We start from the raw sequence: 62,588 nt of genomic DNA on the forward strand, positions 1-62,588 counted from the left end.
TGTCACATTAGTGCTACCTACATAAATTCTACCCAATGGCCAAGATGGTAAGTGGCATCCCATAACATATGAAACGTATGCGACCCACGATACCCTATCTCCATCAAAGTTGACAATAACACACAGCCAAAGTGAAACTCCTCTGCTTTAACATGAGAGTAACTTGCCTTTTAAGGGGAAGGTACTAGTGCATCAGGTGACCGCTCAAACGAACCCATGTTCCTCCTTGAAACCAAGACCCTCTCGTTCTGTACATAATTTTGTATAAAAAAAGAGTAAATATCTTGACACTTACAAAAATGACCCCTAATTTTGTTATTGGAAAAAACATCTTTAATACGTTTAAAAATGTACCAAGAATACTCGTCCGTAAAAATAAATGTCCCTCAAATAAATTATTTTGTTTATTGTTTATTGTAAGCATTACAACAATTTCAAGATATTTGAATGCAATGCATCTTGTTGTAACATCAAAGTTACTTCTTCAGCAGTCAAGAGATAATGGATGGTGTAGTTTAATTCGTAATGTTAAACAACTTTGTGAAAAACATGATATTGAGATTCCTAGTATACAAAGTACATCCTTAAAAGAGGCTAATCTCCTCAACCAAATTTAACAATTAAGCATCATTATCGAGTATATATTTTCTTTATAACAATTGATTCTTAAATATAGGAATCAAAAAGTAAATTCAATAACCAATCAATAAAGCTCTTGACTTTAAGTTTTACTTTGGATGCTATGGACAATTTCAAATTATTCAATATTGCGGATCTTCATACCTTGGCTGAAGACAGTCCAATCAAGACACGACTAAATAGTGCCTTGCTTAGATTGGGCCACTATCCAGTAGCTCGGCCCAACAATGGTGAGTCTAGATTATTGGGCTTTATTCATATAAGTCAGGCCGACTAAGATACGAGTCCCCACAACTCGTATTCGACCTGACTTGGGGAGCAAGTTAGATGTTTTCCCCTCTACTTCGGTTATCACTTTAAACATGGGTCTAACTTTCTACTCCATAAGGGAAAAATCACCATGATCATCTAAAGTCATTTTCAAGGAATGACTCCGTCGTATTTATAACTCTACAAAAACTCCAATACTCAAGTTTCTTTTTCCAATCTAATTTTAATCTAAGCATGTTAAAACTCTTACTAACTGAAATCCATTACATATATCCCCCACCATCTACGCAAGGGCGTCGAAGAACCCACCAGACATTTAGATCTCACGTCCAACTTCAAAACACTCAACCGTTTTAGGTAAACACCTCATAATAGAGGAGATATACAAGTTTACAAAAGAAATTTTATCCTCGTAATTTCCTTAAACATGAATTACTTCTTTTGAAGTCTCAACCGCAATATTATGGGATTGATGTGCCAAATTTTCTCAAAGATCTTGGAAGTTGGGACACATTTTGAGTTATTTTAGAAAGGAAAAATCTAGGGGGTCAGCAATTTTATTAAATTCTGGCCAGCATGTAACCAACAAAAGAAAAATGAATAATTCCACATCATTTGATGAAATCTCACACCATTAAAAATATCATCGATGGCTACTTGATTGCTATAAATTACAAAAGTTGCTGACTCCTAGCACTCCTCATTTTAAAAATTGAAAGAAATGGCAAAATCAATAACTTATCAATTAGTTGACCGATTGATATACATTGTCTTGACTCTTTCAATATCATCAGCAACAATGTAAAGAACATTTTTGACAATGAAAAAATAAGACTTCGAAGTGAGATGGATAATAGATTCTTTGTAGATAATTTAGTTATTTATATTGAAAAAGTGGCTGCTACTTTCAGTACATAATTTATAAATTATAATAGACAACTTTGATTTTTCAAAAAAGCGCCAATCACAATTTTCGGCATAACGAGTTGTATGTTATATAGCCTTTAACATAATTTAAGTTGTCATTACTTTATTATTTTTACTAGTTTGCTTGCATGGGTTATGATATGTCTTAATGCAAATTATTTATCTTGCAGAGAAAGTGAAACTGGATGCTACGTTACAACTACAATTCTAATATTTGAGGGTAAGTTCATGTAAATTTTTTGCAAAACTAAATTCATTTGTTGATTAATTAGATGTTTGAATAACTCAATATTTACTTTAACTTTGTATTATGTGAATTTTGTTTTAGTAAATATATTATTGTTTATATTATATTAATAGTGATTATTGGTCCCCTTAGAGAAGGAGCCTAGCTCCGGCCTGTACTCATCCAAACTCTTCAAGAACTGCATGACTCGATCCTCGGCATGATATGTACGGACAAAACATCTACATGGCTTTAATAGATATAATTTCTGAGTTTCTCCCGTTAGGTTTTGGAGATCAGTGTAGTATTGAGTTACAGATCTAGTTTCATGTTTGAGAGAGTAAAATTCGTCCTAATTTAAAATATGTGATGCAAATCTAGTCACTTTGTGGGAAGCATTCATGTAAATCAATCCACATATGAGAAACATTATCAAGGTAACGAATACTTTGAGTTGAAAATAATGTCCAAATTTAGGCCAATTCTTAAGTGTAATTAGAGAAGACAAATCTACATGTGTAGATTTGTTCTGGAAGCTTGTGATTTTGACAAGTGTCCGATGAAGAAGGGACAAGATCTGAGTCTCCAGGAGCCGTAATAGTACTTGTTAGGGGTGGCAAATAGATCAAAACTCTGCGCATAACTTGCTAAAAAAGACAAGGTCAGACTGAAAATTTAAACCGTCATAATTAAAAAGCTCACCTAATCCGTGGGTTTTGGTGGGTTTCGACGGGGCGGGCCTGTCGTCTTTTTTTTGTTGTAATTGAAGATAATAATTGAAAATGTTATAAGTTATAATTTGGATTATGTTCTATGTTTAATTGAGTAAAAACTTTTAATTATATGTTTTGGACAAAATTTGTTTTATTTTTTATAATATTAGTTTTATTATTTTGTTTCAAAAGACTTAGTTAATGATTATGTTTATTACATATTTAGAATTATAAAGACTTTAATATTTATAAATTTAGAAATTATAATTTTTTTTTATGTCTTTATAAATTATAAATTTATTGAAATGGTTGTGAAATTATATATATTATTTAATATTTAATGGTTTATTAATAAAAAAAAAAAAAAGAAAATTGTCGGACTTAGTCCGCCAATAAACAGGATGGAAGAGGAATTCCTCGAAACTGCGACCTCTTATGTGAATATAGAGACTATCATTTGAGTTATAACATTAACAAGAATGTGTTAAGGTTAATTAATTAAGTAATGTGCAGTTGCATAGTATCATGGCTCCCAAGGTGATTTATGGCCCGGATTCATATATTGGGCTTGTGAACCCACGAAAAATTTAAAGCCATGCTATCGAAAATTTTCAAGCTTTTTGTAAGAACTTTCAGGTTTTTTACAATTGGAGTAATATATAATTTGAATAATATAAGTCATCTTTTTTGTTAATAATTTTTTGAATATCTGAATAAATTTGTAAAAAAATATAGAATAATTCCCTAGATCCTTAAAAAGTTATTAGTCAAACATTTTAATCATTAACAAATTTCAGTAGTTGAATCAACTCCTAAAATAATATTATATCTGATAAATTAGTTTTTACAACAAACAATTTAACTATGTAGAGAAGTTGAAATAAAATTTATAAAAAAAATCTAAAAATTATTATATGTTTATTAAATAACGATAGAGACAGTTTTATTTTATTTTTTTACAAAAATTGAAATTGAGAATTAAGTTGTATAACAAAATAAAAGATCATATAGGCTAATTTAATGATTAAAATTTGTTCAAAATTAAGTTGTTCGATTAAATATTTTTAAAGAATTGAATTGTGATATCACTAAAAAATATAAAATAGAAAAATTGTGTAAATAGTATTAAAAAAAATAGTGATTGTATTATTTTTCTATTAAGTTATATTATTAACATTAATATTGTTAATAATCTTATGACTTTTATTATTAATAATAATATTATAATGAATTGAATTACTATTAATTACTAATAACATTAGTATTAATATTATAGTAATAATTAATGCTATTAAATATCAATAGTATGTAATATTAACATTGTAATTATTTATTATTAGTGAATAATGTAATTATTTACTACTACTACTATTATTTGTACCTGTAGTAGTAGTTGTGGGTCTTAAGGTCGATTTTTTTGGATATTGGAACAAAGTGTGAGTTATGCTTAGATATTAGGATATGTGTGTATTTTTTATTGGTGTGGTTGAATGTTTTTTTTTTTTAAATGTTTATAATGAAATCGGATCTTTAAGTTTGAGCGTATCTGCTGTGGTACAAATCGAATGGATTTGGATTTTCTAAATTTTAAATTTTATTTTAGAGAGTAAAGTGTAATTTTTTACTATTTATTTTATAAATGGAACTAAAAATAAATATGAGAGAAAAACTAGATTAATTACCCAAATCAGTCTCCAAGGATTTTAGAATCGGACATTTTAGTCCCCAAGAAAAATTAATACACAGATCAATTCCAAGGTTTTACTCCGGCAGACAAATCAGTCCCCAATTCATTTTCCGGCAGAGTAATTATCCAGATCAGTCTCCAAAGACTTTAAAAACGGACATTTTAGTCCCCAAGAAAAACTAATGTACAAATCAATCCCCAACATTTCTCTCTGTTAAACATAATAGTCCTCCATCCAAAAATAAAATAAAATAAAATAATAATTATTATTATTAATTACACAATAATATTGTACTATATCTTTTATATTTTTTGGACAAAATAATGATAAATTTATTCATTAAATTCTTATATATATAGTCACTCAATAATAATAATAATAATAATAATAATAATAATAATAATTATTATTATTATTATTATTATTATTATTATTATTATTATTATTATTAGAGATTATTTTATAAGAAATTCAAGGTTAAAACTATTTGATGTTTTTGTATTTAATATAATCAAAAGATGTCCTATGTAAAAAAAATATATATTTGTATTAAAAAATATGTATTAAAAGAAAGTATTTTAATTTGTATTTATATTAAATACATATTTTTTTAAGACAAACATATTTTTTAAAATAATACATTTTTTGATTATATTAAATACAAAAATATCAAATAATTTTAACTTTGAATTTCTTGTAAAATAATCTCTAATAATTTTTTTATTATTATTATTATTATTATTATTATTATTGAGTGACTATATATATATAAGAATCTAATGAATAAATTTATCATTATTTCTATCTAGAAAATACAAAAAATCATGGTATAATATTATTATGAGATTAATAATAATAATAATAATAATAATCAATAAAATTATTAGAGATTATTTTATAAAAAATTCAAGATTAAAACTATTTGATATTTTTGTATTTAATATAATCAAAAGATGTACTATTTTAAAAAATATGTTTGTATTAAAAAATATGTATTTAATATAAATTTAAATTAAAATATTTTCTTTTAATACATATTTTTAATACAAACGTATATTTTTTTTTACCTAGGACATCTTTTGATTATATTAAATACAAAAATATCAAATAGTTTTAATTTTAATTTTTTTGTAAAATAATCTCTAATTATTATTATTATTATTATTATTATTATTATTATTATTATTGAGTGACTATATATATATAAGAATTTAATGAATAAATGTATCATTATTTTTGTCCAAAAAATACAAAAAAATATAGTACAATATTATTGTGCAATTAATAATAATAATAATAATTATTATTATTATTTTATTTTATTTTTGGACGAAGAACTATTATGTCTAACAGAGAGAAACGTTGGAAATTGATTTGTACATTAGTTTTTTTGGGGACTAAAATGTCCATTTTTAAAATCTTTGGGGACTGATCTGGGTAATTACTCTGCCAAAAAATGAACTGGGGACTAATTTGTCTGTCGGAGTAAAACCTTGGGGATTAATCTATGTATTAATTTTTTTTGGGACTAAAATGTCCGATTCTAAAATCTTCGGGGACTGATTTGGGTAATTACTCGAAAAATTATTTAATGATAGAAAATTACACTTTACCATTTAAAATAAAAATTCAAAACTTAGAGGATTCAAATTTAAAACGAACCGTCTGTTTTTTTTTTTTTTTATTGCAAGTTTTTAAAATTTTGGAGTGCCAAAAATCGAATTGTCTGATTACACTTGGAGAAAATTTATTTTTTCGAACGTGGAAGTCCAAATGAGATCATCCGAGCAGTGGGAGTTCAAATATTTTTAAAAGATATAACAAAACCCTGGTTCCGTTTTTTGGGCTAACAAAATTTAAAAAATGATATAACAAAACTTTGGGTCCGATTTAAATGCATATATATGACCCACCAGCGTTCAGTCGTTGCAACTCAGTCTTCTTCGTCTCTAGTCCTCACAATTTCTTTTTATCTGTTCTTCTCTTTTTCGTTACTCGTATTTCAAATGAATGAAAACAAATTACAGTGAGAGAAGAAATTAAAATGGATGATAAATAATATGATAAATAAATTAAAATATAACTAATATTATTGTTACCGTAATTAATTCATTAATTATTCATATACTAAATCTCATAAATACTGCTACAAATAATATTATTTTCAAACATGAAATTATAATTAGCTTCTAGATAAGTATTAAGGGTGTGTTTGAAAACTCGTTGAAAGAGAAGAAGCACGTTTAGACTTCTTGAAAGCTTCAACTTTTGGTTTGGCAAATTTTTTTTCATGAACGCAGAAGTGATTTTGCTACCAAAACCAACGTTTACAAGAAGCAACTATTTTTAGCTTCTGCGTTTTCCTAACGAGCTTTTAGCCATGGATATTAACCATTTATTTATTTTTACCAACTTTATCTTTCATATATGTTATTATATTATTTATAAAATTCTTATTATTTCTATTTATATGAGCTCTATTTTTTTATTATTTATTATTTTTATTTTTTTCAACTATTTATTTGATATTATATACTTTTATAATTGTGATTTTTGTGTATTATGTTTGTTATTATCTTTTTATAATATGATTTATTGATTCTATTAGGTAAAGTAAATTAAAAAAAAGTTAACTATAAATAATAATAATAATAGTAAAAAATTATAGCATACTAAAAAAGAGTACTAAAAATACTAAAAATATACTATATAAAAAGATCATAAAAAATTTTCAGATTTGTTTCGATTACTATAAAGTAAATATTTAATTTTTTATTATTTTTAGTACTCTCTTTTATAATGGTAATTCTCATATACTATGTTTTAGTGTAATTTTTTATAACATATATTATAATTCTATTAAAAAAATAAATTAAATAAAAAAATTAATCATAAATAATAATAAAATCATAAATGTTGGATTCCAAATTAATATTAAGAATAAGATTATTGAGAGTATTGGAATAAGAGTACGATATAAAAAAATACTAAAGTAACATTCTTAGTTAATACTTAAAAAAAATGTAACATAATATATATATATATATATATATATATATATATATATATATATATATATATTGTTTTATTTTTATTTAAAAATATATTTTATCTATTTTTATATGTTATTTTTATTTTAGTAAGTAAATATTAAATTTATTATAAAATTAATTAATAAGATCTATTTAAATATCTAAATTAAAATGATAGGATAATATAAAAAAAATTATTTAAGTTGAGGTCTATTTTAGTAATTTTTTATCTAAAAGTGATTTTGAATGGTATAAGCCAAACAACATTTATTTTACTATAATCAATTTTGATACAAAAACTACCAAACATAAATCACTTTAACACAAACTTACTTTTTATCAAAATTAAGTTTGTAAAATCAATTTTATGCAAACTCCCGTTTACAAACTGTAATCCAAACACACACTAAGTATTAAAAATATCTAACATATAAATCAAGTTTTCGCTAAACAACATGCAATTAAAAGATTTCGTTTATTGCACGGAACTATACAATTAACTAACTATTTATGTTTATTCAAACTAACACTAATATATTATCTCTGTTTACTAAGACAGACTAAGTAACTAACTAATTCACTAATATATATTTGGGCTTGCTACACATACAAGCTTACAAGTTTACAAGTTGGCCCAGCCCAAATACAAGTCACGCACATCAAGAGAGATTACATGGAGCGTTACCTTCACGCGCTCAACACTCAAACGGTTACGTATGGCAAACTCTTCCACTTCTTCCACTTCTCAAAACGCTTCGAAAACAAGGAAACCCTTCCATTTTCGAGCGAAAATCAAAGTTCAAAATATACAAGTCATTGTTCGAAACCTCCGTCAAAACACCATCAAACTCTCCATCAAGAATCTGAAGAGAAAACAAAGCAACAATACTCAACGTAAGTTCATTAAGATTCCTGTATATTTTTCATATTACAAACTACGTTTTGCTTTCCTTCTACGTCGTTGTTCTAGGGTTTACTGTTACTCTTGCTTCTTTGTTACACTGTTCTTCTACGTTGTGGTTCTAAGTTATCCTGTTATTCTTGTTGTTCTAGATCTTCTGGTAAATGATTTTTGGGGGTTTATTCCGTAGATTGGGGGGTGTATACTGCTTGAACTTGTAATGTGGCTTGATATTGAAGCATGTTTGAGTGATATCTGACTGATATATATGGATACTATATCTGAATCATATCTATGGGAGTATCTCACTGTTATCAATGGGGGTATCTGATTCTTACATGTGGGTGTATCTTACTGTTATCAATGGGTGTATCTGACTCATATATGCGTGTATCTTACTGATATCTCAATTAATTTGATATTGAAGCATGTTTGAGTGATACCTGACTGATATATATGGATACTATATCTGTGTCATATCTATGGGAGTATCTCACTGTTATCAATGGGGGTATCTGATTCTTACATGTGGGTGTATCTTACTGTTATCAATGGGTGTATCTGACTCATATATGCGTGTATCTTACTGATATCTCAATTAATTTGATATTGAAGCATGTTTGAGTGATACCTGACTGATATATATGGATTTATCTGAATCATATCTATGGGTGTATCTCACTGTTATCAATGAGTGTATCTGAATCATATCTATGGGTGTATCTTACTGTTATAAATGGGTGTATCTGACTCATATATATGGGTGTATCGTACTGATGTCTTTGCGTGTATTTTTCATTTCAGAGAAAATGGCAGCAAGAAAACAAACAAAAGACCTTAAGTGTGCCACACATCTCCTAAGTGATAAGTTCAGAAACATGAGTGAGGAGAAGAAGGCGATTGTGAGGGATCTCGGATTCGGTGGGTTGATGCACATCCCACCACTGAGGGTGGATCACCAACTATTAAGAGAGCTGGCAAACAACTTCAAACTTGGGGACAACAGACTGAAAACAGGATATGGTTCTTTCCAAATAACACCAAAAACAATAGGTCATGCGCTTGGCATCAATGCAACAGGTAACTAGCTTAAAAATATAGGTGTATATTAAGTTGTTGCTTCGGTGTATTTAAGATGATGATTGGGTGTATTTGAACCGACTTGAATACTTTGTTGTTTTTCTTTTTGTAAGAGATCTGTTTCCTGAGAAAGTTGAGTATAAGAAACTTTCTGATGATGACAAAATAATTTTTAGAAGATTCCAGGGTAAGACCCTCAAAAGTCTTACCGATGAAATGATGGAAATCGGCGTTGGCAACGAAGAGGAACGCCTGATGTTCAAGAGGATATTCATCCTCTATATACAGATGGCGTTCCTTTTGTCAACGACGATAAACAAAATATCGCCTGTGCACTTGGCCCCAATTTTTAAGATGGACGGCATATCGGAGAGAAACTGGGGGGGGGGGGGCATGTTTTGACCTTCATGATCAAGGGCATCACAGACTACAAGGAGAAAAAGAAGAAGGCAATTGATGGCTGCCTCTTCGCCCTGATGATAATTTACTTTCATCTTTCAAAAAACAAAGGCAAGAAGAGGGCTGAAAGACCACCAAAGCCCTGGATTGCCAACTGGACTAAGGAGCAGTTGGTGGAAAGAATGACTGCAGAAAGAGAGGAAATTTTGGTAAGTAAACATAATATGTTGGTTGTATTTTATTTACCTGAATGCTGCTAGCTAAAATATCTAATGTTTCAGGGGATTGTGAAGATGGCGGAGACAAGAGCAAGAGAAAAAATGAAAAAAAAAAAGAAAAAAAAGAAAAAAAACAAGAAATCAAAAAAACAAAAAAGGAAGGCGAGTTCAACATCATCTTCAGAGAAAGAAGCTACTGACAGTGACACTTCTACCTCTGAGTCTGAGACTCAAGAAGACTCAGAGGATTCAGGAACAAAACACCGCAGCAAAAAGGGGAAAAAGTAAGTACCATACTTGGGTGTAATTTTTTTTTCGAGTTGGGTATATTTTGTTGATCACGTTGGGTGTATGTAGTTTATTAAGCTGGGTGTGTCTTGTGCATTCATTTGGGTGTATTTTTTAGTATGTTCTAAATAATATTTGTTTGCCTTCCAGAATGGATTCTAGAAAAAGAAAGAAGAGTCAAGAGAAGTCAGATTCTGATTCAGAATCTGAATCTGAATCAAGTGATGAGTAATGTCCTGAAATTATTACTCCTTTCTTTTGGCTTCATTATAAAGATTTTATTAACTTAACTGAAGTGTCTCTTATTAACTTATAGGAGCGAAGAAACATCACCGGTGGAGAAGGAAAAGAAAAAGAAAAAGACAAAAACATCACCAAAAAAGTAAGCACTTCTTTGGATAATATTCTGTGATAAAATTAATTTTTTATTTCTGATTGGTACTCTTTTTTTTTCCACCCAGAACACAATCAAAAAAGAAAAAAGTTATTGTGGAGGATTCACCTCCTGAAGAAGATCAATACTTTGATGGGTACAGTACCTCGTAAGCTATATTACCGTCTATCATCGTAATTATTTTTGTTAACATCTTCTTTTATGAATGTAGTGAGAGATATGAAATATCAAGTGACGAACTGGATGAATGGCTAAGGCAAAACGTTGATAAATCTGCTGCAGAGGGGTATGTCTTGGTGGGGTGTCTACTTCAGATTTTGGTGTGTTTTGTATGCCTATAATTGTTTCTTGTTTCGCAGGGAGAACCAAGCTGACCTGCGATCGACAGAAGGTCGCTATGTGTCCTCTGAAACGTAAGAAGCTTTATTTAATAAAATTTTGTTATCATGATTTGGGTGTATTTTGTGGAACCATTTCGGTGTATTGTGTTGATCAAGTTGGGTGTATGTTGTTTATTAAGTTGGGATATTAAGTTTGTTGTGTTGGGTGTATATTGTCCATTCGGTTGGTTGTATCTTGTGCATTCATTTGAGTGTATTTTATACCTGTATCCTATTTTGTCTGAATAACATCAAATCTGTTTTAGAATACCGGCTGTGAACTTGGGAAGTGATGATCCTTCCTCTCAAGGACGCACAGAACAGAGTAGTGTAAACCAGCCGTCACAGAGCATGTAATTTCTCTTTCAAATAACCGTTACTTTTGTTCTTCTATTACCCTTCTACTTCTAATTATGTATATATTTTTTTTAGAAAAAAAAAGCCCTTTATTATTTTATTCAAGAAAAAAAAGGCAGGGAAAAAAAGCAAAAACTGCAAGTATGTAAGTTCTCAAAAAACAAAGTCTGTCTTCTTTTTGAATTATTCGGGTGTATTTTTTGACCTTCTTTGGGTGTATTTTAGGTTGAGTCCGACTGATTCGAATGTGATGGTTGTGAGGGAACAGGCACCGTCGGATGCGCTTGCAATGTGAGTTTTTCAAGAATATTTAAACCTTATAACCTTATTATTTTTAAAAGCGTTGTTAACCCTTCTTTTTTCTTCTTGTTTAGAGTCCCGATTCAGGTTTTTGTGCCAGCATCCCAAACAACCACTGAGACAGATTTTGAACCAACCCCTATGCTACAGATTGAAGGGACTACAGAAACGTAAGAAATAGTATTGGGTGTATATTTGTTTAGAGTTTGAGTGTATATTTGCTAACAGTTTGGGTGTATATTGTTCCTGATTAATTTCTTTTGACGCCATGATTAATTTTGTGTAACTGTGCAGCACTCTTGAAACCCCCAAACAACTTCAAGAAACCACACCCACGCTTCCCCCTGCTCCAACTAAAATGTAAGTTCATCAGACTAAAATCAATCTTTGCTTATCATCCGTATATTCTTATTCTTATTCTTATACATGATGACGCAGTCATCCAGCCGCAGAAGACGCTGCTGCCCTGTTGATGATGGCACGAACAGCAACCTATGTTCCTAAAACAGATCCAGGGGTGCCATCATTCAGCCTTGGATTGACTGATTCAAGCCAGGAGGGGGCATCAACGCAGGAGACAGAAAGGGCAAAATCTCTAGAAGCTGCAAATTTGATAGAACAATTGGACGATTTGGTCTAAAAAATAGCAAGCAGTGCGGCGAAGGGAAAAAACAAAAGTCCACAAATTCAGAGGGAGACTGGGGGAGAAAGTTCTGGGAAGTTTGAAACTCCTGGGGCAACAAATCAGATTACGGATGATATGAAACAAAAGTGCTACATCTGGGAGATGAGATTGAAGGAAGACGCAGATGGCAATACTAACGAGTATGAGGAGATGTGCACTCTCATTGCCCAAGATGAATACATTTTGATGAGAATGCACCTTGCATCCCTCCAGGCAAAAAGTGATATAGAATCTCAGGTAATATTAGAATAACATTAATGTTTTTACACTAAAGTCAACTGCAATGTTTATTAATGTAAAATTGATTTCGGCATATATTTCTAGATTGTATCTGCCATCTGCCTCATCCTCAACCAGAAAAATGAAAAGAGGTTTCAAGAACAAATATACTGTCCCCCCCCCCCCCGATATTGTGGTAAGTGTTACTTCTTCGATGTTTGGGTGTATTTTCTGTATTGAATTGGGTGTATTTTTTACGTTCGATTGGGTGTAAGTTGTGTATTTTCACTATTTCACTTCTTGTTTCACAATTCTTGCAGAGCATGGCACTTTCGGATCACCCAGATGGGGAATTCATATCACTGAAAACGAATAAGGAATTCAGGGTGGAAGACTACCCGAGTTTTATTCCCTTCATAGATAGAAAAAAATTAACTTCGCATCCATATGTAAGTTTTCGTTTGCTAAATTTGTTAGTACGCTTATTTACTTATATGCCAAATAAAATAACGCACTGTTGAAATGTGGCAATCCTTCAGATTTTTGCACCTGTTTGCTACTCGGGGCATTGGTGGTTATGGCTGATAAATTCAACGAAGCGGAAATGTCATATACTTGACCCGCTACACAAAAAAGCTCCAAGCGATGAGAGAAAGAAGATTAATAAATTCATTGTAAGTTGCCTCTGTCTTCTTTACTTTAATAGATAGGTCTATTTCGTTAGTTGTGTTGGGTGTATGTTGTCCATTCAGTTGGGTGTATTAATGATTTGTTTTGGTATTTAAGGGTGGTGCACGAATTGTGAATCACACTTTTCACAACTCGTACCACTAACCAGCAAGTGCACTGGGTCGTCCAAGTAATACCTTACGTGAGTAAGGGTCGAATCCCACGGAGATTGTTGGTTTGAAGCAATCTATGGTTATCTTGTAAATCTTAGTCAGGAAGTCAATTATGTTTATCAGTTGAATTGTGAATAACCAAGAGAGCATAAAGTAAAGGTTACTTGTTGTGCAGTGATGGAGAATATGTTGGAGTTTTGGAGATGCTTTGTCTTCTGAATCTCTGCTTTCCTCTGTCTTCTGATTCACGCACGCACGTCCTCCTATGGCAAGCTGTGTGTTGGTGGATCACCGTTGTCAATGGCTACCTTCCATCCTTCCAGTGAAAACTACGCTCACGTGCTCTGTCACAGCACGGCTAATCACCGGTTGGTTCTCGATCCGGTTGGAATAGGATTTACTATCCTTTTGCGTCTGTCACTAACGCCCAGCCTTCAGGAGTTTGAAGCTCGTCACAGTCATTCAATCCTTGAATCCTACTCGGAATACCACAGACAAGGTTTAGACTTTCCGGATTCTCATGAATGCTGCCATCAGTTCTAGCTTATACCACGGAGATTCTGATTAAGGAATCTAAGAGATACTCATTTAATCGTATATAGAACGGAGGTGGTTGTCAGGTACACGTTCATGATTTGAGGAAGGTGATGAGTGTCACAGCTCATCACCTCCATCACAGTTAAGCGCGAATGAACATCTTAGATAGGAACAAGCGTGTTTGAATGGAAAACAGAAATACTTGCATTAATTCATCGAGATACAGCAGAGCTCCTCACCCCCAACAATGGGGTTTAGAGACTCATGCCGTCAGAGAATACAAAGTTTAGATCTGAAAATCATGAGATGCAAAATAAGTCTCTAAAAGTTGTTTAAATACTAAACTAGTAGCCTAGGTTTACAAAAATTGGATAAACTATGATGGATGATGCAGAGATCCACTTCTGGGGCCCACTTGGTGTGTGCTGGGGCCCACTTAGTGTGTGCTGGGGCTGAGACTTAAGCAATTCACGTGCAGAGGCCATTTGTGGAGTTGAACGCCAGTTTTTATGCCAGTTTGGGCGTTCAACTCCAGCTTTTGATCCTTTTCTGGCGCTGGACGCCAGAATTGGGCAGAGGACTGGCGTTGAATGCCAGTTTACGTCGTCTATCCTTGTGCAAAGTATGGACTATTATATATTGCTGGAAAGCCCTGGATGTCTACTTTCCAACGCAATTGGAAGCACGCCATTTCGAGTTCTGTAGCTCCAGAAAATCCACTTTGAGTGCAGGGAGGTCAGAATCCAACAGCATCAGCAGTCCTTTTTCAGCCTGAATCAGATTTTTGCTCAGCTCCTTCAATTTCAGCCAGAAAAATACCTGAAATTACAGAAAAACACACAACTCATAGTAAAGTCCAGAAATATGAAGTTTTCCTAAAAACTAATGAAAATATAATAAAAACTAACTAAAATATACTTAAAACTATATGAAATTAACCCCAAAAAGCGTATAAAATATCCGCTCATCAAAGGGATATGTATTTTCAAGATTGAGAGCATATGCCGGCGGGGAACCTCTTCAGAAAGTCGAGAAGGAGAAGGAAATTAAAGCATCATATGTTAAAATATCAGGCCAAAAAATAAGGTATAAATTTGTGACTCTGAACATTAAACTTTCGTAAATGAGATTTGTAATTTATTTTCTTCGTTTTCAGCTATGACTGCGCTATCTACGTTATGAAGTGGCTTGAGTTAATTGAGCCGAAAAACATTAAAAAGGGGAAGTATGAATGGGATAATTGGCCACAGATAACTGTCTTTAGAACTATATAACTCTGTATTACTTTACTGAATTAATATTGCTGTTTAAACAGAATATACTTTTTAATTGTAGGAGGAGGTGGACCACTATAGAGTGGAGTATGCTTCCCGGATACTGTTCAGTGAGATGAATAAACAGAGAGATCGGGCAATTAGAGAGAGTAGTGCTATAAGGCTGTCGAAGCCATCCTCTGTATTATTGAGTCCGTTTTGTCAAATAAATTCTGCTGATATAGAAACTGCGTAATCCAACTGCTGGGTAGTTTGTAAATTGAACAAATGATGTAAATATTTGCCATTTATCAACAACTTCTATTCCATGTATATTTTTTTTCATAGTTAAACTATCTGTACTGTTAAACTGTCTGTGCTGTATTCAAAAGCTGTATTACAGGTGGTAAAATATGAAGGAAAAAATCAAGGCATATATAAACACAAATTATAAACTGTTACACCCAACGCAAGTCTAATAATACACCCAAGATTGCATAAAATATACACCCAAACTGTATGTGCTGTATTCAAAATGTATGAATTACATGTACTAAAATATGAAGAAAAACATCAAATCAAATATACACCCATAACCTGCAAATTTTTACAGCTTTTGTTCTATATGTATCTATATATGTATCTATATGTAAATTGTCAATGAACAACGATACACCCAAAAGAACAGTGCTATTACACCCATATTCTATAAAACTATACACCCAAAGAGTTATCGCCCGCTGCTGGTACCTTGAACTGATAATTCATAACGTGTCCTTGATATTGGCTGGAATTTGAATGCACCGCTGATGCAGCATCAAACAGGTTTATCTGAATATAACACTCACACATTAGCTAAACTATTAACGAGAAAAATAAACTCAATCGCCACAAATTTAAAGAACATTACTTTTACCTCGCTTAAAACTTTCGTCTTCTTCTTCTCTGTGGCATTTGCGATTTGTTTCTCCAGCTTTGAACCTAGCCTATTTTTTGGACGTCCTCTTGTTTGAATCCTTGGCGGGCTTTGAAGCTCGTTAACGGATTCCAAGTTGGCGTCTTCGTGGGATAAAGAAGATGTCCCCTTCCTTTTGGCTTTTAATGATTCCATCTCGGCCATGACGTTATCGTACACACGGTGCAGAATTGCAGTCAGCTCATCCGATTCGGAGGCAAATTCGCAAATATTTTGCGAACGAAAAACCAATTGGTCGAACCTCTTGCTTCTTGGCTCCATTAGTGGCTCGTCGTGGCTGCTCTTGATGTGTGTGTGTCGCCTCTTTACCTTCTTGCTCCATCGTTCCAGTATATATCTAGGTGACACTTGGCTTACTTGTTCGAAGCTTAACACGCTTAGTGCGTGACGGCACAGTATCCCTCTCGACTCGAATAATAAGCATTGGCATTTTACCTCGGCTGCAACTGAGTCGTAAGTAACCACGAACTTGTTGAATATTGAGCTGGAAACTTGTTCTCCGACTTCTATACTGAATAGCCTAAAGCGGAATTCTTTAATCTGGTGATGCAATTTGCCTTTCCTCTGAATTGCACTTGGACTTCCCTAAACTTTGCATGAGTGTACGCCTCTTGAAACTGAGCTTCAATGGAGGATTTGGTTGCACACGGTATGACCGTATGAAAATCTGCAGCATCTGATTCTCTCTCTGCTTGCTCCCTGCTTCCGAGGCAATTATCGTATTGTTTGACGAACTGAATAAGCGAGCTGTTCCGGGTGATATACTTGTTAAAAAATGAATGCATGCTCTCGCTCCTTTGTGTGCTTCTCATCCCTGCCCAGAAGTGGTGATCCAGATAGATAGGAACCCATATGTGACGGTCTTCGTACAGATCTGCATAATACACCCAAACACAAACTATAAATACACCCGAGAGAACATGCAATATACACCTCTGCTGCAGATTTTAAAAAGACATTACCTGAAAGCCACTTGTTGTCCGCAAGACCAAAATTCAGCAGAAAATCATTCCAATTCCTATCGAATGAGTCTTTGCTCTGAGAGTTCCAAACAACTTGGCTCATTTCTTGTTCAATATCGGCATGTCCCTTGTACCCGTTTAATTTGCTTGGAATCTTCTTCATGATGTGCCAAATACACCAACGGTGAATTGTCGTTGGCATACAGGCCTCTAAAGCCCTTTTCATTGATGCGCACTGATCGGTGAGAAACCATTTCGGAGCGTTTCCTCCCATGCAACGAAGCCAGCATTGAAATAACCATTTGAATGAATCAATTTCTTCGTTCTTCATCAAAGAGCATCCGAGAAGTGTTGACTGACCGTGGTGATTCACCCCGACAAAAGAACCACAGACCAAATTATACCTGAAACAAATTACCATAGTCCAGAATGCAAAATCATTAGGTACACCCCAACAAATGCTTCGTATACACCCAATGGAACAGCCAATATACACCTCTGCTGCGGATTCGTAAAATTACATTAATTTAGCATCATAAACAGGGGCAGTTTGTTACCTGTTTATATTGTAGGTGGTGTCGAATGAAATGACGTCTCCGAAATACTCAAAGGCAGCTCTGCTTCTTGCATCGGCCCAAAAAGCTAGCTTAATCGATTGATCCTCTTCGAGTTGGAGCTCAAAAAAGAAATTCTGATTCTTCTCTTTCATTCTTAACAAATATTTCCCGAATTCCTTTGCATCTTCTTGTTCGGAAACATTCCGCACTTCCCTGGTAATATAATTCCTCACATCCTTTTTGATAAAATTTAACTCACGGTGACCCCCGGCAGCCGCAACAAATGATTGGTATGTTTTGCTTGGTCTGATACCGGCCTCCTCGTTATTCTCAATTGTACGACGAATGGACATGCTTAGTTCCCTGTGCTGTTTGAGCATCTCTGCTTTGCTTGGACAGCAGGGGTGTGAATGATCGAGCACAACCTTTGAAATGATCCAAGCACCGACATCCTTCAATGTGTGTATATAAATTCTTGCAGGACAGTTTAAACCGACTGTCGGATTGGTCTTCTCGGTCGGAAATATTTTAGATTTCCATTTTCCCTCTCTGCTACATGTAATCAGTTGATTCTTAATCTCGTTTCCCTTCCTATTTGTGCACCGAACTCTTGTAGAGAAACCTGCAGCCTTGGCGTAGTTCCTGTAAAATTTTCTGGCATCTTCAAGGGTGGTAAAGGTCATTCCAACCTTCGGAACAAGCTCGTCATCAACAACCGAGAGAGGCTGCACAATACACCGTGTCAGAAACTGTGAATACACCCATAGATATGATTCAAATACACCCAATCATGCCTAATATGATACACCCGAACCGCAATAACTCAACTACACAATGACCTTTAAAGCCATAAACTATAAATACACAGGCTGCAGAATACACCATATCAAAAACTAAAAACACACCCAATCATGTCTGATATAATACACCTGAACAACAACAACTCAATTAAAATAACAAAACCAGTAGTGTAGATACACCCACACTTCTAGCAAAAATACACCCAAAAAAGACCTGATCTACACCCGAGCGTCTGCTATAAATTCCAGGTAATTAATCACAACTAATACATTTAATCGACAAATTCATGTTAACGTGTTAGTTTCACAGTCAATGTTCAGCAATTTTTCAACTACACAATGCTATACAAATTACTGAAAGAAAATTCATTATGTAAATCAAACCTCAGGAACTTCGTTAGATTCAAATTCATAATCCACTTCGCCTGGATTCAGCTGACAATCTGAGGTTGAATGATCCATTATCTTCAAAACGAGTTCAAACTTTGATTTCAGAAAACAACAAATCAAAATAGAAAACGAAGCTCGAGTTGCAGAGAGAGAAAAAAGTAACGTAAACGAAGAACATACCAGTGAGAAAAGGAGAGGAAAAGAATGATGGAGAAGAACAAGGGAAGACGCGCGAGAAGAAGAACAACCAAATATCAAAATAACGAAAACGAAAAACAACAACAACAACAACAACAAAGCCTTGTCCCACTAAGTGGGGTCGGCTACATGAATCAAACGACGCCATTGTGCTCTGTCATGTATCATGTCTACAGAAAGACCGTTTACATGTAGATCTCGTTTGACCACCTCATGGATGGTCTTCTTAGGTCTTCCTCTGCCTTTCGCCCTTTGTCCATCTTCCATCTCATCCACCCTCCTGACTGGATGTTCTATCGGTCTTCTTCCCACATGTCCAAACCACCTGAGACGCGATTCAACCATCTTTTCCACAATGGGTGCTACTCCAACTTTCTCCCTTATATCTTCATTCCTTATTTTATCCAAACGCGTATAACGAAAACGAAAAAGAAAACAAATATTTTAAATTTGGTAGTTAGATATACGCGGGATCTTATATAGCGCGTGTAATCAACGTATGTGGAGCAGCGCGTATTTTAGTTTTATTGTTTAATGAACTTGTAAAACATACAAGCCCTAATGGCTTGTATGCAGAGCTTTTCCGATATATATTATATTATCTACACAAGATCTCTAACTAATAAATAATAATTAAGAACTTTTATACTCACAGATAAAATAAAATAAAAAATAATTACTTACATAATTAAGTTGACTGAGATAATCAATAATGTAAAAATTAGGACGATCAACATATTTGATTTTGAATTTTAGGCATTATAAAAAGGGTAATTTTCTGGTGGCCAAACTTGTTGTGGCTAAGGTGGCTAAATTTCAAAAACAAATCAAATTTAGACATGTGACCCATGTGGAGTTACAAAAATCATATTTTGACAAGGGTAAAGATTATAATTGCACAAATGAAGCATGGTGAAATTTTTCAATCAATAAACAAGGGAGTCAACAATTTATTTGAACCTATTGACAAATCATCGGAGACAAATTTGTAGATTTTCAACATCCAAACTGAGAAATATTGGACATCATCAATATAGCAATGGATCCAAAAAATGAAAATTTTTCGAATTTAATGTCGTAAAGAGTCGTGTTATGAAGACATAGACCATGGTGGTTACATGATTGGAGAGGCTTCAGGAGAGAACGTTAACCCTCTTCCATTGCTGATGCTGCTACCGACATAGATATCAGTGCCATATGGATCGTGATGCTGCATCTGCTATTGGAGGAATAATTGTTCTTGGTAGCTTTGGATGGTGTTATGGATTCTTCCTTTTTTATCTTCCCAATCGAAACTTCAAGCCTTAGTGATATATATGTATATGAAATTTGAGATTCTCACAGAGAGGAAGTGATGAGGTTGAAATTTCAGAGGTTTGAATATGTTTTTTTCCTCTTGATAATGTCTTTTGTCTTATACAGAGAAGAGGGGAAAAAAAGTATCTGGAACCAACTTGTCAGGTGTCATTTATTAAGTGGATGGTCAACTCTTAGCCATTTGCCAAACCAAATTTGGCCATCAGAGAATCGCCCTTATAAAAACTTGTAGTTCTTTTTTGTTTTTCTTCAAAAATCCAGAGAAATTTGTTTGAGATTAGATAGATTTAAAGTGTAATGTGTTAATGTGCTGCTCGAGTGAAGGGAGATAGAGACTTGAGAGAGAGAGAGAGTAAACCATTGTTGCAAGCTCCAGTCCCTGACGCATCATGTGTCCTTAGTACATAAATCGAACGATCCAATTTACGTATCTCATACAGACCATCCAATTTCTTGCAAAGTCAACTCGGACCGTTCGATTTCAAACAAACTGTCTTTCCCAGCATATAATGTTGCAAACACTTTTCCTCCAATATTAAAATTAAAAAGTGGAGTCTTAACTCTCTCATTGGTTATTTTATGAACGGTACACTCAACGGGTCTTAACTCACATTCACATCAAGGTTCTGAAAATCGAACCGATCATCGAACTGCTCTAGCTACTGGTTCACTAGTTTACAGGTTCAACCGGTTCAACCGTGGTTGAATTGAAAAAATTTTTTTATAATAAAATAATAAATAAAATATAAATAAACACACCAAAACTATATGATCTTATCAATTTATAAACTCAAAAAAATTTTTAAAACACTCTTAAAATATATGTTTCCAAGCACTTTTGTCATCATCATCTTCAACTTTACACTCATCACTCAATTAAAAAATCCACAACCCTAATCTTTCTATGATTTCTTTTGGAAAAATAAAATCTCATTCAAGAAGGAAATCATAGCTGTAAGTAATTGAGAATATTTGTGAGACTTAGCACCAAGACATAGAACAAGTATACATATAGAGAAGTACCAACAATCCAATTCTCAATTTCATGAATCACCCTAAACTCTGAAATCAATAAATCTAACAACAAAAATTCAAAAATAGCATACTCATAAATTAAAAACAGCAGCAGGGTTTAGAACAAACATTTAATCACTAACAATACAGAACCTTGTGTATTATTAGTTGATATGATGCAGGGTGCTTTTCTGGATTTTTATTCTCCCCCTCTGAAAATGACAGTTTTCCATACGAAATTGCCCCTAACAATACAGAACCTTGTGTAGAATTCTGCACAAATATTATAAACAGGATTATATATTATCAGTGGCAATATCCAAAAGTTTAACAAAGGAGAATATACCTTGGGAAGCTTATCTTTCGGTAGTGGACCCAGATAAAATCCTTCTTTTATACTATCAATAAACAAAAAATCAACATGACAACAAAAGAAAACATACAAATGTAGGTAGTTACGAAGGAATAGAAACTCATTCATACCCTGGAAATAAGAATGACGATTTAAAGGACCCATTTCCAATCATTGGGCCATCAGGTTGAAAGAAAAGGATAGTTGAATGATTTCTTGGAAACAGAGACGAGAAAAAAAAATCTATCAACAATTAATCATGCTTCACCCTTCAAGCAATCAGCTTCAAGCCTTCAACAATTAATCATGCTTCAACAACCAATCATTTGAAGCAGAATTAGTTTCAGCATTATTATTCCTAGGTAGTTCTTGGTTGATACTTTCATCCATACCTAAACATTACCAGCAATCCAACCCAATAATCTCAACTCTAAAGTTCACAACAAACAACATCCAAAATTATTCAAAATTATTAATTATTCAACAAACAACAAAATCCAGTTCAGAAAACAAACCAAAATCAGTTCAGTTTTAGTAATCAGTAAACAACAATTATTAACCAAAGTTCACAGTTCAGTTTAGCAGGATCAGTTGAATCAGTTCACAGAGTTTCACACTACACAGTTCAAAGAAAAATAAAATAGGGAGACATAGTTTCAAAGTTTATAGTTTCGTGTTCATCATGTGACTGTCACAGAGCTTCACAAAATCAAAGATTCAAAGAAATACTCAATCAAACTCATCAGGAATCAAACAACCATAACTAAAAAAATATTAGCTGGAACTCTGGAAGCTCGAAGGCACCTTCAAGGCTTCAACAGAACATGCAATAGGGAGAGTGGGAGACAGCAAAGGGACGACGGTGAGAGTGAGGCGTTCTCAGTTCTCGACGGTGAGAGTGAGGCGTTCTCAGTTCTTGACGGCTGCTGCGGTGGCTCGACGGCGGTGGCTCGACCCGTGTGAGAGTGAGGCATTGAGGCGTTCTCACCTCTGAAGCAGCTTCATTGAAGCTCGATGAATGAGAACTGAGAAGGGAATTATGGATTTGGTAATTGATTTAGCCATTTAGGGTTTCAGAACCTTGGAAACGGCAGCGTTTTGTTGACAGCCAAAAAACCGGCCGGGTCACGGTTCGATTCGACCGACCGGTTACCAGCCGATTCATCGGTTCAATTCCGGTTTTCAAATTTTACAGTTATACTGATTGACCGAATCGTTTTTGGATCCGGTTCATGATTTGACCGGTTTGACCAGCCAGTTCGAACCGATTTTCAGAACATTGATTCACATATACACTAACATGTTTGGGTGTGACAAAAAGGCCATATATCTTACTTAATTAACCTTCTTGTTAATTAAATGCAACATAATCTTAATGTCACTACTAAAGTGATAAGACAAATTCAGTTAACCTTTTCAGCGTGTTTTCTATTGCAGCAAAAGCTATCACCACAAACTTGTTCCTTACCAGGGATACTTGTTCTTTCAATCCTCTTCCAGCCTAAGACCATCTCTAATAGGGAACTCATCCCAATTCTTATTTATGTCCCACCTGTCATATAAAGTAACTCCACATCAGCTTTTGCGTCATAAACAGTAAATAGGAACTCAAAGCATCTCTCTCTTCTCCATTAGGAGGAACTAACTTTAGTCCCTGTTGTGGTTCCACTTAATTAATTAATTAAAATACTTAAAATTAATGTAATTATTTTTTTTAATAATATTATTTTAATTTATAAATTTAAAAATAATTCACTATTAAAATATATTAATATTAAAAATTTCATATATAACAATAATACAAAATATATAATTAAGGATTACACTAATTTGTAAAATTACTTAATACAAAGAAAACCATAATTAAGCTCTATAGTTGACGACAAGCATTGTGAAAGTGCCATATGTGTTCAATCAAGTCCTTTTTCAATTGTCTATGCTGCTGTCTATTTCAAAGTTGGGCATTTCTTTGGAGAAATTGATGGTATGGTGCAAAATCTTCCTCTCCCAACTGAGGTTGTGATAAGTCATTTTCGACATCGTCATACTCTAAGTCTTGAGCAAAATTTTCTGCATAAGTGTTTCTTTCATCCTCAACAATCATATTATGTAATATAATACAAACTCTCATTATGTTGGCAAGCTTCTTCTTTTTCCAAAAGTGAGCTGGACCACGTATAATTACAAAGCGTGCTTGCAACACTCCAAATGATCGCTCCACATCTTTTCTTTGCCCTTTTTGGTATTGTGCAAATAACTTGTGTTTCTCCCCTTGTGGCTTTGAGATTGATTTGACAAATGTGACCCATTCAGGATAAATCCCATCTGCTAAATAGTATCCCATAGTATAATTATTACCATTAATAGTATAATGAGTAAAGTGACGTTTTTGTCCCCAACGTTTGGGGTAAATCCTATTTGTGCCCTAACGTTTAAATCGTCCTATTTGTATCCCTAACGTTTGTAAAAGTGATTCAATGTTATCCTGCTATCAATTACACATCATGAGCGCTTTAGTTTGAGTTTTAAAGATCTCTTCTTGAAGTTAGAATACAAATGTCTGGGATAGAATCGATGATCTACTCCGAAAAATAGCTTATCAAATGTTGAAACTAATTCCTACAACATTTACATAATTCACTTTTCTAGGGACATAATTGAATCTAAATACAAATAGTGGGTATAATATTAAAGTCGAACACATCCAAGTGAGACCTAATTGAGAATAATACATCCAAGTGAGAATAATTGAAAAATATAATCTGATTTGTTAGTATAATTGATAGTAGGATAATATTGAATCACTTTAATAAACGTTAAGGATACAAATAGGACGATTTAAACGTTAGGGACACAAATAGGACTTACCCAAAATGTTGGGGATAAAAACGATACTTTACTCTAGTATAATTTACCTCCGAAACACGGTCATTTAGAATATCATCAAAAACGGAAGAACGATCTAACACATTGATATTTTTATTTGAACCAGAAACTCCAAAGAATGCATCCATATCCAAAGGTCTGAAGATGCTACAACCTCAAGTATTATGGTTGCAACACCACGATAACCACTCATGTACAGTACCTTTCCACGCCTTTGGACAATTTTTCCATTGCCAATGCATGCAGTCAATGCTACCCAACATGCTAGGAAAGCCATGACTCTCCGCCATTAGTAGCAGGCGTCGTACATCATTTGGATTTGGTTTTCGCAAGTATTCACCCTCGAACACCAAAATGACACCTTCAACAAATTTTTTCAAGCATTCAATTGTAGTGTTCTCGCTTATGCGCACATAATCATCAACAGCATTAGCTGCTACGTCATATGCTAACATCCGTATCGCAGCGGTGCATTTTTGGAGTGGTGACAAGCCTCTTCTTCCAGTTGCATCAACCCTCTGTTGAAAATACGGATAGACGTTTGAGAGAGCATCTACTATCCGAAGGAACACATGTCTTCTCATTCGAAGTCTCGGTCGAAAAATGTCAGCATTATACACCGGTTCATCTGCAAAGTAATCTTGGAAAAGGCGATCATGTCCTGCTTCTCGATCTCTGTTGATCCATCTACGAGGAGTTGGGATAGAGCTTCTATTGATATCTTCTTCTTCTGAATCTTCGAATAAACACTTATCGATCTAATTATCTATGAGTGTTATCTTGCCGTCTTCTTTTGCCATACAAAGTCTCATTAAACATATCATCAAAATTTATAGCCATATCTTGAAATGTAATTTTTAGTACTCTTTCAAGGTGAGAAACAAGAGTTGAAATGGAGTTTGTAGAGTCATTAATAGTTGATATTTATAAGTGTGTTTGCAACAAGTACCTACTTCTCAACGGCTAGTTTTACAACGGCTACTTAACGGTCACTTTCATGAATAATAACGGCACAATAATTTGAAAAGTTACATCAGAAATGAATAAAATAGACTACATCATATACCAGTAATACGCAATAAAAATAAGAACATACTACGTAACTCTACGAATACAAAGAACTATTAAGTAAACCACTTCGTGATTATTTTTTCACATGCAATCTCATGAAAAGCTCATCGTTTTCACTCATTGTAGACGTGTCAGCATTAAGTATTTGCATATCCATTTTCCTTTCCCTTTCCTTAGCCATCCTTTCCATTTTCCTTTCTTTTGTATTTATCTCCACTTCTTTAATATACCTCTGAGTTTGTAATTCTTATTCTTTAATTGCCGCTTGAGTTTGTAATTCTTGTTCTTTCATTGCCGCTTGAATTTGTAACTCCTTCTCCTTCATTGCCATAATCTTTGCTTTAGGTGCCCCCTCCTCTTCTCTTTCTTTTTCCCTATCCATTAGTTCTTTTTCTCTAACATTCTTAATATCTTCCATGAGAAATAGCTTTTTAACAACCGATGATTTCTTTTCACTAAAATCTTCAGACATTTGTGCTTTTTCCTTACCTTTTTGCTTGCTCTTCTTTTGGCCTTGTGGGCGAACGGGAGAATCCACACCGGCTTCGTCTGCCAACGGTGTATCTGGGTTTGATGAGGATGAGAATGCTCTAGTTGCAATAACCTTGGTTCTCTTTGAGCCTCCACTCTGTGTAGGTAGTTGGCTTTTCCATTTTTTCTCCAAACGAAGCATGTTCCAATGCCTCTCAAAAGTGAATATTTGACCATAATTTGTGGAATACAGTTTATAGGCCAACTCCTTTATATCATTAGCATTCGAACCACTCCTTATGTTTCGACTAGCTTGATCGTAGCAACCAGCAAATTGTACAACAGCCTTGTTGATCTTATACCATCGTTTCTTACATGCAACTATTCCCCTTGTCATGTCGGAGCAAAATTCTACACAGTAGCTGTGAATTCGACTCCAAAATATTTTCCCCTTTAGATTGGCACCAACAATAGGGTCAGTTGAAACATTTAACTATGCACTGATCAGCATCTCATTCTCTTTTCAATGCCAGTGTTGAATACTATCTTGCCTCCGATCTTCAATATCATCATCATTGAGGTCGATAGAATATAATCCACGAGGGTTGGCAAAATCTGAATATTGCGAATTCGGACTAGGTTGTATCGGAGTCTGAGAAGATGGGTTAGAAGAGCCACCAACACCAGATGAGTTATATCTTGATGCACTGAATTGAGTTGGAAACAGCAAAGATGTTGGAGTAACATTTCCGATAGAGGGGTTAAAATGGTTGAAAATAAAAAATGTGGTGTTTGTGAATTTTGATTTTGTGGTTGGAATATAGGAAATTGATTATTATGAGGAGTTTGAAAATTGAAATTAGAAAGATTTTGTGAATTTGGATTTTGAAATGTATTTAGTAGTGTGAAGTTTTAATTTGGAACCTGAGAGTTTGAGATTTGAGATTGTTGGATATTTGGAGTTTGAGAAAAGTTTTGTAAATAATTGAAAAAAGAGTTGAGTTGGTTTGGATCCATTTTTTCGAACAAAAAATAATATAGCAGAACTTTGATTTCGTAAACTTGGAAGAAAATGAAGAAGAGTAGAAGAAATTGTGAGAATAGAAGTGTATGTAAGTGGTATATATAGAGTAATAAGATATTAATTTATTAATAATAACGGTAACATAGTAACGGCTAATTTCGAACGGCTAATTTTGCAACGGCTAGTTTTGCAACGTTTAATTTTAATAATGTGGTTAGCATTTTAAATTTTAAAAATAAAAATAACCAACCCAACCAAAAATTCTTTTGTAAGGTGTAAAAATTAAATTTATTTTTTAATGTAAGTAAATTTAATTAATTATAATTAAATATAATAACATGAATTATTAATTAAATAGAAATTTAATTATTTAATCTAATTAATTATTATAATTATTAATAAATTAATTATGATTTAATTATTTAATTAATTATTATTTAAATAATTAATATAAATTAATAATTAAATAGAAATATAATTATTTAATATAATTATTTAATTATTTCAAATTTTATATAATTATTTATTTTTATAATAACTTGCCAAGTGGCAAGTTATTTTGGTTAATATGAGTCCCTCCGAATGGGGACACTCTCTTCTTAAACTATTTGCAGGGACTCCATCTCTCTATGCTCCAACGGTAAGTTCCCCACATGTCAGAAAAAGTTGAATGGGAACCCAGCCGTTGGAGGTGCTCTAAGACCATCTCTAGTAGGAAACTCATCCCAATCTCTATTTATGGCCCACCTGTCATAAAAAATAACTCTACATCAGCTTTTGTGTCATGAATAGTAAATGGAAACTCAAAGCATCTCTCTCTTCTCCATTAGAAGGAACTAACTTTAGTTCCTATTGTGGTCTCACTTAATTAATTAATTAAAATACTTAAAATTAATGTAATTATTTTTTTCAATAATATTATTTAAATTTATAAATTTAAAAATAATTCACTATTAAAAGAAATTAATATTAAAAAAATTCATACGTAATAATAATACACAATATATAATTCGGGTTTACACTAATTTGTAAATTTACTTAATACAAAGAAAACCATAATTAAGCTCTATAGTTGACGACAAGCATTGTGAAAGTGTCATATGTGTTCAATCAAGTCCTCTTTCAATTGTCTATGCTGCTGCCTATTTCAAAGTTGGGCATTTCTTTAGAGAAATTGATGGTATGGTGCAAAATCTTCCTCTCCCAACTGAGGTTGTGATAAGCCATTTTCGACATCGTCATACTCTAAACCTTGAGCAAAATTTCCTGCATGAGTGTCTCTTTCATCCTCAACAATCATATTATGTAATATAATACAAGCTCTCATTATGTTGGCAAGCTTCTTCTTTTCCCAAAAGCGAGCTAGACCACGTATAATTACAAAGCGTGCTTGCAACACTCCAAATGCTCGCTCCACATCTTTTCTTTGCCCTTTTTGGAATTGTGCAAATAACTTGTGTTTCTCCCCTTGTGGCTTTGAGATTGATTTAACAAATGTGGCCCATTCAAGATAAATACCATCTGCTAAATAGTATCCCATAGTATAATTATTACCATTAATAGTATAATTATTTACCTCCGGAGCACGGTCATTTAGAATATCAACGAAAACTGGAGAACGATCTAACACATTGATATCGTTATTTAAACCAGAAACTCCAAAGAATGCATGCCATATCCAAAGGTCTGAAGATGCTACAACCTCAAGTACTATGGTCGCAAATCCACGATAACCACTCATGTACATACCTTTCCACGCCTTTGGACAATTTTTTCATTGCCAATGCATGCAGTCAATGCTACCCAACATGCCAGGAAAGCCACGACCCTCCACCATTTGTAGCAGTCGTCGTATATCATTTTGATTTGGTTTTCGCAAGTATTCATCCTCGAACACAGAAATGACACCTTCAACAAATTTTTTCAAGCATTCAATTGTGGTGCTCTCGCCTATGCGCACATAATCATCAACAGCATCAGCTGCTACGCCATATGCTAACATCCGTATAGCAGCGGTGCATTTTTGGAGTGGTGACAAGTTTCTTCTTCCAGTTGCATCAACCCTCTGTTGGAAATACGGATAGACGTTTGAGAGAGCGTCCACTATCCGAAGGAACACATGTCTTCTCATTCGAAATCTCCGTCGAAAAATATTAGCATTATACACCGGTTCATCTACAAAGTAATCTTGGAAAAGGCGATCATGTCCTGCTTCTCGATCTCTGTTGATCCATCTACAAGGAGTTGGGATAAAGCTTCTATCGATATCTTCTTCTTCTGAATCTTCGAATAAACACTCATCGATCCCATTATCTATGAGTGTGTTATCTTGCCGTCTTCTTTTGCCATACAAAGCCTCATTAAACATATCATTAAAATTTCTGGCCATATCTTGAAATGTAATTTTTAGTACTCTTTCGAGGCGAGAAACAAGAGTTGAAATGGAGTTGCAGAGTCATTAATAGTTGGTATTTATAACTGTGTCTGCAACAAGTACCTACTTCTCAACAGCTAATTTTACAATGGTTACTTAAGGGATAGTTTTGCAACGGCTACATAACGGTCACTTTCATGAACAATAACGGCACAATAATTTGAAAAGTTACATCAGAAATGAAAAAAATAGACTACATCGCATACCAGTAATACGCAATAAAAATAAGAACATACTACGTAAATCTACGAATACAAGGAACTATTAAGTAAACCACTTCGCGATTATTTTCTCACATGCAATCTCATGAAGAGCTCGTCGTTTTCACTCATTGTAGACGTGTCAGCATTAAGTATTTGCATATCCATTTTCCTTTCCCTTTCCTTAGCCATCCTTTCCATTTCCCTTTCTTTTGCATTTATCTCCATTTCTTTACTATACCTCTGAGTTTGTAATTCTTGTTCTTTCATTGCCCCTTGAATTTATAACTCCTTCTCCTTCATTGCTATAATCTTTACTTTATGTGCCCCCTGCTCTTCTCATTCTTTTTTCCTATCCATTATTTTTTTCTTTAACATTCTTAGAATCTTCTATGAGAGATAGTTTTTTAACAACCGATGATTTCTTTTCGCTAAGATCTTCAGACATTTGTACTTTTCTCTTACCTTTTCGCTTGCTCTTCTTTTATCCTTGTGGGCAAACGGTAGAATGCACACCGGGTTCGTCTACCAATGGTGTATCTGGGTTTGATGAGGATGAGTATGCCCAGTTGTAATAATCTTGGTTCTCTTTGAGCCTCCACTCTATGTAGGTAGTTGGCTTCTCTATTTTTTCTCCAAACGAAGCATGTTCCAATGCCTCTCAACAGTGAATTTTTTACCATAATTTGTGGAATAAAGTTTATAGACCAACTCCTTTATATCATTAGCATTCGAACCACTCCTTATATTTCGACTAGCTTGATCGTAGTAACCAGCAAATTGTGCAACAGCCTTGTTGATCTTATACCATCGTTTCTTACATGCAACTATTCCCCTTGTCATGTCGGAGCAAAATTCTACACAGTAGCTGTGAATTCGACTCCAAAATATTTTCCCCTTTTGATTGGCACCAACAATAGGGTCAGTTGAAACATTTAACCATGCACTGATCAGTATCTCATTCTCTTTTCAATGCCAGTGTTGAATACTATCTTGCCTCTGATCTTCAATATCATCATCATTGAGGTCGATAGCATCTAATCTACAAGGGTTGGCAAAATCTGAATATTGCGAATTCGGACTAGGTTGTATCGGAGTCTGAGAGGATGTGTTAGAAGAGCCACCAACACCAGATGAGTTATGTCTTGATGCAATGAATTGAGTTGGAAACAGCAAAGATGTTGGAGTAACATTTTCGATAGAGGGGTTAAATATGGATAAAAATAGAAAATGTGGTGTTTGTGAATTTTGATTTTATGGTTGGAATATAGAAAATTGATTATTATAAGGAGTTTGAAAATTGAAATTAGAAAGATTTTGTGAATTTGGATTTTGAAATGTATTTAGTAGTGTGAAGTTTTAATTTGGAACCTGAGAGTTTGAGATTTGAGATTGTTGGATATTTGGAGTTTGAGAAAAGTTTTGTAAATAATTGAAAAAAGAGTTGAGTTGGTTTGGATCCATTTTTTTGAACAAAAAATAATATCAATAGAACTTTGATTTCGTAAACTTGGAAGAAGATGAAGAAGAGTAGAAGAAAGTGTGAGAATAGAAGTGTATGTAAGTCATATATATAGAGTAATAAGATATTAATTTATTAATAATAACGGTAACATAGTAACGACTAATTTTGCATCGGCTAGTTTGCAACGACTAATTTTAATAATGTGGTTAGCATTTTAAATTTTAAAAATAAAAATAACCAACCCAACCAAAAATTCTTTTGTTAAGTGTAAAAATTTAAATTTATTTTTTAATGTAAATAACTTTAATTAGTTATAATTTAATATAATAATATAAATAATATTCAATATTAATTATGACATAAATAATTAATATAAATTATTAATTAAATAAAAATTTAATTATTTAATATAATTAATTAATATTTAAATACTTTATATAAAATATTAATTAAATAGAGATATAATTATTTAATATAATTATTTAATTATTTCAGATTTTATATAATTATTTATTTTTATAATAACTTGCCAAGTGGCAAGTTTTTGGCAAGTTATTATTGGTTAATATGAGTCCCTTTGAATGGGGACTCTCTCTTCTTAAACTATGTACAGGGACTCCATCTCTCTATAGTCCAACGGTAGGTTCTCCCACATGTTAGAAAAAGTTGAATGGGAACCTAGCCATTGGAGGTGATCTAAGACCATCACTAGTAAAAAACTCATCACAATCGCTATTTATGGTCCATCTGTCATAAAAAATAACTCCACATCAACTTTTGCGTCATAAACAGTAAATAGGAACTCAAAGCATCTCTCACTTTTCCATTAGAAAAAACTAACTTTAGTCTTTGTTGTGGTCCCACTTAATTAATTAATTAAAATACTTAAAATTAATGTAATTATTTTTTCAATAATATTATTTAAATTTATAAATTTAAAAATAATTCACTATTAATAGATATTAATATTAAAAAATTCATATGTAACAATAATACACAATATATAATTTGGGATAACACTAATTTATAAATTTACTTAATACAAAGAAAATCATAATTAAGGTTTATAGTTGACGACAAGCAATGTGAAAGTGCCATATGTATTCAATCAAGTCCTCTTTCAATTGTCTATGCTGGCATGCTGCTACCTATTTCGAAGTTGGGCATTTCTTTGGTGAAATTGATGGTATAGTACAAAATCTTTCTCTGCCAACTGAGGTTGTGATAAGCCATTTTCGACATCGTCATACTCTAAGCCTTGAGCAAAATTTTTCGCATAAGTGTCTCTTACATCCTCAACAATCATATTATGTAATATAATACAAGCTCTCATTATGTTGGCAAGCTTCTTCTTTTCCCAAAAGCGATCTGGACCACGTATAATTGCAAAGCGTACTTGCAACACTCCGAATGCTCGCTCCACATCTTTTCTTTGCCCTTTTGGTATTGTGCAAATAACTTGCGTTTCTCCCATTGTGGCTTTGAGATTGATTTGACAAATGTGGCCCATTCAGGATAAATACCATCTGCTAAATAGTATAATTATTACCATCAATAGTATAATTTACCTCCAGAGCACGGTCATTTAGAATATCATCGAACACTGGAGAACGATCTAAGACATTGATATCGTTATTTGTACCAGAAACTCCAAAGAACGCATGTCATATCCAAAGGTCTGAAGATGCTACAACCTCAAGTACTATGGTTGCAACCCCACGATAACCACTCATGTACATATCTTTCCACGTCTTTGGACAATTTCTCCGTTGCCAATGCATGCAGTCAATGCTAACCATCATGCTAGGAAAGCCACAACACTCCGCCATTCGTACCAGGCATCATACATCATTTGGATTTGGTTTTCGCAAGTATTCATCTTCGAACACTGAAATGACACCATCAACAAATTTTTCCAAGAATTCAATTGTAGTGCTCTCGCCTATGCGCACATAATCATCAACAGCATCAGCTGCTACGCCATATGCTAACATCCGTATCGCAACAGTGCATTTTTGGAGTGGTGACAAGCCTCTTCTTCCAGTTGCATCAACCATCTGTTGAAAATATGGATAGACGTTTGAGAGAGCATCTACTATCCGAAGGAACACATGTCTTCTCATTTGAAATATCCGTCGGAAAATGTCAGCATTATACACCGGTTCATCTGCAAAGTAATCTTGGAAAAGGCAATCATGTCCTGCTTCTCGATCTCTGTTGATCCATCTACGAGGAGTTGGGATAGAGCTTCTATCGATATCTTGTTCTTCTGAATCTTTGAATAAACACTCATCGATCCAATTATCTATGAGTCTGTTATCTTGCCTTCTTCTTTTGCCATACAAAGCCTCATTAAACATATCATCAAAATTTCTAGCTATATCTTGAAATGTAATTTTTAATACTCTTTCGAGGTGAGAAACAAGAGTTGAAATGGAGTTGCAGAGTCATTAATAGTTGATATTTATAAGTATGTCTGCAACAAGTACCTACTTCTCAACAGCTAGTTTTACAACGGCTACTTAACGAATAGTTTTGTAATGACTACTTAACAACTAGTTTTGCAACGGCTACTTAACGGTCATTTTCATGAACAATAACAGCACAATAATTTGAAAAGTTACATCAGAAATGAATAAAACAGACTACATCGCATACCAGTAATACGCAATAAAAATAAGAACATACTATGTAACTCTACGAATACAAGGAACTATTAAGTAAACCACTTCGCGATTATTTTCTCGCATGCAATCTCATGAAGAGCTCGTCGTTTTCACTCATTGTAGACGTTTCAGCATTAAGTATTTGCATATCCATTTCCCTTTCCTTAGCCATCCTTTCCGTTTCCCTTTCTTTTGCATTTATCTCCATTTCTTTAATATACATCTGAGTTTGTAATTCTTGTTCTTTCATTGCCGCTTGAGTTTGTAATTCTTGTTATTTCATTGCCGCTTGTTTCATTGCCGCTTGAGTTTGTAATTCTTGTTCTTTCATTGCCGCTTGAATTTGTAACTCTTTCTCCTTCATTGCCATAATCTTTGCTTTTTGTGCCCTATCCTCATCTCTTTCTTTTTCCCTATCCATTAGTTCCTTTTCTCTAACATTCTTAATATCTTCCATGAGAGATAGTTTTTTAACAACCGATGATTTCTTTTCGTTAATATCTTCAGACATTTGTGCTTTTTCCTTACCTTTTCGCTTGCTCTTCTTTTATCCTTGTGGGCGAACGGGAGATTCCACACCGGGTTCGTCTGCCAACGGTGTATCTGGGTTTGATGAGGATGAGTATACTCCAGTTGCACTAACCTTGGTTCTTTTTGAGCCTCCACTCTGTGAGGTAGTTGGCTTCTCCATTTTTGCTTTAAACGAAGCACGTTCCAATACCTCCCAAAAGTGAATTTTGACCATAATTTGTGGAATAAAATTTATAGGCCAACTCCCTTATATCATCAGCATTCGCACCACTCTTTATGTTTTAACAAGCTTGATCATAGCAACCAGCAAATTGTGCAATAGCCTTGTTGATTTTATACCATCATTTCTTACATGCAACTACCCCCCTTGTCCTGTCAGAGCAAAATTCTACACAGTAGTTGTGAATTCGACTTTAAAATATTTCTCCCTTTTGATCGGTACCAACAATAGGGTCAGTTGAAACATTTAACCATGCACTGATCAGCATCTCATCCTCTTTTCAATACCAGTATTGAATACTATATTGCCTCCGATCTTCAATATCATCATCATTGAGATCGATAGCATCTAATCCATGAGGGTTAGCAAAATCTGAATATTGCGAATTGGGACTAGGTTGTATCGGAGTCTGAGAGGATGGGTTAGAAGAGCCACCAACACCAGATGAGTTATGTCTTGATGCACTGAATTGAGTTGGAAACAGCAAGAATATTGGAGTAACATTTCCGATAGAGGGGTTAAAGATGGATGAAAATAAAAAATGTGGTGTTTGTGAATTTTGATTTTGTGGTTGGAATATAGGAAATTGATTATTATAAGGAGTTTGAAAATTGAAATTAGGAAGATTTTGTGGATTTGGATTTTGAAATGTATTTGGTAGTATGAAGTTTTAATTTGTAACTTGAGAGTTTGAGGTTTGAGATTGTTGGGTATTTGGAGTTTGAGAAAAGTTTTGTAAATAATTGAAAAAAGAATTGAGTTGGTTTGGATCCATTTTTTCGAACAAAAAATAATATCAGTAGAACTTTGATTTCGTAAACTTGGAAGAAGATGAAGAAGAGTAGAAGAAAGTGTGAGAATAGAAGTGTATTTAAGTGGTATATATAGAGTAATAAGATATTAATTTATTAATAACATCGGTAACATAGTAACGGCTAGTTTCCAACGGCTAACTTTGCAACGGCTAGTTTTGCAACGGCTAATTTTAATAATGTGATTAGCATTTTAAATTTTAAAAATAAAAATAACCAACCCAACCAAAAATTTTTTTGTAAGGTATAAAAATTAAATTTACTTTTTAGTGTAAGTAAATTTAATTAATTATAATTTAATATAATAATATAAATAATATTTAATATTAATTATGACATAAATAATTAATATAAATTATTAATTAAATAGAAATTTAATTATTTAATCTAGTTAATTATTATAATTATTAATAAATTAATTATGATTTAATTATTTAATTAATTATTATTTAAATAATTAATATAAATTATTAATTAAATAGAGATATAATTATTTAATATAATTATTTATTATAATTATTACTAATTTAATTATTTAATATAATTATTTAATTATTTCAGATTTTATATAATTATTTATTTTTATAATAACTTGTCGAGTGGCAAGTTATTATTAGTTAATATGAGTTCCTCTGAATGGGGACTCTCTCTTCTTAAACTATGTGCAGGGACTCCATCTCTCTATGCTCCAACGGTAGGTTCTCCACATGTTAGAAAAAGTTAAACCCAGTAGAGAACTCATCCCAATCCCTATTTATGACCCAGCTGTCATAAAAAATAACTCCACATTAGCTTTTGCGTCATAAACAGTAAATAGGAATTCAAAGTATCTCTCTCTTCTCCATTAGAAGGATCTAACTTTAGTCCCTGTTGTGGTCCCACTTAATTAATTAATTAAAATACTTAAAATTAATGTAATTATTTTTTGTCAATAATATTATTTAGATTTATAAATTTAAAAATAATTCACTATTAAAAGATATTAATATTAAAAAATTCATATGTAACAATAATACACAATATATAATTTGGGATTACACTAATTTGTAAAATTACTTAATACAAAGAAAAGAAAAATTAAGCTCTATAGTTGACGACAAGCATTGTGAAATTGCCATATGTGTTCAATCAAGTCCTCTTTCAATTGTTTATGATGCTGCCTATTTTGACGTTGGGCGTTTCTTTGGAGAAATTGATGGTATGGTGCAAAATCTTTCTCTCCCAAGTGAGGTTGTGTTAAGCCATTTTCGACATCGTCATACTCTAAGTCTTGAGCAAAATTTCCTGCAAAAGTGTCTCTTTCATCCTCAACAATCATATTATGTAATATAATACAAGCTCTCATTATGTTGGCAAGTTTCTTCTTTTCCCAAAAGCGAGATGAACCACGTATAATTGCAAAGCGTGCTTGCAACACTCCAAATGCTTGCTCCACATCTTTTCTTTGCCCTTCTTGGTATTGTGCAAATAACTTGTGTTTCTCCCCTTGTGGCTTTTGTAATACTCTAACTTTCAGCACGTCATGATCGTACAAAAAGTGAGGCGTTACTGACCTGTTTTCCGTATTTACTATTTAATACTGAGCCTTTAGTTCGATTTCGCATTTCAATTTTTAAGAAAAAGCCGAAAACTTGTATTTTTTTTTATTAATCAAACCCAATCATTAAAGAGCACCAAGTAATAACAATCACATAATTATTAATAATAATAAATATTGTACAAAAGAAATCAAAAGGAATTTAGATATAACTCCTATCCCTCTGTATAAAATGAAATCTTAACTAACAAAGGCGAGGGAATTCTAGGAAAGCGACTCAACACATAAACTTAACCCAAATAAGACTAATAATCGCCCGCAGTTTCAAACTCAGTCTTCGAACCTGTGTCACTGAAAGGGTGGAAGATTTTGGGGTGAGAACAAACCACGCGTTCTTAGTAGGGAATGGGAATGTCGTAAGAGTAATGAAATAAAATGTAAATAATTAACTTTACTCAATAAAATTATATTTTTATCAAACCTTTTGAAAATAATTTTTACTATTATTTTATATAATTAATTACCTTCTTTAAATTTCCGAACTTAAGACAAATCTCAATCACAACCTCAGTTCTCAGTCACCTCAATACACAAACTAATAGTACAGAAAACAGATCAACACACAAACAAATAGTAATAAGACAAACAGCACAATCACAGAGAGACAAGATAAGCAAACACAATCAAATACAAATGTGCAAACAATGATGATGCATGTCTAGTCTTATCGCATGTAATGAGCTCATTTGTCGGTTTCGACCCGCACCCGACGAAATCCGACTCGCAAGTCAGATAAGGCATTCCAGCGGCATAACTTTTGCAAGTTTCTACTTCTTGCAGGCGCTGATTCTCCAGGTGAAGTATGTCGAACATGACCTCTGCAAGTACTTGCAGGCACTAATTCTCCAGCTGAAGTATGTGCCACTTTCTCCTGGAAGCCATTCCATACACACGGGCATCCTCGCACAATCATTCACACATAAATCCCACGGCTTAACATTCTCACATCGACACCTTAACTAGTTACTTTTTGTCACCCTTTTGTGACCTTTTATTCATTTCATAATCACATGTGCCGTGTTCTCTTTCCTCTTTCCTTCTTTCTTTTAACAAACCGAACTCAAATAATAACTTGAAACAAAATATATTCTCAAAAAAACTGAATGTAAAACCTTATACTTTCTTAATAAATCAAGCTGAAAATAAGACTTTCTGTAATAAATTGAAATTAAATATTTTTCAGTAATTAAAACGTTTTCTTTAAAGCTAAGCCACTTTCTATTTTAATAAAATTCAGACCTTTTAAATCTTTCAAATCTTATGTTATTGAGTGAAACCAATAATTATTAATAAATCAAATCAATAATTTCTCAAAATCAGCTTATAAATCATATTTTAAAAATAAAATTACTTTTCGTATATTTTTACTTAAAATTGGACTTCACCACCCTTTTCGGGTCCCAATCGAACTATTCTCAACCTTTTTTTTTTTCAAAGCGTTTCCAATAACTCAAACTAATTCCAATATCATAAATTATTTTCAAATTTTAATTCAATACCAACAAATCAAACCAAAATCAATCTCACCAATTAATCACTCACAATAACGAAACTAGTCATAATCACGGCCATAACCCAAACTCAATTCAACAATTACTCATACAACAAATTTTTAATAATCAACTGAGCATATTCAAATTAATAAATAACGCCAGATTAATCACCAACAATCTCAATTTTATCATTTTTCATCAGTTAATCAAACGAGACATTTATGAATTATTTACAGTTACTCACTAAACTTCAATGGCATTCGTAAATTAAAAGTTAATTTTGAAATAAATCTCCTACCGTACGAAATCAAAGTCAATAAAAATTTTCGAGAAATTTTTGACCGAACTGCTGAAGAAGAAAACGTCAGAAATCGTCTATGCCTCCTAAAATTCTAATTGGCCGAATTCAAGGGGTAAGAAAGCTACATCACCGTCAACTTTCACCGATCAAAAGTGACGCTAACGTGTAGAGAAGGAAGATACAAACACTTTTACCGAATTAGATTTTTTATTAGAATTACGGATCGCAAAAAATCGAAGCCAGAAGTTCAGAGGTTCCATGATTTCTCAATCTCTTTCTCTCACGGCCTTTCTTTCATTTTCTTATGGTTTCGGTCATGAATGAGAAGAAATGAAGAAGATTAAGGATAATAGTGATTTGTGGTGGTTAAAGTTGCGTTAGGTGTCAAGGTTGGATATATACATATTGCATTAAAGTCACGTTTCATGATTAAGGGAATGGTTATATGTATTAAAGGGTTACAAGCCACGTTCCCCCTATAATGATGATAATGAATTATTATAAGTGAATATATATATATATATATATGGGATTTTTTTGTGGCCAAGAATATAGTAGTTAAAAATGATCAAGTTTTGACTGATTTGTATAAAAAGAGTAAGTGGCGACAATAATAATTATAAATGATTTTATTAGATGTGTGAGTGTTATATGTACTGCAGGGTACATTTGTAATTATATTTTTAAAAAAGTACTCCATGTATATGGGCTTTATATGTAATTGGACAAAAACAAACATCAAACAATTGCTATTTTTTTTTAAAGTTAATCTAATATAAGGTGTTATCTAATTCTTCTTGACAAAATGTTTTTTCAAATTATTAAAGTTATTTTTTTTTTCAAAAAAATTTATTATTTAATTAGACAAAATGTATTTCGAAAATAAAAATTTCATTAAAGTGATGAGAATAGTTTTAATGATTACGTACATAATTACTATTTACTATTAATTAAAAAATATTAGCTAAATATTTGTATTATATATTTTAAATTACAAAATAGATAAATATAAAATATGCGTAAACAATTTTTTATTAAATATACCACATGTTGTTATGAAATTGTTCTATAATTATTCACGTTATTTTATTAAACTATGCTACTATTTTTATTAGAGAAATGTTAAGGAATCATTAAAATTTATTTTTTTATCTATATTTAATCATAGACTCAATTCTTTTAGTCTAGTAATCCAACAACATACTTTATCTCACATTTTTAAACATTGATGGCTAAATAATGACCAAAAGTAGAATTAAAATTTTAGACAAAATAAAAGAAATTAAACCTTTTTATTTTTTCGACAAAATAAAATAGTTGAAATAGATGAAGCAATAAAATTTATTAGTTTAATGAATAATTTATTTTTTTTAATTTTTTTTGGACTTGGTTCAAAGTCCACAAAAATAAATCTGACTCAAAGAATGGCTAAGTTTTGACGGGTGATCTATGAATAATATGAGAGTATAAATTTATAAAGTGTCTAAATTTTATAAGAAAATATTATTATTTTGAATAAAAATAACTATTAAACAGTATTGTTGATATTACTATAATTATTATTATTTTTGTTCTTGGTATTTTTGATATTATTGTTGTTATTATTAAAAGAGAAATTTTTGGAGAATATTAATCTTTAGTTCTTTTGGCCATCTTTTGGTCAATATAAATATTAAATTATCTTTAATAGATAAATTTTATTAATTTATGTATTTAAACTCTGAAAAATTTGAATGCAAATGGTAATGATTTATGTGTGTAAAATTTTGATAAACATAGGTGCAAATTATATGCTTATTGTGTATAAAATTTCTGTAAATATGAGTATAAATTATTATCGGTTAAGTGCTGGAGGGATATTTAAAAGTTAAATAATATTTTTGCTATTGTTACGTCTTAATATTTTTCGAATTATACTATATAAATCTGGTTAGATTTATAAAATTTCTTTATTATAATTATTTGTTACCATAAAATCTAAAATATATAAAATTTATGCTGACGTGCCACTTTAGACGGTTATATATAGGTTACTTTTTTCGAAAATAAATTTATGGTTTAAAATTATATGTTTGTAGAAACACTTTTTTTTGTTCAAAATTAAATACAAAATTTGAATTTCAGTTTTTATTAATTGTTAAGCTTTTTTCATCTTTTATTGTAACATGCAGGGGCAATAATGACTTCATCCACCCCTCAAATTTTAAAGAACTATACTTACATATGAAATATATGTCTAAGAAAATAAAAAATATTATATAATTTAATAATTTTATATGTGTTATTTTTTATTATGTGATAGGTTTATAGCTTAATTATTGTCTTTTTTATGTAATTCTCATATAAAAAATGTAATTACCAAAAAGAATTTATAACATATTTTTTTATATATCTAGATAAAATCAATTCAATAATATTATATTATTCCTAGATTGTTTTTATATAATAAAAAAAATCTAAAAAAAATTAAAAAAATTTATCTAAAATTTGACTCCTCCATATTAAAAATTTTAGATCTGTTCCTGACAACATAAATACAAAAATATTTTATACACAACTAGAATTAAAATATATTTTTCATAATTTTACATGGATATTCTAAGAAAATACGAGTAATTTTTTTTGTTTTTTACTTTTACGTTTTATGCTTGTCAGTGTCCATTTATTCTTTAATGAGTAATTTTTCGCATACAAGTGATTTTCCATACAAGTCATACAAGTCATTTATAAACACGCCGTTTCACGTTTTTTTTTTTTGCCTCTTTTTCTTCTTCTTCTTTCTCCGTGCTTCCTCTTCCTCTTCCTCTTCTTCTTCTTCTTCTTCTTTCTCTGTGTCTCTTTTTCTTCTCTTCTTCCCTCTTTTTTTATTGAAATTTCTTCTCCTCTTTTCGTTTTCTCTTTCTCCTTCATCAAAATCACCAGAAAAAACGAAGAAACATTATTCAAGGTACGTTTCTTGCCTTCTCTTTCTTCTTCTTCTTCTTCTTGCTACACGTTCTTCTTCCTCTTCCTGTTCTTCTTCTTCATTTACGTGCTTTTCTCTTTGTTTTCTTTCTTCGTTATTCTCGGTTTCCATTGTTTTTTGACATCAAGCTCTGAAATCGTTTTTGAAGAAGAAGAAGCAGCAGCAGAAGATGAGGAGGAAAAAGAGAAAGAGTTCTGAATTATGCATAAGGTGTACTTCAACGAATTTTGGATGTATTTCTTAAATTCTTTGGGTGTATTTTTGTAATCCTTTGGGTGTATTTCTATAATTCTTTGGGTGTATTAATTTCAAGAAGAAATATACTGTCTCTCCCTATATTGGGTGTATTTCTTAAATCCTTTGGGTGTATTTCTATAATCGTTTGGTTTATTTCTGTAACTGTTTTGGTGTATTTCTGTAATCTTTTGGATGTATTTCTATAATCGTTTGGGTGTATTTTTGTAATCATTCGGGTGTATTTCTGAAGTTCCATCATCTTCAAAACAATTTCAAAGCTTGATTTCAGAAATCATGAAAATCGAAAAAAACAGAAGGATATCGAAGGCAAAGAGAGAACGCTTTTCCATACAAATCATACAAGTCATTTATATTCACACACGCGCGTGTTAGGCCCAACTTCTGTAACGAGCGTGTTAGGCCCAACTTGTAAGACTTGTAAACAAAAATGACTTGTATGTGTAGCACTCATCTTCTTTAATTTTAAAACTTATAGTTTTGGAATTAACAAATAATATGCATAATTATGGATAGACTAATTAAAAAATTAAGAATTTTTAGTTAAATAAAAAATAATAAATTAAAATCTTAAAAAGGCATAAAAATTAACAAATTTACTTCATAAATTGTAGTAGTTTTGCAAGTTTTATATTATATTTGTTTCTTTAAAATCTTGTACAAGGACCACGCTTATATAAATATTGAGAGAACAAAAAAAAAATTAAAATGCATTTAATTTTAAGATAATTTCGTAAGAATAATTTTTAACTAGTTTATTTAATTAAGTCAATTCTTGAAAGTATGATATTATGAATTTATGATTTATGAAAATCAGATTTAATATGGATTAACAAAGTAAAAAAGTAAATCTTATTAAAAAAATTATTATGAATATTTTTAATAAGAACAATGCTACATGATCAACAAGTATTATTATTTTTAGTCAGCACTTAACCGATAATAATTTGTACTCATATTTACAGAGATTTTATACACAATAAACAAATAGTTTGCACCTATATTTACCAAAATTTTTCACACATGAATCATTGTTACTTGCATCCAAATTTTTCAGAATTTAAACACATAAATTAATAAAATTTATCTATTAAAGATAATTTAATATTTATATTGACCAAAAGATGGCCAAAAGAACTAAAGATTAATATTCTCCAAAAATTTCTCTTTTAATAATAACAACAATAATATCAAAATACCAAGAACAAAAATAATAATAACTATAGTAATATCAATAATATTGTTTAATAGTTATTTTATTCAAAATAATAATATTTTCTTATAAAATTTAGACATTTTATAAATTTATACTCTTATATAATTCATAGACCAGTCAAAATTTAGCCATTCTTTAAGTCAGATTTGTTTTTGTGGACCTTGAACCAAGTCCAAAAAAATAAAAAAAATAAAAAAACAAATTATTAATTAAACTAATAAAATTTTATTACTTCATCTACCTCAACTATTTTATTTTGTCGAAAAAATTAAAAGGTTTGATTTTCTTTATTTTGTTTAAAATTTTAATTCTACTTTTGGTTTTTTCAATTTTTAAAATAAAATAATAAAAAGAGGAATACTAGAGGATTATCAAAATTTATTATTTTTGGTATTAATATTTAAAAATATGAGATAAAATATGTTGTTGGATTACTAGAATAAAAAAATTAGACTAAATAAATTGAGTCTATGGTTAAATGATAGCTAAAAAAAATAAATTTTAATATTCCCTTAACATTTCTTTAATAAGAATAGTAGCATAATTTGATAAAATAACGTAAATAATTATAAAATAATTTTATAACAACATGTGGTATATTTAATAAATAATTGTCTACGCATATTTTATATTTATCTATTTCGTAATTTAAAATATATAATATAAATACTTAGCTAATATTTTTCAATTAATAGTAAATAGTAATTATGTACGTAACCATTAAAACTACTCTCATCACTTTAATGGAATTTTTATTTTTGAAATACATTTTGTCTAATTAAATAATAAATTTTTTTGAAAAAAACTTTAATAATTATTTGAGAAAACATTTTGTCAAAAGAATTAGATAACACCTTATATTAGATTAATTTAAAAAAAATAGCAATTGTTTGATGTTTGTTTTTGTCCAATTACATATAAAGCCATATACATGGAGCACTTTTTTAAAAATGTAATTACAAATATACCCTGCAGTACATATAGCACTCACACACCTAATAGAATCATTCACAATTATTACTGTCGTCACTTATCCTTTTTATACAAGTCAATCAAAATTTGGTCATTCTTGGTCACTATATTCTTGGCCACCAAAGAACTCCCCATTTATGTATATATGTAACAAATCTTTCTTTGTTTCTTCCATAGTTTTGGCCACTTCTTTTTTTTTTTCTTAACATTATTAATAATAATAATAATAATAATAATAATAATAATAATAATAATAATAATAATAATAATAATAATAATAAGTTTAATTTTATTTATTAAAGTAATTTTTTAATAAATAATTTAAAATAATAAAATAAATTATAATTAATTTAAACTTTAATAATCATAAATTAATTATTATTTTTAATAAATTAGTTTCTAAAAATAAGAAACTCTAATTTATAAAATAAATTATAACTTATTTATATTTATATTTTAAAAAATGTGGGTCGTTACAACTTTGAGATTAATTTGACAAATGTGGCTCATTCAAAATAAATATCATATGCTAAATAGTATCCCATAGTATAATTATTACCATTAATAATATAATTTACCTCCGGAGCACGGTCATTTAGAATATCATTGAACACTGGAGAACAATCTAACACATTGATATCGTTATTTGAACCAGAAATTTTAAAGAACGCATGCCATATCCAAAGGTCTAAAAATGCTACAACCTCAAGTACTATGATTGCAACCCCACGATAACCACTCATGTGCATACCTTTTCATGCCTTTGGACAATTTTTTCGTTGCCGATGCATGCAGTCAATGCTACCCAACATGCCAGGAAAGCCACGACCCTCCGCCATTTGTAGCAGGCGTCGTACATCATTTGGATTTGGTTTTCGCAAGTATTCATTCTCGAACACCGAAATGAAACCTTCAACAAATTTTTCCAAGCATTCAATTGTAGTGCTCTCGCCTATGCGCATGTAATCATCAACAGCATTAGCTGCTACGCCATATACTAACATCCGTATCGCAGTGGTGCATTTTTAGAGTAGTGACAAGTCTCTTCTTCCAGTTGCATCAACCCTTTGTTGGAAATACGGATAGACGTTTAAGAGAGCGTCTACTATCCGAAGTAACACATGTCTTCTCATTCGAAATCTCCGTCGGAAAATATCAGCATTATACACCGGTTTATCTACAAAGTAATCTTGGAAAAGGTGATCATGTCCTGCTTCTCGATCTCTGTTGATCCATCTACGAGGAGTTGGGATAGAGCTTCTATCGATATATTCTTCTGAATCTTCGAATAAACACTCATCGATCCAATTATCTATGAGTGTGTTATCTTACCGTCTTCTTTTGCCATACAAAGCTTCATTAAACATATCATCAAAATTTCTAGCCATATCTTGAAATGTAATTTTTAGTACTCTTTCGTGGTGAGAAACAAGAGTTGAAATGGAGTTGCAGAGTCATTAATAGTTTATATTTATAAGTGTGTCTACAATAAGTACCTACTTCTCAACGTCTAGTTTTACAACGGCTACTTAACAGATAGTTTTGCAACGGCTACTTGACGGTCACTTTCATGAAGAATGACAGCACAATAATTTGAAAAGTTACATCAGAAATGAATAAAACAAACTACATCACATACCAGTAATACGCAATAAAAATAAGAACATACTACGTAACTCTACGAATACAAGGAACTATTAAGTAAACCATTTCGCGATTATTTTCTCACATGCAATCTCATGAAGAGCTCGTCATTTTCACTCATTGTAGACGTGTCAGCATTAAGTATTTGCATATCCATTTCCCTTTCCCTTTCCTTAGCCATCCTTTCCATTTTCCTTTTCTTTTGCATTTATCTCCATTTCTTTAATATACCCCTGAGTTTGTAATTCTTGTTCTTTCATTGCCGCTTGAGTTTGTAATTCTTGTTCTTTCATTTATCTCCCTTTCCTTTTCATTCCCAACAAAACATGTGTTGAGTCCGGACCCATTCTTGAATCCCTGCCACGCACGCGCTCACCCGCACCCAGTGGCTTAAAATGTCTATTTATATTATGCAAAGGCATAATAAATATTTTCACTCAGCCCATGCCACAATGCCAAGACTTGACGCATGCAAAAATGTACAATTTCTCCTTTCTTGCATAAATTAATTTACTAATGGATAAAATAATGGTGATATTTAGATATATTGGTGCATTGTTTGTTATCCACATATGTGAATCAGCCATGTTCAGTCACCTGTAAAACGCAAGTAACATTTTGGGTGGGACGAAAAATGAAAAACTGCAAGCAGCTGCAAACACAAGCTGTGATTGGCAGAGAAGGACAACCACGTCTCGAAGCGTGTCCCTGTCCCTTGCATACAGACATGACCAGATGTTGAGCACCTTGGAGTTCCCCCAAACGCAGGTTGCGATTGGTAGGCAGCACAGGCAAATCGTAGGTTGCGATTGGCAGCCTCCCTCGTTGCATGCACGACACGTGTTGACTGAGAGTGATGAAGCCGGTCTTTAAAAGCAAAACGCAGGTTGGGAAGAAGCAAGAGTTTCACTTATACGGTGAGGCTGCATTGCGGAGGGTTATGCGTTGAGGGGTGGAAGGGAAGGTAAGTGTGGGAGGAAGAAGAATACAGTGAAGGGTTAGGGTTTCAGTAAGGGAGGAAGAAAAAATGGTTCGTGATTTTACCTTATCTAAAGAACACATTATTGAATATCTAGATCATCCTCTAGATAAGTGTTTTTATTTTTTTTAATTTTATGATGAATAAATATATTTATTTTTATTTTATTTATTTGTGTTTTAACTAATAATTTTATTGTTGACTTCATCATCATTATTATTATTATTATTGTTGTTGTTGTTGTTGTTGTTGTTGTTAGTCATTAATGTTTTTGTTATATTTGAATAATTATTTAGTATGATTAAGTCTCCAGAAAAATTATTATTATTAATATATTGTAAAATTTTTATAATATTGTTTATGATAATAATAATAATAATTAATTATTATTAATATATTAATAAAAATATGAAAAGTATTATACAAATTATTTTTTATGATATTGTTTATAATAACAATAATAATTTATTATTATTAATAAATTATCATTATTTTGTGCTTATTATTATTTTTCAATATATTAATACCTATTATTATTAGTAGTAGCAGTAGTAACGTTGTTATTATTATTATTATTATTGTTTTCGGTATATATGAGTGGTTAATGTTATGATTAGTATATTATTAAATTTTTGTAATAATGTTTATAATAACAATAATAATTTTTTATAATACTGTTAGTTAGAAACTATGAACATTATTATTATTATTATTATTATTATTATTATTATTATTATTGTTATTATTATTATATTCTTATTTTTTTTAATATATTATTAACTGTTATCAGTAAAAAAATATTATTATTATTATTATTATTATTATTATTATTGCAGGTGATCAGAAATTTGTTATCCAGAAAATTTTGATCCACCGGAGATCTTTAAAGATATAGTTACAGTGGCACTAGTTTTTACTGGGTTTCAACATGTTTCGTGAGTGGGTAAAATGAGAGGCCATTCTGCATTCCTGAGTGCCTTGATGGAACGATAGAGGCTGAAAACCCACACGTTTCACCTTCTAGTCGGCAAAGTGACTGTGACGCTGAAAGACGTGACACATACTTGACCTCCCAAGTAATTGGGAGCCCGTCATGGGTAGAACGGACAACAGTCACCAGTTTTTGGTGGAGAACTGCTTCGTTTATTTTAGTTGAGAGTCCGGTCCGTACGATCACGTCTTGGGTAAGGTAAATCTTGCATGGGTCCGACGGTGCCGAGACACCGAACCTTCTGACACGCAGGAGTCCATTGAACGGTACGTCTGGGCTCACATTTTTTAGGTGCTCGGAACGATTGTATTTTCAGATAAGTCTACCACTTCATTGAACTCAAAATTTTTGCCTCTACTTCGAGATTTCCACCGGATTCCACTATACAATTGGGGGGCAGCCAGTCTGGCACATCTATATAGATCGATGTGTCGTGCATCACGATACAACTATAAAGAGATGGATGGGCCAGTCATTCTACTTTTTGTTTGGGCGTGGGAGCGTATGCCATTCCTGGCGCCTATTCCCCGCGACGAGCTCGTCGATGTTAGTATTCCACTTGTGCGACGGTATTGTTTATCGTTGTTATTATTGTTGTTGTTGTTGTTGTTGTTGGCGCCGACTAAATAGATATATACGAAGGTCTACCTGCACGCTGAGGACATCGGCTAGGCTATGTCCCTCCCGTCCACATATAGTACACCGGCGAAGACCACGCATATCCCGCGAATCCATCTCATTCAAGTAGCAGGTTGACTTCGGTCTTCCTTTTGTCGCACGCCTCAATGTCCAATTGGCGATCACCTTCACTCCTTCATATCTAGCCCACGTAGATGGGTCACCCATCGGAACAAATTCGCCTCTGTACACCTTGCAAATTTCAGACATCTTGTACACTTCATGCACATATAATTGCCAATCAAGACGTTGGTTAACGCAACATGCAAGAACGTGGCGACATGGGAGTCGCTCGACCTGGAAATGGCCACAATCACAGTATCGTTGCACAAGGTTAACAGTGTAAATAGAACCATCTTGTATTTCGCAAACGTCAAACATCTCATTGCGCCTGTCAAACCGATTGACGACAATGTTTCCTGCACGTCGAAAACTTTCTTCAACTCTTTTGGTAGCAAATTTTGAATACGTAAATCCGTTGTGGACACGCTCATAAGCCTCGGTGCTCTTCCGAGTAAACAATTCATTTAGCCGATAAAAAATAGACCTAATAAAGGCAGTCACTGGAAGGTTGCGTGCACCCTTCAGGACAGAATTTATGCACTCTACCAAGTTTGTCGTCATATGTCCCCAACGATAACCCAATCGAATGCCAACACCCATCTTCGAACACCGATCTCATCGCACCATTGAGTGTATGCCTCACCCCACTCTTTAAGCCTTTGGTAGTTTTTGTTGTACTCATGTTCCGTCCTAGAATAACAGGCTATGTAATCATAAGCAGATCCCACAAAATTACTATGAATAGGACAATAACAGCGAATTCAAATACTTGTGTTAACCACGAGTTTATGAAAATACAGAGCCTTGAACCTCCTTAAGAAGTTAGACTCAATGTGCCTAATGCAGAACATGTGCCACGCTCTTGGTGGTGACCATGCACCGTTACTGCAAGCTATTGCTGCATCGATGGAGTTATGGCGGTCAGAAATAATGCACATGCCATCAATGGTAAACATATCTCCGCAAATTGGTTAGGAAAAACTCCCACGCATCTGCCATCTCACCCTCGACTGCAATAGGCATAATGTTTTGGTTCCCATCTTGTGCAACCGCAACTAGAAGTGCACCTCTATATTTTTCGTATAGGTGTGTGCCATCAACCTGTACCAATGGCTTGCAGTGTCTGAATGCTACAATACACGGATAGAAGCTCCAAAAAATGCGATGGAGAACTCTTACACCTTGAACCTTCTCACTCTCACGGTAAACGGAGAGCATTTTTATTTAAACACGAGACCTTGACATCTTCGCAGTCATTGCTTTCAACCATACTGGCAGAGTCTGGTAAGAAACTTCCCAATCACCGAAAACTTTTGCGACAAATTTCTACTTTGCCAACCAAGCCTTGCAGTAACTTACAATGTAGTTGAACCTGGATTGAACTTCTGCAATAATAGACTTCACCATTATCGACAGGTTTGCTTCAACCAACGGCCTAATAGCATCTGCAATTGTGTCTGAGTCCAACATGGCATGATCTTGTGAAATCGTCCCCATGGTGCACGTGTGTTTGCCACTGTTTTTCCTAATCTCCCAACAAGCTTTCTTTTGAATCAAGCTAGCTCGGATAAGCCAATCGCACCCTACACCATAACCCTTGCATTTTGCATAGAATGTCTGCGGCTTAGACTCATACACAGTGTAATCAACTCCTCTAGAGATAGTGTAGCTTTTGATTGCAGATATCACCGACTCTCTAGAACCAAATTCTATTCCAACACTAAACTCACCATCTTCCGCTGCAATGTTGCCTTCACTACGACATGCGAACCACCATCAGTCGGACAAGGAAAATAAAATAAATGGTAGTGATAACTTTAATTAATAATCATAACATACCCATATTCGCATACTCAAAAAAATCCGGGGCATGCATGGCTTCGAGATCCGGAGTCCGCATTAAAAGACGGAACACCAAAGGGGTGCTGGCTTACAATCGCATCTGCTTCATTTTGCACTGCTTAATTGCCTGCCAGGTCTCCGTCATCATTTTTGCCATCGACTTCATAGTTGGCTTCAAACTCCTCTTCACTGTTGTTGTTATCTTCTTCCCAATCTATATCCCCGAGTTCATCAACATTGACCTCCTCGCCAACCGCATCCAGCCCCGTATGTTGTTCGAACTCAACGTACAGCTCTGTCATCGGCACGTGAAATCGGATTTGTTGATAAATACAGAACATCTGCTGCATACTTATGTCGTCGGTGATGGACATTATTTGAAACTGTATCAGCTCACCAAATACTTGTACAGGAATCCTGTATAAAATGTTGCTCACCCTTTTCGAAATGTGACTTTGTATTTTATCACAAAGACCATTTTACAACTCTACAAAACTCATGGTCCATGGAATAACAAATAAAAACGGGCATTTACAAACAAAACTTACTCATTCGTTTGTGTTTGGTATAATCTCACCGTTATAATATACTCACAAATTTGCAATACATTCCATAACCTCTTCACATAATCCGACTTTTTTGACACAACTAATTGCCCAAAAAAACTCAACTATGACATATATGCAAGAAAGAGGAATAGGAGTAGAAGTGAAGAAGGATGAAATTGCATTTCGTATTTATAGACATGGCTCTCGATTAAAATATTGTTTCTTATAGAAAACGCAACCTGCGTTTTGAGGCCTTCAAGAAAAAGTTTCTGACACTAAACAAAATGCAAGCTGCGTTTGTGGGTTTCAAAAGAAAATTAAATATTGCCCATTTGAAAAATGCAAGCTGCGTTTGGGCTAGTACCAAAAGGAAAAAAAATGGGAAAATGTGACACCGCTAAACGCAGCCTGCGTTTGGTTATTTTCATAAACAAAAGAAAATAAAAAACAAAATAAAATGTTAAATGCAAGTTGCGATTGGTTGCGATTTGTATCTGACACTATAACAGCAAAAATTTTTAACACACATTTCTGGTACTGAAATGGTGTTAAGAGCCAGTAACTATTTATATGAGTTGTCTAAATGATCCGTAATGGGATTATCCATAATAGGAAAAACCATAATCTCCTTTCTACATTTTTTTTTTGTTTCTCATGGCATCCCCCAGCCCGACAGCTCAAGAATTAATCCGTCGCGGATCTGAGCTCCATTTAAGGGTCTACCGCTGACCAATGAGTTGCTGCATACACAATGCGAGATTCGAACCTCTGGCACTTGCTTAAGCAGGCGAGTGAGTTAAACACTCGACCAACCCAAGTTGGTTTTCTTTCTACATTTTACATCCACCACTTTCTCCACTTCTCATCTTTATGTTTCTAGATGATCTCTTGGCTTCTTTTACATAGAAGAAATCAAGAAAAATCTCTCAATATCTAAATCTTTTTAATGTAAAGTTTTTGGTTAGTTCTAATCTTCTATGAACTACTTTCACCTTCTACCTTCTAGAATTAGACAGAGCCTAATTCTTAAGAAGTGTCATATACTCATATATGCCATAGTTTAATAGAAGTTGGTTCTCAGGGTGAAAGGAGGTCAAAAAATAGTTTGCAAGGTATATGAAGTTTTTCTAAGTTGATTCCAAGTTTGCAAGGTTGTATTTGGATGAAATAATTATAGAGGGTAATGTAGGTTTTTAATATATTTAAATTAATTATTGATAATAAATTAATAATGCTTGGATACTAATTTCAAAGAAATTTGCAAATTCCAAATATTGCTATAGAATATATTTTATTGAATAACAATTGAAAATCCTAGAAGACGAACCAGAAATTTCAATCATTTTTCATATTTATATACCCAAAAGAATATAGTTTCAATTTCTCGTTTATAGAAAATTTTTAGGATTACTTATTCTCTCTTTTTTTAAAAAGTCATATTTATGTTATATTATAAGGATATACCAAAGGTATCCAAATGGGTCTGGTTACAGATCGCGGGTGGAATCTCTTCCAGCCACACTAGACTTGGTCTGGTAAAAGCCAGATTTGCAAGTGTGTGGGCTGCTAAATTGCACTTCTCTTTACATGTGTAATATGGCAACTTCTAAAGCTAATAAAAAAGGCCTTGATATTTGACACTAGGAGCCCAAAACTATTATTATTCGACCAATCTGTTTGGTCGAATGATTAGTTCACTCGTCCACTTAAACAAGTATTGAAGATTTAAATCCCACCTTGTGCATACAACAACTCATTAGTTAACGACAAACATTTTAAAAGATCTTACTTAAGTTGTTTATCTAAATTTGCCTAAGTGAAAGAACTACAAACATGACCCAAATCAATCAAAACTCTCATTTTTTTTTTTGTTTCCTATGGTATCCCCTAACCCAACAGATAAGGGATTAATCCGTCGCAATTAGAGGTGTTCATGGTTTGGTTAATCCAAAAACCAAACCAGTTTTTTGGTTAACCAAAAATACAGTATTGGTTAATTAATCAAATTAGTTTTACATGATGAAACCGGTTATTAACCGGTTAGTAAAATTCAAAACCGGTTTTTAACCGGTTATTAAAGCGAAAACCGGTTTTTAAAAAACCGGTTTTTACATTAAAACCGGTTTTTGTACCAAAAAACCAAAAACCGATTTTTATACTAAAAAATTGGTTTTTATACCATAAAATTGGTTTTTACATGTAAAAATAGATTTTTACACAAAAATTAATATTTTTACATACAAAAACCCAAATTTTTAAACCTTTTTTAATTGAATTTTTTTAATCTAAATTTTTTTTCTTTCTAAATGATACGAGTAACATTTGTAAATAATGAAATCCCTTCCATTGCTTTCGTTCCTTTTTCTTTCTTATCTCTTTTCAATATTTTCTATAAATAATTTTTTCTAATATAAATAATTTTCTTTCTAAATGATACGAATAATTTTTTTTGTCTCCTTCTTTCCATCTCTCTCCTTTTTTCTCCCCCTTCTCTTCTCTCTTTCTTCTCTCTCTCTCTTTCTCCCCTTTTCCTCTTTCTCCCCCTCCCCTTTCTTTCTCTTCTTCTCTCTCCCCTCTCTCCCATTTCTTTCTCTCTCCCCCTCCCCTCTTCTCTTCCTTCTCTCTCTTTCTCTCTCTCTCTCTCTCTCTCTCTCTCTCTCTCTCTCTCTCTCTCCCATTTTTCTCTCTCCTCCTCTCTTTCTTTTCTCTCTCTCCCTCTCCTCTCTATCTATCTCTCTCTCCCCTTCCCCTCTTTCTCCCCCTCCCTTTTCTTTCTCTCTATCCTTCTCTCCCCATGCTCTCTCTCTCTCTCTCTCCCTCCCTCTTTCTCTCTCCCCTCCTCTCCCTCCTCTCTTCCCTCCTCTCATTTCTCTCTCCTTCTCTTTTTCTCTCTCTCTCCCTTCTCTCTTTCTCCCTCTTTATCCTCTTTTTCTTCCTCTTTCTCTCTCTTTTTCTCTCTCTCTCTCCTATCCTTCTTCCCTCTTATCTCTCTTCTTTTTTCTTTCTCCTCCTCTATCTTCTCCTCCTCTCTCTATTCTCTCTTGCTTTAGAGAGAAGAGGAGAAAGAGATAGAAGAGGGATAGAGATTGAGATAAGGTTGAGAGAGAAAGAGAAAAGAGAGAGTAAGAAAAGAAAGAGAAGAAGGAGAGAAAAGGCAGAGAGGAGGAAGAGGAGAGAGAGAAAATGGGAGAGAAAGAGAAAGAAGAAAAGGAAAGAGAGAGGAGTGAGAGAGAGAAAGAGAGAAAAGAGAGAGAGAGAGAGAGAGAAAGAAAGGGGAGGAAAAGGAGAAAGAGGGAGAGAGAGAGAGAGGGGAAGGAGAGGGGAGAGAGCGAGAGAAGGAAAAATAGAGGAGAAAGGAGAAAGATATGTGAGAGAGAGAGAGAGAAGGAGAGGAGAGGAGAGAGAGAGATAGGAGGGGAGAGAGAGGAGGAGGAGAGACAAAAAAAGGAAAGAGATGATTAGAGAGATGAAGGAGAGGAGGGAAAGGAAGAGAGAGAAGGGAGGGGGGAGAAGGCGAGAGAGATAGAGAGAAAGAGAGAGAGGGAGAGGAGAGAGAGAGAGGGAAGGGGAGAGAGAGGGAGAGAAGGATAGAGAGACAAGAGAGAGAGAAAGAAAGACGAGGTGGAGAGAGAGAGAGAGAGAAAGGAGGGAGAAGGGAGAAAGAGAGGAAGAAAGGGAAAGAGAGAGATAGGAGAGAGAGAGATAGAGAGAGAGAGAGAGAGAAAATGGGGAGAAAGGAGAGAGAGAGAAGTAGAGAGAGGAAAAGGAGAGAGAGAATGGGAGAGGAAATAGAGGAAAATGAGTGAGAGAGAGAAGGGAGAGAGAGGAGGAAGGAAGGGGAAAAGAGAGGGAGAAGGGAGAGAAATAGAGGGGAAAAGAAGAGAGAGAAGGGAACAGAGAATAGAGAGAGAGAGAGAGAAGCAGAGAGAGGGAAAGGAGAGAATGGGAGAAGAGATAACGAGAAAAATGAATGAGAGAAGGGAGAGAAAGAGAGAGAGAGAGAGAGAGAGAGAGAGAGAGAGGGGGGGGGAAGGAAGGGGGAGAGAGGGAGAAGGGAGAGAAATAGAGGGGAAAAGAAGAGAGAGAAGGGGAGAGAGAGAGAGAAAGAGAGAGAGAGAGAAAGAAGGGAGGGAGAGAGAAAGAAAGAGGAAGGGAGAGAGAATATGTAATTTAATTTTGAAATTAGATTTTGATTTTAATTTGATTTTGGTTAACCGGTTAAAAACTAATTTTTTTTAATTTGATTTTGATTAACCAATTCTAAAAAATATGAATATAATTTTTAAAATTATTTTATTAAACTGGTTAACCAAAATGTGGTTATGATTTTTTAACCGGTTAACCACATTTTGGTTTTTTTTTTATGAACACCCCTAGTCGCAATACTAAGCTCCATTTAAGGGTTTTCCCCTAGCCAATAGGTTGCTGCATACACAAGACGAGATTCGAACCCCCAAAACTTGCTTTAGCATACTAGTGAATTAACCACTACACCAACCCAGCTTATAGAACTCTCATATTTATACCACCGAAAATAGCATCCTAGATATGTGGGATTATCACTTTTTTTATTCACATTATTTTTTTGAATGCTTAAAAGTCAATGCACGGTTTGAATATTCTACACCAAATATGTAATTGCATTTTCAAATTTTATGATGGAACTTGTGTTCTACGACGAACAGAAGCCAAGTTAATTAACAAAGCTTCATGTTGCTTTTGTCAAGTCCTACTGTCCAAGTCAATAAACAAAAGAAAAACAACATATAAATCAGCACAAATTTACAAAGAGGGATAAGCTCAACTAGTAAGTAAAGCTGTTGTAAAAATTCTTAATGCTATTTATAAATATTATAGTATGCTTTCCATGAAGAGAACAAGTTCCAAACCTTTCGATTTCACAGCTGAGAGAAAAAGACAACACAACAAGGGTGCAGTAACAAGCTTTTGGTGAAGCCAAACATCCTGTGCTTAAATGACAAAATGTGGTGAATTGGAAGCAAACATAAAACATGCATCCAGACCTTTCATTGAGATGGTGGTGGAGACGGTACGTCTCCTCGCATAATCCTCCACGGACCCCAATAAAACTTTGGTTCCATGAGAGGCACAACTCTGCCTGGATGCTCTTCCCAATACTTTTCCTGCAGCGATATTTTAAGATCCATCACATAAATTTGACTTTCAAATGTAGATCCTTATCACATATATTTGAGGTTATTAACTTATTATTGCTATAAATTCCCATGGTGATCTAAAATGTAGCAAGAGATGTGGAAAATTTCATGATAAAAATATTTAGAAATGAATTGAGTGATATCCATCCAACATGATCAGTCACTACAGCACTAATGAATTTGGCAATCCAACACTCCAAGAGAGGGGACGCGTGCAAGAAAAAAAGAGGAATCAGCAATCAAGTGATTCAAGAAGCCCTTAGGCATCTTGTTAATTGGCAGGTAGATTGCAAGCCCATAAATATCCTTTAGGCAAAGGTATTATGGATTCCGAGATTATTGCTTTTGTAGGTAAATGGTTGTTATTCTATCTGAATCGAATCTCTAGATATAGGCTTCAATAGAATGGGTGGATGACCTTGGGCAGCGTTTGTTTACAAGCACAAGACACTAAGACACGAACACAGAGATACAAATCGTGTTTGATGAATAAGACATGGATAGAGTCATTGTGTCTTGGGACATTGAATTAGTGTATTTTGTGTCTTTCCTGTATTTTGTGTCCTTCTCGTCAGGAAAGACACTGGACAAAGACACAACTTATTTTTTCTTTTTTCCTTTTATCGTCACTATCAATTTTTCATAATTATATCTTTTACCATTCTATTTTTCTTTCTTAATTTTATGTGAAGAAAAAAAAAGGTAAATTGGACTTTTATTATTTGTTCTATATTATATCAGTTTATCACCGAACAACATATAAAAACACTAATTTTTGTGTCCTTTTTTCAGTGTCCTATCTTGTTCTATTCTCAAAACCAAATGCAGCCTTGGGGTGAATGCTACACATTTGAATGTTAGAACTTCTAGTCCAACCAAATCTATGAGATTATCTGCCGAACTGAACCTAGAGTCCTACACACCAATGTTTTGCCATTCTTTCTCCTTAAAAACTCATCGAACAGCACAAATAGTGAACATCATTTGGCACGACTATTTATCTAAAACTACTCATTCCGTTATTCCCTTGCTGTCACAATTGAGACCCAAAAGAACAAAGGATTAAAAAAATGATCACAAGAAAAGAAAACAGAAAAGATAAAGACAAATAAATGAAAGGAATAAGATCAAGAATATCATAGAAGAAGAACCTTGTGGAGTTGTTCAGTGATGGCAGCCCCAACAACTCCAGTGTAGAAAGCAGCTATATAAATTGTGACTAAAGGTGTAAAGGATTTGGGCCTTCTATAAGGCGCCACCATGTCCCAAAGAAAGGTTTTCTCCCATTTTGTGTACAAGTAATCTGCATATTTTCTCCACAAGTAGCTTGCCATTTCAATGGCCTCCCGTTCAATTATCGCAAGACAAAACAATATCTGTAGAGAGAAAATAATTTAGAAGTTTGATAGGAAACTAAAATAAAATTTTTAATTCAATTCATACACATACAAGAGTAATGTTGGTAAATACAGTTCAATGCCAAAGTTTTGACAAGAACCATGGGATATGAAACCAAATAATAAAGTGATTTACTAATTTTCGTGTCCAAAGTATAGTTTCACTTATAAATGAATTCAAAAGTCATTTTGATTTCAGAAAAGTAGTTCTCAAATCTAAGTTTACTCTAAAATCTAAATGAATCGAAGATCAAGGTTTATACCTCCTTTCACAATTATCCAGACAAGAAATCATCTCAAAATGGAAGGCTAATGAAAAGTTTTTTCATTTGTGTCTCCCACTTCCAGAACTAGAAAACACTAACTGTTAGCAAAAATAACATCTAGACATCGATATATCAACAAAGGTGTTGAATGTATAACCAAGAGATTTTTTAAGTAGAACCAGCTAAAACTAAATATAGGTAATTATCACACACAGACATTGGTGATTCAATTTTCTTGTAAGGCAGCAAACCCAAAAGTTGATCTCTCAGGGAAATCTGTTATTAGCATGCAACCAATTGTTCCTAATTCAGACATAGAACTAAGAATTAAGACCCATTTCCTTCCTATTTAGTCAATCCTACAAGTCATTGCTACAATAAATTATCATTAACGAGAGTTAACTGGACTCAATAAGGTCAATAAATTTGACTTAAAGGCCTTCAAAATCCCAAAACAACTCCCTAATTATACTAAATTTATTCCCCTGTTTTACCTTGCACATAATGTCTGAATTCCTTATCATCTCTACCCAAACCTCCAAAGCAGGGGAAGTGATGTCGCTACTCCTAAATTTGATATTGTCACTCCCTTCTTGTGCTATTTTTCTAAATTATCCTTTATCCTTATTATTTTATAATTTTCTTTCCTACAATAATAAGAGGAAATTTCCCCCTTATCTTTAGTAAGCATAAGTTCAAATGAACATAACAAATTATTTAGGCAGCAAAATATCTCAGGAGTAAACAAACCATTCAAACATAATTATTAGAACTGAACTGGTAATTGAACCGGTTGGACCACTGGGTCACTAGTTGAACCGGTTGACCAGGTCTCACTTAAATAATCAATTGTCCAGAGATTAATCAAGAAAAAGAAAAATCCTGAAAATTGAAGTTATAATACAAAGGCTGAAATTATCACTTTTCTGTTTTTCAAAGTAATATTCCATTGGAAAATAAACTAATATAGCAGAATTCCAATAATTTTTTTGTGGAGATGAACATATTCCTCTAGAAAAGCCTAAGTCACATCCATAAACCCGAAGAGGGTGATGAGGAGCAAAAAAACTACAACAATCAGCAGCAACAGGATGAAAAGATACAACCAGAACAAGAATACAAACCGCAGATCAATCAACACAAAACAAAGTAACTAGTAACTCCTAACACAAAAAATCCACTAGCTACTGGCACGGAACAAAAAAGCTTCAATGATCAATTATCTTGACTTCCCTGCCTCGTTTCCAAGACTCCTTATAAAATGAAATCAGCCTTTTCATCTCCTCCATAATCACAGATTCATTGTTGAATATTTTCTTATTTCTAGTTTTCCATATAGTCACTCACTCTTTTTGTGCACTTTTTAGCATCTTTGTTCTAAATATGCAAAGGAAAACAAAAGGGCCAAAGAACAGAACATAGAAGATCCTTCCTAAATGAAAAACAAAACAAATATAACAAAAAAACTTCAACTCAAATGAAAATTCCATGTTGAAACTGCTAGAACCTTCTCATCTTCTCTCTTTTTAAAACAAACTCTTATGAATTACCACTGACCTCCAAATCAAACTATTGCAAAGTGATTAATCCACTGAGGAAATTAAAGAGTGCTACACAACACCAGAAGAAAGACCTTTTTATTGAATCTTTATCATTTGATTATCAAGCTAGGAGACAAATTAAAGGTTTTTCTCTTTTCAATTCTACGTTCAAGCTTGTAGCAGACCAGAATCAACAGAGTAATACCGTTGAAATAGTCTTCCTTCTTAATTCTTATATACCTCAGAGAATTTCCTACAAAATGAATATTGAACACAACACACAGCCTTAAAACAAAAACAAAACAACACTCAGAAATCATCACCTCTTCCAAACACAGCCTTAAAACAAAACAGAACAACACTCAGAGTTTGAGCATTGATCACAAAAAATTGATTTCTGAAACAAAACAAAAACTGCAGAACAACATTCAGAGTTCGAGCATTGATCACAAAAAAATGATTTTCGGAACAAAACAAACAATTAACAAAACAATGAAAACAGGATTTTTTTTTCCTTCAGAAGAAGAAACCAATGAAAACATGAAGCATATAATAAATCAATGATCACCAATATCCAGCAATAATCTCAAAGACAACAATAAATACACAACAACAATTTAGCAAATAAACAGGAACAAGACCTAAATAGAAAATCCAACAAATTAAGTCGCAGCAACCTAACAATTTGGCAAATTAAAGAAACAGCAGCCCAACAATTTTTAGCAAATTATCAACTTAACAAGTTCAAGAACAGAAAATCACAACAAAAACAAAAAAAATTAAAAGTAACAGAAGAACAACAGAACAACAACACGAGAACAATTAGCAAATTAACAAGTTCACAATAACAGTTAAATTTTACCAGAAGAACACTAATGCAAGTGGAATCATCATGCTAATATGTTTTCTGCAAAGATGCTATTTGTGCAGCTAAAATTTCCTAATTACTATGATCCAATTATTCTAACTTCACATGCAATCAACTTACTAAGTTTCTAAAAGCTAGAAATTATAAAACCAACTAGAAATATGATTAAAGCATTTCATCAAACATGTTGAGTGCGGTAAAATTAAAACGAAATAAGAGAATTCAAAGCTTAATTTCAATGTGATAGAGAAGAGAACATAACTATTGTAACTTTAATTCAGTCTATGAAAAAATCCAAACCACTACCAAATCAAATAATTACTTATTGTAATAGAAATCAGAAGTTGCAGAGTTTGAAGCAGAGTATTGGTGTTGTGTGAGTGTATTGTCTGGTGGCGGGTTTAGGGAACTCACGACGACAAAAGAAAGCAGTTCGACGGCTAGGTGGAGCGCGCGGGTTAGTCGCAGAGTTTGAATCAGAGCAACGTGGCTTCCAGACGAACGCGAATGCGAACTCGAACGGTGAACGCCGAGCGAACGTGAACGGTGAACGGCGAAGAACGCGAACGTGAACAGCAAACAAACGGCGACGGAAGCGCGGCTGAGCAGACAAAGACGACGGACGCCAAGCTCGAGGAAGCAGCCGCGATCGGTGACAGCGAACAGGGGTTGAAGAGTTGGAGCACGAGGGAAGCTAGATGACGGGTGGCGAACTTTGAGTGCGACGGCCGGCGGCAGTATGCCACTCCTTGCGGCGGTGGTGTGGTGCAGGCTTACAGTGCTAGGGTTTTTGGGTTGGGTTTGTGTGATTTCTTTCTGAATGAAAGAAAGAAAGAAAGGGAGAAAGAAACGAAGGAGCTTCCTTTTTTGTAAACCGGCCGGGTCCGGTTCGGTCCGACGGGCCGGTTCTCGGTCGGATCAACAATTTTTCACTGGTTTTTTAATTAACAGTTTTACATATTTGATTGGACTGTTAATGTTGTCGGTTTGCGATTGAATCGGTTTGACCGATCGATCCGGTCCGATTTTTAGAACATTGGAAAAACTAACTATTCTTTATCGAAATAGAAAAATGATGATATAATTTTAAAAGGTCTTGATTAACTAAAAAGTTTAGAATTAAAAATTTAAAATATATATTTTTACTAATATTTTAAAAATATCTAGCTATTCTAAACAATATGGAACTGAAACAATAAGTATTTTGTAAATTTTAACTCTATCATGAATATTTTTATTTTGTTTTTATATTAAAATAACTATTATTTTTTTAAATTTTAATAATTTATTAATTAGTTTATATCTATTATACTATTATATACTACAAGTATTTATTGAAAAATAATATTAATAGATATTATATAATTATGAAAAGAAAATAATAAGTGAGTTTATAATTACTGTTAAATAAAAATATAATTAATTTAAGAATGAGTGAACTTATAATTAAAATTAAAATAAGTTAAATAGAAGTAAATTATTTGCTGAAAGATATCAATATGTATTTTAATTTGCATATATACTAGTAATAAGCCAATTAGCTTGGTGGTTGAGGCTACCCCTCGTATCCTTAAGGGAGGGGGTTCAAATCCAATAATTTCATTTTGAAGAAATTTTGAAATTGTAACGGTTCGGTCAGATCGGTCTTTATCGAGTTTGACTGATTTCTATCGGTTCATTCTGAATTTGACCGGTTCGTACCGATTTTTACTTTGTGCGGTCCAATTATCAGACTGGACCGATATATAATTTGATTCACAGATTTTTCGGTCAAACCGACCAGTCTGGTCTGGTTTTGATAACAATGGTTTAAAAATCATATGATTTGATTTTTTTTTTTTACCAAAGATAGGAGACTCGAACCCGCAACTTCTTAATTGAGTATGGGGAGACTATGCCATTTGAGCTATTACTCATTGGCGATTTGATTACTTTTTATTTTCGAACATAAATGATAAAAATATTTTTTAATTTTTATAATTTAATATAAATCTTTCATCTCAATTGAAAAATCTTAAAATTACATTATTAAGCTAACTACGATAAACATTAACCATTGAGAGACTCTTTTATTTCTTTATTCATGATTCATTATCTACAT

The 62,588-nt window shown here is 33.0% G+C and overlaps 3 protein-coding genes and 2 pseudogenes across 3 annotated transcripts; all 5 read right to left on the reverse strand.

Annotated features, from left to right (window-relative positions):
• Positions 1-23,865: 23,865 nt before the first annotated feature.
• Positions 23,866-26,052, reverse strand: LOC107620220 (uncharacterized). Its single transcript, XM_088489217.1, has 4 exons — positions 25,989-26,052; positions 24,991-25,536; positions 24,826-24,891; positions 23,866-24,287 (listed from the first exon to the last, which is right to left on the reverse strand). The coding sequence occupies exons 1-4, from the start codon at positions 26,050-26,052 to the stop codon at positions 23,866-23,868; spliced, it is 1,098 nt and encodes a 365-aa protein (XP_088345343.1).
• Positions 26,053-26,118: 66 nt separating this feature from the next.
• On the reverse strand, positions 26,119-26,739 carry LOC148579247 (glutathione S-transferase T3-like). The gene has a single exon (XM_088489218.1). The coding sequence runs from the start codon at positions 26,737-26,739 to the stop codon at positions 26,119-26,121; it is 621 nt and encodes a 206-aa protein (XP_088345344.1).
• A 1,792-nt stretch (positions 26,740-28,531) lies between these two features.
• LOC107620222 (uncharacterized) lies at positions 28,532-29,755 on the reverse strand (annotated as a pseudogene).
• Positions 29,756-32,609: 2,854 nt separating this feature from the next.
• On the reverse strand, positions 32,610-33,825 carry LOC107620223 (uncharacterized; annotated as a pseudogene).
• A 22,233-nt stretch (positions 33,826-56,058) lies between these two features.
• On the reverse strand, positions 56,059-61,319 carry EMB2752 (embryo defective 2752). Its single transcript, XM_088506466.1, has 3 exons — positions 60,902-61,319; positions 57,567-57,791; positions 56,059-56,382 (listed from the first exon to the last, which is right to left on the reverse strand). Exons 2-3 carry the CDS (start codon positions 57,747-57,749, stop codon positions 56,266-56,268), a joined length of 300 nt encoding a protein of 99 aa, XP_088362592.1. The 5' UTR covers positions 57,750-57,791; positions 60,902-61,319; the 3' UTR covers positions 56,059-56,265.
• Between the last annotated feature and the right edge of the window lie 1,269 nt (positions 61,320-62,588).

The sequence above is a fragment of the Arachis ipaensis genome, chromosome B10 (assembly GCF_059453495.1).
Source record: "Arachis ipaensis isolate K30076 ecotype BB chromosome B10, ASM5945349v1, whole genome shotgun sequence".
In the NCBI taxonomy this organism is placed as follows: domain Eukaryota; kingdom Viridiplantae; phylum Streptophyta; class Magnoliopsida; order Fabales; family Fabaceae; genus Arachis; species Arachis ipaensis.

Excerpts from the sequence above, each read along its gene's own strand:
- LOC148579247 (XM_088489218.1), bottom strand. The coding sequence starts at position 26,739 with ATGACAAGGGGAATAGTTGCATGTAAGAAACGATGGTATAAGATCAAC.
- LOC107620220 (XM_088489217.1), bottom strand. The coding sequence starts at position 26,052 with ATGGCTAAGGAAAGGGAAAGGAAAATGGATATGCAAATACTTAATGCT. Across the intron at positions 25,537-25,988 it reads TGCTGACACGTCTACAATGA|ATTCAGAAGAAGAAGATATC; the intron begins GTGAAAACGATG and ends GTTTATTCGAAG. Across the intron at positions 24,288-24,825 it reads TGACCGTGTTTCGGAGGTAA|ATTATACTATTAATGGTAAT; the intron begins ATTATACTAGAG and ends GTCACTTTACTC.
- EMB2752 (XM_088506466.1), bottom strand. The coding sequence starts at position 57,749 with ATGGCAAGCTACTTGTGGAGAAAATATGCAGATTACTTGTACACAAAA. Across the intron at positions 56,383-57,566 it reads TCACTGAACAACTCCACAAG|GAAAAGTATTGGGAAGAGCA; the intron begins GTTCTTCTTCTA and ends ATATCGCTGCAG.